The sequence below is a fragment of the Chionomys nivalis genome, chromosome 8 (genome assembly GCF_950005125.1).
Source record: "Chionomys nivalis chromosome 8, mChiNiv1.1, whole genome shotgun sequence".
Taxonomy (NCBI): domain Eukaryota; kingdom Metazoa; phylum Chordata; class Mammalia; order Rodentia; family Cricetidae; genus Chionomys; species Chionomys nivalis.
The window spans coordinates 69,607,155-69,669,936 of record NC_080093.1 but is presented as its reverse complement, the minus strand read 5'-3'; the positions used below and the strand labels follow the sequence as shown (position 1 = coordinate 69,669,936).

General features: G+C 50.3%; 5 protein-coding genes across 8 annotated transcripts; 2 read left to right on the top strand and 3 right to left on the bottom strand.

Annotated features, from left to right (window-relative positions):
* Nucleotides 1–16,269: 16,269 nt before the first annotated feature.
* On the bottom strand, nucleotides 16,270–18,587 carry Cd2bp2 (CD2 cytoplasmic tail binding protein 2). 3 transcript variants are annotated; one of them, XM_057779878.1, is made up of 7 exons: nucleotides 18,467–18,587; nucleotides 17,896–17,988; nucleotides 17,577–17,712; nucleotides 17,304–17,461; nucleotides 16,766–17,201; nucleotides 16,584–16,690; nucleotides 16,270–16,509 (listed from the first exon to the last, which is right to left on the bottom strand). In XM_057779878.1, exons 2-7 carry the CDS (start codon nucleotides 17,971–17,973, stop codon nucleotides 16,399–16,401), a joined length of 1,026 nt encoding a protein of 341 aa, XP_057635861.1. In that variant the 5' UTR covers nucleotides 17,974–17,988; nucleotides 18,467–18,587; the 3' UTR covers nucleotides 16,270–16,398. The 3 variants fall into 3 exon arrangements, with proteins under 3 accessions (XP_057635861.1, XP_057635860.1, XP_057635862.1); XM_057779877.1 differs by having other exon boundaries at nucleotides 18,453–18,539; XM_057779879.1 differs by lacking the exon at nucleotides 18,467–18,587 and adding an exon at nucleotides 18,266–18,407.
* A 1,529-nt stretch (nucleotides 18,588–20,116) lies between these two features.
* Tbc1d10b (TBC1 domain family member 10B) lies at nucleotides 20,117–31,798 on the bottom strand. The gene is made up of 9 exons (XM_057778312.1): nucleotides 30,624–31,798; nucleotides 27,318–27,417; nucleotides 26,933–27,040; nucleotides 26,728–26,834; nucleotides 22,724–22,838; nucleotides 22,533–22,598; nucleotides 22,155–22,344; nucleotides 21,701–21,855; nucleotides 20,117–21,615 (listed from the first exon to the last, which is right to left on the bottom strand). The coding sequence occupies exons 1-9, from the start codon at nucleotides 31,514–31,516 to the stop codon at nucleotides 20,953–20,955; spliced, it is 2,397 nt and encodes a 798-aa protein (XP_057634295.1). The 5' UTR covers nucleotides 31,517–31,798; the 3' UTR covers nucleotides 20,117–20,952.
* A 2,668-nt stretch (nucleotides 31,799–34,466) lies between these two features.
* On the top strand, nucleotides 34,467–37,059 carry Myl11 (myosin light chain 11). The gene is made up of 7 exons (XM_057778439.1): nucleotides 34,467–34,550; nucleotides 35,698–35,790; nucleotides 35,998–36,073; nucleotides 36,186–36,290; nucleotides 36,381–36,459; nucleotides 36,725–36,773; nucleotides 36,863–37,059. The coding sequence occupies exons 1-7, from the start codon at nucleotides 34,548–34,550 to the stop codon at nucleotides 36,965–36,967; spliced, it is 510 nt and encodes a 169-aa protein (XP_057634422.1). The 5' UTR covers nucleotides 34,467–34,547; the 3' UTR covers nucleotides 36,968–37,059.
* Nucleotides 37,060–37,227: 168 nt separating this feature from the next.
* On the bottom strand, nucleotides 37,228–40,933 carry Septin1 (septin 1). The gene is made up of 11 exons (XM_057777894.1): nucleotides 40,902–40,933; nucleotides 40,642–40,732; nucleotides 40,434–40,520; nucleotides 40,064–40,187; nucleotides 39,338–39,472; nucleotides 39,138–39,255; nucleotides 38,506–38,607; nucleotides 38,287–38,386; nucleotides 37,969–38,134; nucleotides 37,660–37,750; nucleotides 37,228–37,567 (listed from the first exon to the last, which is right to left on the bottom strand). Exons 1-11 carry the CDS (start codon nucleotides 40,902–40,904, stop codon nucleotides 37,481–37,483), a joined length of 1,104 nt encoding a protein of 367 aa, XP_057633877.1. The 5' UTR covers nucleotides 40,905–40,933; the 3' UTR covers nucleotides 37,228–37,480.
* A 12,864-nt stretch (nucleotides 40,934–53,797) lies between these two features.
* Nucleotides 53,798–59,224, top strand: Znf48 (zinc finger protein 48). Of its 2 annotated transcripts, none has more exons than XM_057778279.1 (2): nucleotides 53,798–54,072; nucleotides 56,626–59,224. In XM_057778279.1, exon 2 carries the CDS (start codon nucleotides 56,642–56,644, stop codon nucleotides 58,409–58,411), a length of 1,770 nt encoding a protein of 589 aa, XP_057634262.1. In that variant the 5' UTR covers nucleotides 53,798–54,072; nucleotides 56,626–56,641; the 3' UTR covers nucleotides 58,412–59,224. The 2 variants fall into 2 exon arrangements, with proteins under 2 accessions (XP_057634262.1, XP_057634261.1); XM_057778278.1 differs by having other exon boundaries at nucleotides 53,934–54,103.
* The last annotated feature ends 3,558 nt before the right edge of the window (nucleotides 59,225–62,782 follow it).

The following is a 62,782-nucleotide window of genomic DNA, read 5'->3' as shown; positions in this document are numbered from 1 at the left end:
GGGGGCGCAGTTTAAATACCTTGTGGGAGTGGTCTTGAGCCTCTCTGGGGGAGGGGTCATCACTTGGCAGGCTTTCTGAGATGCAGCAGGGTTTGGAGAGAGACTGGGGAGGGGGCTTAGGGTAGAGCTTCATCAGAATATCCCAAACCCTTTGGGTCTTTGGATGCCAGGGGCTGGGGTGGAGCTTCCACCAGAACAACCACATTATCTCAGGAAAACCTGTGAGGTCAGGACGTAATAAAGCTCCAAGGTCATGACCTCAAGAACAAACCAGAACTCCGTCCCCACACACACTCTGTTTGGTTTGGTTTGCGGGTTTTTTTTTGGGGGGGGGCGTGGGGTGCACAGCATCTCTCTATGTAGCCCTGACTCTTCTGGAACTTGTTATATAGACCAAGCTGGCCTCAAATTCACAGGCCTGCTCCAGTCTCAAGAGTGCTGGATTAGGGGGCTGGAGAGATGGCTCAGTGGTTTGGAGCATTGCCTGCTCTTCCAAAGGTCCTGAGTTCAATTCCCAGCAACCACATGGTGTCTCACAACCATCTATAATGAGATTTGGTGCCCTCTTCTGGCCCACAGACATACACACAGACAGAATATTGTGTACATAATAAATAATTTTTTTTTTTTTTTTTTTTTGGTTTTTCGAGACAGGGTTTCTCTGTGGTTTTGGAGCCTGTCCTGGAACTAGCTCTTGTAGATCAGGCTGGACTTGAACTCACAGAGATTCGCCTGCTTCTGCCTCCCGAGTGCTGGGATTAAAGGCGTGTGCCACCAACGCCCGGCAATATTTTTTTTAAAAAAAAAAAAAGAGTGCTGGATTAAAGGCATGGGCCACCACCACCCAGCTTCAGATTACTCCTCTCATTGGAACATGGTAGTGGTGGCAAGGAGGAGGTTCCTGGCACCATTCCCGGGCACCAGTCTCTGTAATAATTTCTCTCCTGCCCAACAGAGCACTGGAGCCATCCGTATGCGATGTAGCAATCTATCTAGCAGAGTCACTGTATCCTGAAAAACACGAGAACAGAATAGTTGTTTTCTAGAAGGTCTTTGACCTTGAAGAAATCTCGGTGGAAATCAGCGATTGTTCCCCGTGATTGACAGAGTTGTTTTTCTGAAGCAGCTCTCGGATTACTGGGTGCTGCAAACGGCACACAGTGAGGACTAACATGGCAGGGGCATGATGCTTTCCTTCAGAAAAACACATAGGTTAGGTCAGGGGCTTTGGTATGAGGAACATGTCACCCAAAAACAGCTTTGTGTAACAATCAACAAGCACACTTTGAACGGCCATTCAAGGTTGAGTCCATAGAGGCGGGACCTTCCTGCTGCCACACAGGCCTAAACAATTCTCCCTGGAGGGACCTCTTCCTCTGGCCAGCTCACGCACACAGAACACCTGACACAAATGTTTGAACCTACTGTACGGAGTTGTATCTCGCAGAAAGGGAGCTATGGGCGCAAAGGCAGCCCAGTCTCTGAAGGCCTAGGCCTGGAAGTCACAGAAGCCTGAAAACCTGAGCCCCACCCCAGGTTCCAAAGGAAGGAGAGAATCAATTCCCGAATATGTCCCCTGGTGTCGACACCATCTTCTCTACGGAGACACAGCAGGTCGGCCCAGGGTCCAGCCCATAAACGTGCTAGCGAGAGAGAAGTGAGGACACCAGAGACGTGTCCTCAGGGAGCCTCACAAAGCTGAAGGGCGTCCATCTTCAGAACCACACCCCAAGCAAGCCCAACAAAAACCACAAAAATGTCATTTATAATTTAACATCCACAGGAAGCAGCTGGTGACGGAGTTTGCAAAACAAGAACACACGTTCACAGATACACACCCAAGCCTGAGAAAGCACTGGCAAGTTGTCAGGTCTATTCTTGACCTCCAGTTTCCTGGGACTGGCCTCAGAGGGCCAGTCTCACAGAAACTGCTCGGAGTCCTCAAGTCAAAAACGAAGAAGCTGGCTGAGTTGGCAGCAGCACACACCTTCAACCCCAGCTCTTGGGAGAGAGAGGCAGGTGGAGCCACACAAACAGAAGCGGGAAAGGAACCACAGTGCAGGGCTCCCGGTGCTGCACTTTTGTCTGTTGGGTTTTTCTGAATCAGAATCTCACTCTGTAGTCCAGGCTGCCCTGGAACTCACTATATAGTCCAGACTGGCCTCGAACCTGTAGCTACCCTCCTGCCTCAGCCTCGCAGGTTTTAGGAATATAACCGTGAGCAGCCATGCAGGGCTCTGGTAGTCTATTTTCCTGTGAGAACAGACATTCTGCCAGTGGAGCCCATAACTGGGTCTTGGTGATGCCCTAACATTGAGTTGGAGAAACTTCCCTGAAGACAACTGTCACTCATTTCCTGTGTGCCCTTGGGAACCCTTCTCAGCTCTTCATACCTTTAAAACAGGAGCATTTAGCCAGGCATAGAGCGCAAGCATTTAAGCCCAGCACTCAGGAAGGGGGTAGGTTCCTGTGAGTCGAAGGTCAGCCTGGTCTACATAGTGAGTTCTAGGACAGCCTGGGCTACATATTGAGACCTTGCCTCAAATGCAAAGCAAGATAAAAATTAAAATGGTAACATTTAACACATTATTAATTTGTTCTTTTAGACATCCAGCTAATACCAATCACGTGTCAGACACGAAAATACGATAATGAACCAAATATACAGTGTTTTACCAAATACACCTCCAGCTTCATTTGGTTTCAGATGATTTAAGAAATCACTAGCCGGGCGGTGGTGGCGCACGCCTTTATTCCCAGCACTCGGGAGGCAGAGGCAGGCGGATGTCTGTGAGTTCGAGACCAGCCTGGTCTACAAGAGCTAGTTCCAGGACAGGCTCCAAAACCACAGAGAAACCCTGTCTCGAAAAACCAAAAAAAAAAAAAAAAAAAGAAATCACTAATGTGGGGAGGTGAGTGGCGCAGGAGAGATGACTCAGTGGAAAAGCTTCCCCCATCTTGCTGTAACCACTGCCCTCGTAGAAGACCCTGGTTCATGTCCCAGCACCCACATGGCAGCTCACAACCATTCAAAACTCCAGTTCCAGGGCATCTGACTCCCTCTGCTGACCTCCACAGCTTGCAGGCATGAATGTGGGGCATACACATACATTCAGGGAAAGTGCCCATGCATATAAAAAATAAAACAAACAAATAAATCTAAAAGTCATTTTGTTGTTTTTTGATCTTTCTTTCTTTCTTTTTTTTTTTTTTGGATTTTTCGAGACAGGGTTTCTTCGTAGCTTTTGGTTCCTGTCCTGGAACTAGCTCTTGTAGACCAGGCTGGCCTCGAACTCACAGAGATCCGCCTGCCTCTGCCTCCCGAGTGCTGGGATTAAAGGCGTGTGCCACCACCGCCCGGCTCTAAAAGTCATTTTTAATTACTAATTTTGGAGGTCTCACAGCCAGGCAAGGTGTTATTGACCTCCTGTTAGCTCTGCTGTAGTGAACATCTCGGTTGTGTGGACTGTGGTGACAGTGGCTACCCAGGGTGGCTAACCAGGTCAGTTTGCAGGAACTCGAAGGCTGCTTTTGCCAGAACCCTTCCCTACTGGAGAGTGAAAGAGACAGAAAGACTTGGCCTCTGAGTATCAGGTGTGTCTCTCTTCTTGCCTCCGCATTTAGAACACAGTCTATTCGGCTGCTTTACACCGGTTGGTCGCCAAGCAGTCCTGTCTGGAACTATATTTTTTTATTTTATTTTATTATTATTTTTTTAATTTTATTTTTTATTTTTTTGGTTTTCGAGACAGGGTTTCTCTGTGGCTTTGGAGCCTGTCCTGGAACTAGCTCTTGTAGACCAGGCTGGTCTCGAACTCACAGAGATTCACCTGCCTCTGCCTCCCAAGTGCTGGGATTAAAGGCGTGCGCCACCACCGCCCGGCCTGTCTGGAACTATATACAGGGTCAATTTGACCTAGACTTGCCTAGCCTCTCTCTTCACCCTTCAGGGCTAACGACGCTTTCCAGCCACATGGCCAGACCACCAGACCATGAAAGGACAAGAAGAGGTGGCCCTCTTCCTGCTCTGAATTCCTCCACCCAGGAAAGAACATGCCACGCCTCCTCTCACCTGCCTGCCGGCCCCTCCCGCTCCTGATCTGTAAGCAAAGCCTCCTTGGCGGTCCCCGGGCCACTGGAAGAAAGGTTCTTTCCTCATGTCTGCAGCAGCAGCAGAAAAAAATCACAGCACTCACCTTAAAAGATTAAGAGTTTATTCTAGAGCTGAATGTGAGTGGCTGTGGCCTGAGACACACGGAGCTGGTTCACCTCCGGTGCCATGGTCCCAGTGGAAGCCGATCCAGGACGAAGAAAGTAAAATGCGGCAATTTTAAAATACATGGGCGGGTGCGTTAGAGAGGCAGGTAAAGCAAGATATTATCTGGTGACAGTCTTAGCTTTGGGGCTGTGGGAGCTGCCGGTCTACTAATTTAATAGATTCTGAAAGGATGTTAGTTCCCACACAGAGGTGGGCAAGGGGAGGCCGCTTAAGGGGCGAAAGGTTCCACCTCTCCACATCGCCACAGTCCTTCCTCCCTTCCGCCCTCCTTCCCTCCCTCCCTTCTTTTCTTTAGTGCTTGAGCTAACAATGTGTACCACATTTTTTCCCTCCAAATTTTATGTATGGGGTGCTCTGCCTGTTTGTATGGCCACGCACCACATAATGCAGTGCTTAAGGAGACCAGAAGGGGGCATGAGATTCCCCTGGAGCTGGAGTTCTGCCGCCAAGCCTCCCGGTGCTGGGACTCAAGCCAGTGTGCTGCCCCTCGCTCCTGTAACAGCTCTAGCTGTCCTGAAGCCAGCTCTGTAGAACAGGCTGCCCTTGCTGGGCGACTTTAATCCCAGCACTCGGGAGGCAGAGGCAGGGAGATCTCTGTGAGTTCGAGGCCAGCCTGGTCTACAAGAGCTAGTTCCAGTCTTGAAAAACCAAAAAAAAGAACAAGGCTGGCCTCACAGAGATGCACATGCCTCCGCCTGGGATTAAAGGCGTAGGTGTGAACCACCACTGCCCGTGCTCTTAACCAGGGAGCCATCTCGCTGTGCCCAATCACAGCCACTCTAATCAATTAGTTAGTCTTTGCAGTTTCCCCAACAACTGTCTCTTGGACATAGTTTTTTTTTCTGTGGGATGAACTTACAGATTCTAGATTCTACTGTGGAGCAGTGACGCAGAGGACGCAGACAGGAAATGCTCCTCCCTTCAGACTGAGAAAGTGAGATCGGAGCAGAGATGGAGAGAATTCCAGGGGAAGACAACTCCAATTTAGAGCTCCTAAAATAGATCAATGGAATATTGCGGGAAACCCCAAAGGGGTGTGCAAGAAGGGAGGGGCATGGCATGAGGGGAGGGGGAGGAGGGGAGGGGCTAGGTAGCCTGCCTAGCTGAATGAGTGAGCGCTAGGGTCCCTGAGAGCCCCTGTGTCAGATAATAATAAATAAGGTGGAGGGTCAATGAGATGTTTGGGTGGGTGAAGGTGCCTACATGCCTGGCAGCCTGGGTTCAATCCCCAAAACCCATAGGGTGAAGGAGAAAAACTAACTACTAACCTCTATGCTCACGCTATGGCGTGTGAGCCTGGACTCACACAAATCTTTAAATAAATAAATAATAAGTAAAAGGGCTAGAAGAAAAGCTCACTTGAGTGGATGTTTCATTTCATACGCCTGCTAGAGGCTCCCAGAAAACAAGTGCGAAATTCGGGGTGCACACCAAAGATGAAGATTGTGAGGGTCAGAAACTGGGGAGATATTTGCCAGGTATGGTGGCACTTGCCTTTCATCCCGGCATTCGGGGCAGATCTCTGTGGTCTAAACAACAAGGATACACAGCAAGACTCTGTCTCTAAATAAATAAATACATAAAAAGTATAAACCAAAAGAGAAAATGGCTGGATGACGAGAAGGGGATCACATGTTATGGCTCTGACACTGAGAAGGCGGCAGCTGAAGGTCACACGTCTAACCTAGGCTTACACTGCTGACAGTGTGCAGGTCCAGGGTTCAAACCTCAGGCTTAGCTCAGATTTTTTAAAGCTGTATTTTCCTTTTACTCATATGTAGGTTTGTATGTTTGTGTGAATGCATTATGTCCATCTGCCTTGTGTCCTAAGGAGACCAGAAGAGGATATTGGATCCCCAGGGCCCCTGGGTCCTATGTCTTCAGCAATAGAGACTTTCCTTCCATCAAGGAGGACAAGCAAGAGCAGCATCAATAGGCTGTGAGGTTCTGGGAGTCTCTGGGGCAGCACTGACTCAGAAGAGCGCTGCTCCTGCACGGGGCTGCTCCTGCACGGGGCTGCTCCTGCACGGGGCTGTGGTTCTTGGAGGGAGCACTGTCAGCCAATTGGGAAGTTTTCATTTAAGCTATAGCTGCACATGTAAGCAGGATTCACACGTATTTATGGGTACTTTTGGCTAGCTATTTAATAGCATGGTTCCTCATGACTGTCTCCAGACATCCGTACCATTGTTTTACCCCCTCCTCAATGGGGCTGCCTACACATCCTGTGAACCCGGATGACATCAACAGATATGCTAACGTGGATGGAGGAACGCTGGGAGGCCTCAACCCTGCACAAAAAACAGGAGACGATGCTAAGAGCGGGAGCGTCTTAGTTAGGTTTCTGTTGCTGTGAAGAGATACTATGACCAAGGCAACTCTCATAAAGAACAACATTTGATTGTGGTAGTGGCTTACGGTTCAGAGGTTCAGTCCACTATCGTCATGACGCGGAGCATGGTGGCAGGGAGGCAGACGTGTAAGAAGTCCTTATGTCTTCACAGGTAAGCAACAGGAAGTCAGTGATTGTCATACAGAGGGAAGCTTGAGCCAAAGAGACCTCAAAGCCCGCCCCCACGGTGACACTTCCTCCAACAAAGGCCACACCTAACAGTGCCACTCCCTTTGGGGGCCATTTTCTTTCAAACCGCCACAAGGGGGAGGAGTCTTCCTCAGGGTAGAGCACACCAGTCGGTTATCCAATACCAAATGGTCAGCCCTGAGAACATACTATGAGGAACACTATAGACTGAGCAGGTCGTATTTATGTATTTAGGAATATCTACTACATACATGTATGTGACAGCAATTACTGACAAAAAGAGGCCACGGATTTGAAAGAGAGCAAGGAGGGGGCATAGGGGGAATTTGGAGGAAGGAAATGGAAAGGAGAAATGATGCAATTACATTGTAGTCTCAAAAAAGTGAGAAAAATAACTCAGTGCTAGTATTTTCTGTTATTAATACTTTCTGGACAAGGAACTTTTACAGACTATGGGGGAACACCACGGAAAACCCCTTCATTCTCATCTTCCTCAAAAACAAGGTCACATTCCCATCTTCTCAGAGAGACTTCGGACTTATACAGAAAAAACAAAAATCTTAATTTTATTTATTTATTTATTTTGGAGACAGGGTTTCTCTGTGTAACAGCCCCGGCTGTCCTGGAACTCACTCTGTAGACCAGGCTGGCCTCAAACTCACAGATCTCCCTGCCCCTGCCTCCCCAGTGCTGGGATTAAAGTGTATGCCACCACTGTCCATCAGGAATCTTAATTTGTTTGATATAAATTGGGGGAAATATTAAACCACAGTAGGTAGACTGGCATCTTTCTCTACATTTCTTTTAGCTTGCGGTTTTATTGATTCTTCCCTGATGAGGGGTTGTTATTTCTAAATAGGCCAGCTCACTTTTTGTTGAGGGATGAAAAGCTCTTCGCTATGGTCAGGTGATGAATTTCCACTCAAAAGTTGCCCTCCTCATTCTGGCTGCAGTGACTGAGCCGGGCAGCTAAGGCGTCCCCGTGTGCAACCTCCTTCAACTCTTCAGACTTGAGATGAAATTGCTTCAAATAGAGAGGAAGCTAAAGATTGGCTTGCTTTGATGTACATTTGGAAGGTTAGAAAATCTGAACTGAATGAAGAAGAAAAGGACATAAAACGCCAGCTGGAGCCTGGACTAGGAAGAACAGCTTAAGGACGGGCTGAGCTAAAAGCTCACTGCATTTGGAACAGGAAATGTTCAGAGACATTTACTTCTGTTTCTTGTCTGAGACAAGCTCTTACTCTGGAGCAAAGGCTGTCTTGACCTCAGAGCTATTCTCCTGCCTCAGCCTCCCACGTATTGAGGTGAAATGTCTGCAGCACCACCTCCATTCTCAGTTTGTTCTGGTCTGCTTGGTTATACTGATCTCTGACACTGTGGACCAATACAGGTCTGGGCTCCATCCCACAGCACCTGCCCATAGCCACCCCGCTGCCCCCCATCCCCCACCCCCACTGCCGCTCTCATAACACCCCCTTCCTAGTGTCATTGTCAGCAAGTATTTACTGACCAGCTATCACAGTCCTGGGGATATATATCTTCCTCCAGAGTCCCCAGCTCTGAGGGAACCTATTGTAACCATTAATTTGAAGGTACAAGGGTTATGGGGGCCCTACCCAAACCGGGGGTCAAAAAAAATACTTTTCCAGATAATGGTAGCATACAACTTTAATCCCAACACTCAGGAGACAGAAGCAGGAAGATCTCTGAGTTCAAAGTTCTACAGACTGAGTTCCAAGACAGTCATGGCTAACACAGAGAAATCCTGTTTTCTCAAAAAAAAATGAAGGAAAGAAAGGAAGGAAGGGAGGGACGGAGGGAGAGAAACACTTCTGGGCTGGGGGATAGTTAGAGCATAGAATGCCTGTGTAGCCCCAGCAAGGTCTTGAGCTCCATCTTCGGCACTGATAAGTGAGTAGCTGGTGTGTGTGTGGGGGCGGGGACTGGAGCTTCCTGACTCAGGCTGGCATGGTGGCACCTGCCTGTATTCGCAGGCAGACCATGACCCAAACAACAGAGAGACTGAAATAGGTCTATGCCTCTTACTGCACAGCTACTGGCCCAAGCAACCCTTGTGTCCCCCCCTGAGGAAGTGCCCCTGCAGGCCCCATATTCCAACTACCGGGAGGGGGACATTTGTAAAGCCGTTCCCCATCACAAGAGCAGATGTGTGCAGATGTCTAAGTGCACACTCCGAGGTCTATCAAGAGAGCTGCCTCAGTGCTGAAGAGTCCTTGTTCTTTCAGAGGACCCAGGTTCAGTTCTCAGTCCTTACACAGCAGCTCACAACCCGCTGTGTCTCTAGTGTCTAAAGACGGTTCCACAGGCTTCAGACCTCTGCATGGAGCCAGATGAGTTCGTGACAGTTGAACTCCCAGCAGCCTGACCATGGTGGCCAGTCTCCCACATCTGCCTCCAGCAGACATTCACAAACACAGAGAACGGAGCCACCTGCTGACCTCCACAGAGAACTTCAGAGATGTCAGTGGAAAGCTAAGGCTCCTCCTACGCCCATACCCTGTTTATGGGGGACACAAAGTGGGAATGGATTTGGGCACCAAAAAATATAGTTAAAAAAATAAAAACAATCCGGGAAGCAGTGGCGCATGCTTTAATCCCAGCACTCGGGAGGCAGTGGCAGGCAGATCTCTGTGAGTTCGAGGCTAGCCTGGTCTATAGAGCAATTTCTAGGACAGCCAGGGCAACACAGAGAACCCTTATCTCAGAGAGAGAGAGATGGTGACACAGAGCTGTCATTCTAGACTTGTAGGGTTGTCGCAGGAACAGGAATTCAGACTACATGATGAGTCGGGGGTGGGGGAGAGAAGATGCAGAAGGAAAGAAACGTGAAGGAGCAAATACCTCGGGTCCTGGGGAGGAGGGCAGTCTTGGGAGGCTGGTGGTAACAAGGTTCTCTGTAACCTTCCTGTCAGCAGCTCCTCTGGGGCCAGCCATGGGGAGGCGGGGCATTTGCCCTCTCCCTGGACCCTCTGGAGGCATGCAGCCTTAGAATAGGCCTGAAAAGTGTCTAGGTTTAGTAACTTGCCTGGCATCTTTCCTGGTCTTGTTCCATGCTTAGGCATACATATTCCCACTGCCTTACACTTGTCTGTCATGTTTAGCTTGTCACACATTCAGGTCTGCAGCAGAGGACCCAAATGGCAGGTGTGCGGCAGGTCACACCACTCAGTAACACACACGTTGTTGTTCAGTAACACACACGTTGTTCAGTAACACACACGTTGTTGTTCAGTAACACACGACACTGCATGAAACTGAAAAAGCACCCACCCAATGATGTGCTGCTCAGAATGTGTCCCCCACGCTTTTTCCTTTTATGTGTACAGGTGTTGTGCTGTGTGTGTGTTCCACCCATGTGTCTGCCGCCTGTGGAGGCCAGAAGGGGACTGCCAATCCCCTAGAGCGTGGTCCTCAACCTTACTAATATTGTGTCCCTTTAATACAGTTCCTCATATTGTGGTGACCCCCAACCATAAAATTATTTTCATTGCTACTTCATAACGTTGCTACTGTTATGACTCATAATGCAAATATCTGTTTTCTGATGGTCCTAGGTGACCCTTGTAAAAGGGTCATTTGACTCCCAAAGGGTCACAACCAAGAGGTTGTGAACAACTGCCCTAGAGCCAGAGTTACAGATGGCTGGGGGCCTCCATGTGGTTGCTGGGAATTGAACTCAGGTCCTCTGGAAGAGCAGCCAGTGCTCTTAACCTCTGAACCATCTCTCCAGCCCCTATAGTACATTTTCTGGGATAGGAAGTGCCCAGCTCACTGTAGGGCCGAAAGTGAGCTGGTGGTCCTGGATGCCACAAGGAAGCAGGCCGAGCAAGCCAGAGGGTTTAAGCCAGTAAACGGCATCCCCCATGGCCTCCGCTTCTGTTACTGCCTCCTGGTTTCTGCCCTGACTTAATGGCTCATGACCTGATTGCTAAACAGTGAAATAAACCCTTCCTCAGGAAGTTGCTTTTGGTCAAGATGTTTTGTTGTTGCCTTTTGTTTCATTTCTCTCTCTCTTTTTTAAAAGATTTATTTATTTATTATGTATACAACATTCCTTCTATGTATGCTTGTATGCCAGAAGAGGGCACCAGATCTCATTATAGATGGTTGTGAGCCACCATGTGGCTGCTGAGAATTGAACTCAGGACCTCTGGAAGAGCAGTCAGTGCTCTTAACCTCTGAGTCATCTCTCCAGCCCTTTTCTCTCTTTTTTAAAGACTATTTATTATGCATACAGTATCCTGGCTGCATGTATGACTGCACTCCAGAACTGGGGCACCAGATCTCATTACAGATGGCTGTGAGCCACCATGTGGTTGCTGGGAATTGAACTCAGAACCTCTGGAAGAGCAGTCAGTGCTTTTACCCTCTTAGCCATCTCTCCAGCCCTTGTTTTATTTTTCAAAATAGGGGTTTTCTGTGTAGCCCTGGCTATCTTGGATGCTCCATAGACCAGGCTGGCCTTGAACTCAGAGACTGGTCAAGGTGTGTGCCACCACCACCTGGCTTAGATCATGTTTTTATCACAGAAAAAAAAATTAACTAAGATGCCCACCAGTGCCCTCTGGGTTCAGAAGTCTAATACCATCATCCAAACTACACCTTATCTTCTTAGTCAGCAAAGCAAATAGCCCAAGAGCTCCTGATCCTCCTGCCTCCAACTCACAGGGCTGGGATTACAGGTATGAGCCACACCCAGGGATCACACCCTCTTTGGCCTGCCTGGAACAGAGACAGGAAACAGCCAGGCCATTTCCTGTCATCTGCCTGGCTCTAAGGCTCGTGAACAGTGAGTGGGAAGGGTGCTGTGCTGAATCACACACCTGAGCTACAGACTCAGTGGAACAAACAATCACCACACTCGCAAATGAGGAGTAGGAACTCAGGAAGTCCAGAGTAAAATCTTTTTTAAGAAAAAACAAAACAACAACAACAAAAAAGTCTTTGGGGGGCTACCATCCAGCTCCCAAATAAATACATGGAGACTTATTCTTACTTCTGAATGCTCGGTCTTGGCTTCCTTGTTTCTAGCCAGCTTTGCTAACTTAAATTATCCCGTTTCTCTTCAACTTTTTGCCTCTGGGCTCTTTTCCCTTTCTTCATTCTGTGCATCTTTCTTCCTACTTACTCCACGGCTATGTGGCTGGCCCCTGGCATCCTCCTCACCTCCTTCTTTTCCTGCTCCTCGCTCTTCCCTAGATTTTTCCTATTTATTCTGCCTGCCAGCCCCACCTATTCCTCTCCTGCCTAGCTATTGACTGTTCAGGTGTTTTAGACAGGCAAAGCAACACAACTTTATAGAGTTAAACAAATGTAACATAAAAGAACACAGCACGGGCTGGAGAGATGGCTCAGAGGTTAAGAGCACTGACTGCTCTTCCAGAGGACCTGAGTTCAATTCCCAGCAACCACATGGTGGCTCACAACCATCTGTAATGAGAAAAAAAAAATAAAAACAAAAACCACAGCACATCTTTGCATTAAGCAAATGTTCCACTGCAGAAATTAATACAGCACATCTTCAACCAGTGTCACATGCCCTAAGTCCCTGACAGCTGGAGAAGGTAAGTTGTTCTCTTTCAGTCTTCTGCACCATGTTCAGCCTCACCACAGGCCCACAGCAACCGTGGGCGGTGAGGCCCACAGCAACCGTGGGCGGTGAGGCCCACAGCAACCGTGGGCGGTGAGGCCCACAGCAACCGTGGGCTGAGACCTCAAAAACTGACACAAGAGACATCTTTCCTTAAGGCTGGGAGGGGGAGGGAGGGACAGGGAAAAGAGACAGTGTCTGGGGCCAGGCTTGGGGAACTGAAATGATCTGCTCTGTTCAGCAGTCTGGGGCTGGTAATGTGGAGGGAGGGAGGGAGGGAGGGAGGGAGGGAGGGAGGGAGGGAGGGAGGGAGGGAGGGAGGGAGACAGAGGGAGGGAGGGAGGGAGGGAGGGAGACAGAGAGAGGGAGGGAGGGAGGGAGGGAGGGAGGGAGGGAGGGAGGGAGGGAGGAAGGAAGGAAGGAAGGAAGGAAGGAAGGAAGGAAGGAAGGAAGGAAGGAAGGAAGGAAGGAAGGAAGGAAGGAAGGAAAGAAAGAAAAAAATAAAAATAGGGCTGGAGTCAAACGGGAGAGCTTCCCAAATAGCTTCGAGCTTTGGGACTCCATCTGAAGAGCAGTAGGAGCCATTAACAATGTTAAGTGAACAGAATAGGTGGACATGACACACCTCCTAACTCCAGCAGTCAAGGGCTTGGGACAGGAAGATTCATCAAGGCCAGCTTGGGCACCAAGAAATAAAACATTTTTAAAGAGGGGCCAGTGAGATGGTTCGGCTGGGAAAGGAATTTGCTATTAAGCCAAGCAACCTGATCGGTCCCCAGGATCCACAAGACCCCATCCGCACGTGTGAGTGTGCACACAGATGGAGTTTTCAGAGAAACTCTGAAGGTCTAGGGATGTAGTGCAGTGGTGGTTAGCTTGTCAGGCAGATGCAAACCCCTGGGTTCCATTCCACTCAAGAGTAGCTGGGCGACACAAGGTGGACTTGGTGGGGAATAAAAACCCTCACGTTTGGGTGGGTAGGGAATAAGGTTGGTTATGAGAGGCACCGGGGAAAGGAAATGAATATAACTAAAAATACATTGTATGAAATTCTCAATTAATAAAAAATGGTTGTTTAAAGTCCTGGGTTCCATCTCTTACATCACATTCAAAAATAAAAATTAAAGGCAGTGAGAACCAGTAAAACCCAAATAAAACGGAAAGCCTACGTAATAGTAACATACTATCCATCCAAAAGACAAGCAAACAACAAAAGAATGGAGCCCTGCGCTGTCCTGTTGGTGGCACAGGCCTCTAAACCCAGAACTCAAGACAGAAGCAGACAGACCTCTAGATCTGAGGTCAGCCTGGTCTACATAGTGAGTTCCAGGCCAGCCTGGGTTACATAGAGAAACTCTATCCCCCTCCCCATCCTACCCCTCTAAAAAGGGGGGAAAAGTTACATACTATACCATGGATAAACTCTAAAAACAGGTATAGAAAGTAAGACAGAGATCACATGCCATACGGTTCCATTTATCCACAACCACCCACAAATCCAGGTAGATGGTGTTGGAGGGATCACCAGGGCCAGACAATGAAGTCGCCAGCTAAAGCCACACTGCTGAGTTGTTTTAATTAAAGAAAAAAAAAAAAGATGCCAGGTGGTGGTGGCGCACTTGGGAGGCAGAGGCAGACAGATTTCTGTGAGTTCAAGGCCAGCCTGGTCTACAAAAGCTAAAGGCATGACATCACAACATTCCCTGGAACAGAGACAGTTGTGTGCCAAGGTGTAAGAACTGAGAATCAAACCTTGGTCCTTTTAACTGCCTGGGCAACTCTCCAGCCTGTTTTTTATTTATTTATTTATTTATTTATTTATTTATTTATTTTTTAAGTTACATTGCAGTTTTATTACTGGGGAGGGAGGTGGTTTACCTAGCATTGGGGAGGCAGAGGCATGTGGATCTCTGTAAGTTAAGACTAGCCTGGTCTACGTTGTGAATTCCAGGACAGCCAGAGTACAGGGAGACCTTGTCTCAAAAAACAAAACCAAACCCCATCCAAACAATTCCTGGCTTTATGCTGAGAAAGCACATGGTCATATCACCCTGAATGTTGTTTCCAATCTCAAAACCTAAGCGAGGCCGGGCCTGGTGAGAGCTTGCCTGGGAGAACTACGAAGAACTCTGGCGAGCACCAATAGGGTTCAAAAGCGGCTGGGGCTCTCCAGAGAGTAGGTGTATTTTCATTTCCTACTGGTGCTCTCTCAAATGACCACAACACAAGTGGCTTCACACAGATTTATTATCTTACAGTCCCGGAGGTCACGAGCCCACAGTTAGTTTCCCTGGGTACCACCGCTGTGCTGCGCATGTCTGGGAAGAAACCATCTGTCTTTCTTGTTTCTCCAGGCCATCTGCACCCTTCCATCTTTCAGACAGAGTCCTCTGCTTTCTTGCTGAGAGTCTCTCAGTTCCGTTTCCAGCATAAGGACCCAGTGATTACAATGGTCCCACACCAATAATCAAAGGTAATCTCCCAGTTTCAAAAATTCTCAATTTTGCTAAGCACTGTGGCTCACACCTTTAATCCCAACACTCGGGACTGGAGGCAAGCAGATCTCTTGTGAGTTCCAGGCCAGCCAAGGATACACAATGAGACCTCATCTCAAAAAATTTTTTAAAAATTCTTAACTTCACCACATCTGCACGACCCCTTTCCTCTGTGGGTCTGGGTTCTGGAGGAGGCTACCCTTGGGGACCGATATTCTGCCCCTCCTCGATGTCATCAGTGAAGGGCACACAGAAAGGTAGCTCAAACCTGAGGCACCTGGAGGACGCCTCAGGGAAGGACCTGGTGTCGTCTCATCAAACACTCAGGAACTCACTCAGGCTACGGAGTGGATCTCACTCACCCTAGACATCAACTTTCCACTATTAAATATCTCTGAAAGAAGTCTACCCTTTAACAGCAACACCTCACAACTAACGTTAAGTAGATGTCTTACCACTAATGGGCTTCTCCAAGTCAAGGAAATGTGGTCTAGGCTGGCAGTGAACAGGAACTAATGCATCCAGCACTCCAACCAAGCCAGAGCCCCTACTTTCCACATTCCCAGCCTGGCTCCTACGCTCTGCGGCTCTCAGGATACCTCTCATGTCCAGGGTGCACAGGTGAGGGGGGCCCAGGACAGCACCGGCGGGCGTGAAGCACTGGCGTTAGGACCGTGCTCGCCTCCCGCAGCACTCCGGTCTCCTCAAGGTACCAGCCCTATGCCAAAGATGTGAAAGCCTGGAAAATAGAAATTGCAGGACCTGAAAGGCCAAGGAAGAAAGAACTTTATGCCAAGAACGGTCAGGGAAGCAATTCACTGGGTCTGGGCCAGCTCTCTAATTTACTGTGTGGTCTCCAGGAAGTCACTGTCCCTCTCTGTGCCTCTATACTGCATGGTGGACCAAGCAGCTTTGAAAAGCTATTGAGTGTACACTTCACCTATGAGCCATGGGAACTACTGCAAGGGACAGAAAAACCGGATGGGAGGGAAGAGGAGCTTCCATGTTTAAGAGGCTTCCTGTACACTCTCAACAGGGTCTCAAACTCTTCCACATGTCCCAGCAGCAAGAGGGCTGACAGGCCAGAGAAGCTGAGTCCTAAAAGCCAAAGATCAGCAGAGCAGGACTTGCGGGGAGATGGGAGAAGAGTGGCTGAGGGAATTTTACATGGCAAGTCACAGGATGCCGGACAGGCCCTACCACTGCCACCGAAGGTGGAGAACAAACTGAGCTGGTCCAACACACGGGGAAAAGCACCTGAGGAGAGGCTCTTGGGAGGAACACTCAAGCTGAGGAGAAACCCTGACCCCTGGTTCCAGGCTCTCAGCACAGTCCAGGCCCTGATGCACACACACTCAAGGCTTTTATTGGGAAAGAAAAACTGGCTGGAAAGTAGCCTCCAATATCCTGGCGCTTCCTCTGCCAAGTCCAAGAAGGAAGGGGCTGCCACACTGGACCTTTAGCAGGCTCACGTGTAGAGATCAAAATCAATGCGCTTGGAATTGTAGAACTGACCACCTGGAGGGTCCAGCTTCCGGCAATAAACACCATCCGGGAAGTAGCCCTCACTCACCCAGGTCTGCAGAAAGAAAGGACAAAGCTGAAGAAAGGCGGCAGAAGCTGGGACGGGGAGGAAGGCAGGAAGGGACTCACCTGCATCTGGGCACTGGTGAACGGTCCGTACAGCTCAGCATCGCCCGTGTTCTCCCACTTGTATTCCCACATCACGTCCATCAGACCGTCTCCCACGGCCTCTGCGTCTAGAACAAAGGTAGCAGGGCCTCAAGTGCTCGGTCTCCCGCCCACACTGTCCCTCCTGTGCCTTCCACACTTACCTCCTTTATCGGTAGGGGTTGGGGTTTCCAGCTCCCCCTCTGTCACTTCCTCAGCAAACATGTCCAGGGAGGGTGGAGGTGTGGGGTCATGGGATCCCTGGGTCCGACATCCCAACCCCTTCAGTCGCATGGCCAACCGTTCCCTTGTTTCCTGGTACACACCAAGATTGCCGCGAGCCACCATTTGATCAGCTAACCCAGAGAGCCGGTCTAGGCGCTGTGGGGAATTGGGCCGTCCAGTCCCCTTACTGTCCCCTTTGCCACCTCCTCGGGCCCCCAGGCGCCTAAGTGCCCCAGCCACTGTCTCTCTTGGCAACAACAACTCCAAAAGTCCCTCCAGGAGGGCTTGGGCACTCATTGGAGTCTGCTCTATGCCGTCTTCCTCCTCTGAGTCTGAAACCTGGTGCTTATCAGGTGGCCGCTCCTTGATCTTCACCTGTAGGTGAAAGATAATTATTATTTCCTGCAAACTTCCACCAGGGCCCAGGCCCACCACCTGCATTTCACGGCCTCAGCCAGAAGAGCTCCTGAGCCTCACCCAGTCAATGTTGTCCAGCCAGCTGTCTCGGATCTGCGCGTCCTGGTTCAGGAAGTAGTTGCCGTCAGCATCAAAGTGGCCTTCCTCCATCTCTTCCTGCAGGTTGAAGGGTGTGATCCTCACACCCCCCTCACTAGGGAGAGTAGCTGCTTCCTGACCTGCACCAAAGACATGGGGGCCCCATGCTAGGCATGCAAAAACCAAACAGGCACACCTCCCCCCTCCACACTCTGACCTGTCCCCCCAACACAGCTAACTTCGGGAATAGCTCACCTTCCACATCCTCTGAGGCCAGGATATCATACTTGCTGGAGCCTTCATCATCGTCATCCTCCTCATCACTGTCTAAAGAGTGTTTGCCTTTGAAGCGGCTCCCAGGACCCCCTGCTCCAGCCACAGGGTCCACCAACTGTGAGTAGGAAGTAGCAAATGAGAAATGCAACCGACTGGCTAGTTTCCCAAATATTCTAGGATCTGTATCCAAACAGGAAACCTTCCAAACCAGTGCACAGGGGAAAACTCTTCCGCGTCTCAGCGTTCCTCCCATCAGACGCCCCCCTCTTATTTCCCCTCAGGAGTCTCGTCATCTCACCTTCTTTTTGGGAACACTGAGTTCATCTTCATCATCCTCATCTCCTACTCCTTGAAAAGTCACTTTCCTCTTTGGCATGACTGACAGATGGACCTAGGATAAAGATAGGGTAAGGAAATTAGGGGAGGAGAGCCGGTGGCGAGAGTGCCCAGTTACCTCACACATTTTTCTTGCTAAGTGCCAGGTCCCGCTTGAGAGAGGAAGGATCACTAAACCATCAGAAAGAGCCAGCAGGCAGGACGTCCGGAACTGGTTTAGCAACTCGGAGGCGCTGAAAAGGGAGGATACGTGAAGGACCTCCGCCCCCGCGTGGACCCTGTGGGTATCCCACCCAGGAAAGAAAGGGCTCCAGTACGTCATCGCTCCCTACCAGTCCGGGCTACAGAGCTCAACCAGCTCTCCCACCCGAGTGCACTCAGAGGCCGGTCGGACCCAAGAGCTGGTGCCCTAGTTGCTTCGAACCCCCAACTCCACGCAGCGACCAGCTCGACCACGTCACATTCGGCGTACAAGTTAGAGAGGAAGCAAATCCGCAGGTATCCGAACAGTACTCTTACCGGCCGGCGCTCACCTAGGAACCCAGAGCCAGGCAGGGAAGAAAAGGAAAGATGCCTTCGCCAGTATTACATCCGGGCCACTCGCCTCCATCACCCGGAAGGAGACTCTGGAGGGCGCCATGAGGGCCGGAAGTGGTTTCACTCCTCGCCTAAAGACTGTCGGTACTGGCGGAAGTATACCATTAGCTAAAGCAGTCTTCGCAGGATGTGACGTAGGCTCACGTGAACTCCCGTACCTGCCTCGCCCGCTTGAGGATGGCGGGAAGTGTTTATTATTCCTCTACAATGGAGGTTCTGCTGAGGACGTGGCGCTCTGTCTGCTTAAAGAGGTGCCCAAGACCTGGATGGAGGGACAAAGCCGAGCGGAGGTTGTGGGTTCCAGTTTGACTTTATAGATAGGGTTCTTTGCGCCCAACAGCATTCAATAGAAACCCTGCGTTCCAAACTTGACAGTCCCAGATTGGCCAGATTAAGGCCAATCGGTGATACGTGAGACCGTCTCTTAAAAACAACGAACAAACAAACAAAAACCCTTGCTTTTCTTCCTGAGTCCTATTTCTGATTGTCAGCACTTCGGCACTTTTCAAACCTAGCTTTTAGGGCCCTGGGAGTCATTTGCCCCATGTCTTCCCTACTCAGTTCCTAGTTTTTGCAGTGGAACACCATAACAGGAAGTGGCACTGACATCGGCGCCCAGTATCCAGGCAGAAGTCCATAGCGCCCTGCTCTCTGGTTCACACAGAAAAGTTCTTGAACCAGTTAGCAAGTGAAGTCTACTCCGCCCCTTAGCAAACTGCCGAGGTGCTGGAAGCCGGCTCCTGCAGAGGTGGGGCCAGGTGAAATCTCCATAGCTGGTCTAGATCTGGAGCTCTTGGGAACACCTCCACCCCCAGGCTAGATAGCTCAGGTGATCCTGCAGTAGCTGAATGAGGGCGGCCAGATGGACCACACCTTTCCCCTGCAGGATTTTCTCCATTCTGAATCACGACGAAAATTTTTTGGAAGTGTGTCCTCAGTTTCTTCCATGGACACAGAACACAGGTCCTAGACCAGGAGGGCATCTTGCTACACAGAAAGGATCCTGAAACACCAGCTCTTGGCACTGTTTCATCCCGGAGGGAACTTCCTCTTCAACCCAGAGACCACACACCCCTGAGCCTCATCCTGCTGAGAACTGCCTGCCATGAGGAGCTCCACTTTAGGACCAGAGGACCCCATCCCTTTACTATCCTGACCCCTGGGTAGAATCTGGGGCGGCCGATGACACTACAAGAACTGGACGATTGGTTGTGTGCACCTGCAGAGATGAACTGAAGACAGCTAGTCCACCCTAGAAGCCCAGTACCAGGAAGTGCACCAAGCTGCTGACCAAGAACCTGAAGACTGGCTTTGCAGCCCCCGTAGCCCTCCTTCAGCTTCCAGGAGTGCACAAGCATGTTGGAAAGGAGATCTCAGTGCTCTGAGCTGTGCAGAGGGCCCTAGGAAGCCAGTGATAGTGGAGGCAGCAGATCCCAAGCAAAGCTGAGGCAGGAACTGGACCGCTATGCTTGGGTAGTCTAGATGTACCTGCTAAGGTCAGAATGCACCTACGGAGACTCAGACTTTCTTCCTGGCTCCTTCCCCTTACCCCAAAGACCTCTTTAAATAACAAGGCAGGAGACAGATCCAGGTATAACAGCAGGTTCTTTTTCCGGTTCCTCAAAGCGCCACAAAACCGCCACTGGGATGGGGACCAAGACAGAAGAGAATGTAAACATTGGGTTCCACCCCCTGTACTCAAGGGAAGACCCTTACTCAGAGAGGGGCTTGAGGCTGGAAAGGAACAAAGTGAAAGACAGGCTTCCTAATGAGGCAGCAGAGAGGCTTGAGCATACAAAGCAAGTGGGTTAAGAGGGAGCGCAGGACACAGGTGGGAAGGAAATGGAGGACAACTGCATGTCCCCTTAAATAAACTGGGGTACAGGAGCACTGTGGAACACAGGTCAGAGCACCCCACCCCAGGCCAACCTGACCTTCTGTACATAATTACAACACAAAGATATCCAGGAGAGAAAAAATAGCCTTGGCCCCCAGTGGGGTGACAGGCAGGGCCCCAAAACAGGAAAAGGAACCTAGCTCCACCATCTAAGGGAAGCCGCTGGAGTGTAAGAATCTGCAACTGCTAACTGTCATTGCCAGAGTCACCCTGTGGTGGCAGAAGGCAAATTCAGACAGTGCCCCAGAAGGAGTCCGTAGGAGTGACAGAGACCCAAGCTGGGCCTAACTGGACGAAAGAGTCTCCAGACTTGGTCACTGCTACCCTAGGAAATATAACTGTCCCATGCACTGTGGCTGTCCTGGCCATGTAGGGATCAGCAGCTGGCAAGGAGTCAAGGGAATCAAGCCACTTTCCTCAGAAAAAGGAAGAGCCTGCCAAGGGAGCTGGGAGAACACCCCTGCTAGGTCTGCTCTTGACTGAGGAAAAAGGAAGAGGGCCATGTCATCCAGACCCAGCAAGAGGTCAGAAGTAAGCATCCTGCCGGGCTTCGGCTGCTGACCTGTCCCCACCATCATGGGGTGCTGGAGGCCCATCTGCCTTTTGACGCAAGGAAAGTTTCCGGCCTTGGCCTTTCTTCTCCTGTTTCTGCCGCTCCTTCTCCTGCTTCTGCTGTTCCTTCTCTTGTTCCTTTTCCCATTTTTGCCGCTCTTTTTCCTGTCTTTGCTGCTCCTTCTCTCGCTCCTTCTCCTGTTTCTGCCGTTCTTTCTCCTGTTTCTGCCGTTCTTTCTCCTGTTTCTGCCGCTCTTTCTCCTGCCGCCGGGTCTCCTTACTGGTGCCTAGTGGGGTGCTGTTGCCGGTAGGTGAAGGAAGGGATGGATGTAGTCCCTCAGCAGTGACGACAGCCCCAGGAACAGGGCCAGCGCTAGCCCTGCGGACAGGAGGTGGTGGGGAAGGAGCCCCTCCAGCTGCCCGGGAGCCTCTGCTCTTAAGACTAGGGAGGCTGAGGAGGCTGGAGGAAGGGCCCAGGGGTGGCTGCTGCCGCCTGCGCTCCTCATGGATAGCTCGGGAGCCATGTAGTCGCCGTGAGGGCCGATACTGCAGCTCTCCCCTCGTTTCCCGCCACTTCTTCAGCTGGGTTGCATTCTCCCGCTCAATCAATGCTTCTGTCACTGGGAGGTTGGTTACCTAGACAGAAGACACGGGAGCCAGAGTATAGATGGGTTTGGATATGGGCTGAAGAGACCAAGGTGTGCTGAGGCTCAAGGCCTACCTCATGCACCAGGAAGTCCTCCTGCATACACTGTGGTGGCAGGTTTCGAAGCTGCTCCATGGTTTCATACATGCCTTGACAGGAGCGCAGCTTTTCCACAGAACCCAATGTGTGTCGCAGCAAGACAAGAGCCACTCGGAAGATGATCTTAACGCCTACAGGGTCAGAGAGGGGCACAAAGAGATCAGGTCCAGGATCTTAGCCTTTCTCATATAGGAAAGACAGCCCCTGTTGCTGTTAACTGCCCACCTTATAGGTGAAGAAAGTTGCTATAGGTTGCAGGTTTCTTAGAGGGCAAACAGACTCTAGGTTCGTGGCTTGAATCAAGATGGGTCCTGTTTTCCCTGTTTGCAGATTGCTTATTATAAAGCCTAGGCCCAAAAATACTTTTGTCCATGGGCCACCAGTAATGTGACAAATCCTAGCCCCCAAGCCCAGGCAGCCACTGAAATACCTTCACAGAAAAACATGTCCCAGACACGCAGCACTGAAGCCCACGGGAGGGTGCGAGCAAAGATGCACATGAACCATTCTGTCATGTAGAGCACAGGGTCAATGCGCTGCCGCCGAAGGTGCCGATGTGCCAGTGGGGAAGCACGGCGCAGGAGCGCAAAAAAGATCTCTCCATCCAATTGAATGGCCTCCTAGAAGTGGTGGGAAGAGCCATGAGAAATGGGTCTGGCTTGCTATGTTCCCCTCGGTACAATCAAACCTAAGAGGGTGTCTTAACCTCTGTGGTAGAGGAACAGAAGGACAAATGAGGCAAGGCAAGGACCTATGGCAGCCTTGGGGAAGGTCTCAGCCCCAGGGCACCCAGCTTCCAGAGACTCACCAGCCCTGCACTGTAGTAACCTGGGAGGTACTTGTCGCAGATCTGTACCAGGCACCAAAAGGCTTGCTAAGAAGGGCAAGAACAAGGAGGCAGGGATGGAGCCTGAGAAGCAGGGAGTAGGCAGCTCTCCCATCACCATGGTATGCCAAGATCTTCTCACCCCCACCCCAACCAGGTCCACATATGCTGACCTCCGCAGGCATGTGCATGAGTAGTACAGCAGCCACTGGGGCCTGGGCCTGACAGTAGCCCTCGTCAGGCCTGTAGATGGTATAGGCCTTCAGGATTCGGTACAGGTCCTGTTGCCTAAGGGGAGTGCAGAAGATGGCAATCATCAAACCTGCCCCTGCCCCTGGACCAGAACTCTTCTACAAGTTCCAAGCTAATCTCAGATCTTTACTACCACGTAGCCATCTACCTTCCCAGACCTGCGTACCAGAGGCTCAGCAAAGCATTCTAGGCCCTAGCCTTTCATCCTTGGCTGCATACCCCATAAACTTCCTACCATTTCCTCCTTGACCTACAACCACCCCCAAAGCAATCATGGTCATTTTCTCCAGGAACTTATCAATAACCACGATATTAGCCCTTCTCTGGAAGCAAGTGTGTTTAAACCCAGGACAGTCAATCAAGAGGTTATCTGTTTCACTGGATTTTATCAGACCTCTTAGCATATCTAGTAGTCCTGGTTCTTGAAGGCCAGGAAACCAGCTGTACCCCACTTCTTACTCTTATCTCTACACTGAACCAGATCTGTGTCCTATCCTTCTTTTCTTTGCTGAGTTCCTTCATATCTGGTATTTCCATCTACTCCAAAACAGCTTCTCAAAGGGTAGCCACCAAGTCTGAGCCATACCGTATCACGAACTTCATGGACACCTGTTCTTTCCCCGCTCCACAGCCAATTCCTTCTCTGACCTCTATCTCTTGTCCCAAAATATCTACTAACCTTTCAGATCTCCCTGCTTCCAGTCATACTGCTAATACTGCTTACATTAGCACGACCCCAAATCCAGTCATTCATATGTGACCATTTGTATCTTATCTGCAACCACATCACTATTACTTTAAAAATTTGAGGTGGGGTTTCATGTAGCCCTTGTTCTAACCTGATCCCGAATTTCTGATCGTCCTACCGCCCTCTCTCTAGTACCAGGATTAAAGGTGTGCACCATCACACTTGTTTCCTGTGGGGCTGAGAGTCACTCAAAACCATGCATGCTAGACAAGCATTCTACTGAATGAGCTGTGTCCCACCCCTATTTACTTATTTTGGTATTTAATTCTCAAAATACAAACGAAATAACATATTTGACAATGCTGATTATTTTACGTAATAAAAGTAGCCCATATTGAACTAACACTAACAAAATACTGGGGGCTGGAGAGACGGCTCAGTAGTTAAGAGCACTTTTTGCTCTTGCAAAGGACCCAAGTTCAGCTCCCAGTACCCACATACATGGTGACTCACGACCATCTGTAACTCCAGTTCCAGATGGTCCCGCACCTCTTCTGACATCCTCTGGTACCAGGCACACAAAAATGTATCCTCGACCATATCCACCCCTCTGCCTATGATTAGATCCCAGCCTTTCTTTCAGCTATTAGTGTGCCATCTTTTCTGCTTCATCTGTTTTTCTGTCTATTAAATCATTAAATCAGCCTAGTAATAATCTGTTTTTTAAGTCTTTATTTCTTTTGCAGTGCTAGGTTTGAACCCAGTGCCTTGTGCATGCTAGGCAAGCAAGCACTCTAGCACTGAGCTACATGTCCAGGCCTGCTGTCTCTTCTTATTTTTACTCACTGAGGTTGTCAGGCTTGTGAGCCACCTCACCGGCTCTCACTTGTTGTGTCCCTTAATCCTACTCTCCTCTCCAAAGAACAAACTCTTTCTTTCCTTACTTCGTCAGCCAGGTTGCTCTAGAAAACACACTCACTGTCTCCTGTGCTCTTCCTCCTACACTTTTGGCAGGCACTTGCCTACTGCTCCCCACAAAACTGCCTTCATCAGATCATTAATAAGGCTGCTGTAGTGGCTCACACCTTTAACCCCAGGACGTGAGAGGCTAAGGCAGGAAGATTTTCAGAACTGCAAGACTGTCTCAAAAAAAGTCACTACTGACATACATAGTGTTTTTTTTTTTTGTTTTTTTTGGTTTTTTTTTTTTTGGTTTTTCAAGGCAGGGTTTCTCTGTGGCTTTGGAGCCTGTCCTGGAACTAGCTCTGTAGACCAGGCTGGTCTCGAACTCACAGAGATCCGCCTGCCTCTGCCTCCCAAGTGCTGGGATTAAAGACGTGCGCCACCATCTCCCGGCTTGACTTACATAGTGTTACATCCAAGTTAGTTCTCAGAATTGGATTTACTCATCCCTCAGCACCATTTCCTGAAGTGGATTCTCGAGGCTATTTTTCACGTGGCTTTAAAAGTGAGGCTCTCCTCTTCTCTCTACAGCTTCGAGTCCTAAGTGCCCTCTCTGTAATTTTTACATTGTCTTATTCTCAACACCAACACATTGGTACTTCAGTCTTGCTTGTTTAGCTTTTTTTTTTTTTTTTTTTTGAGACAGGTTTCACTATGCATGCCTGGCTGGTCTAAAACTCACAGGGATTCACCTGCCGCTGCCTACCCAGTACTGGAATAAAATAAAAGTGTGCACCACCACACTAGGTCACACCTTCCTTTTGAGCTATACTTGCAGCTTTGTGATCACATCGAGTCCCCTGGTGAGTCTAATCCTTCCATAAGCACACTTTCAATCCCTAATTTATTCCCAATATAAACTCTTTTCCTGAAATCCAGACTTATAATATAGTGGGTACCCAACCTGCCTACATTCCCTGGATGTCCAATAAGCAGGCCCCTCCTAGCCCAGCAGTGGTGGCTCATCCCAGCACTCCAGGAAGCAGAGGCAGGCAGACCTTTGTGAGTTCAAGGCCAGCCTGGTCTACAAGAGCTAGTTCTAGGACCGTCTAGGACGGGCACCAAAGCTACAGAGAAACCCTGTCTCAAAAACAAACAAACAAATGAACAAAAAAACAACCCCCCTCCTACTTTGCTACAGTCTTACTCTAGTCAAACTGTCCTGGAACTCAAGATGTATGTTAGGCTGACCTTAAAGTCATGACAATCCTCCTGCCGCAGGTTCCTAAGTATTGATTTTTATGACAACCCCCACCCCAACCCACAAAAGTCCACCTGAGACTATACGCATGAGCTATCAAGCCTGACCCTAAAACTTCTGACATAACCCAAACCCTCTTTCCCCGCACCTCTCTGGTCTTAACTAGTAGGTAGCATGTCTGTCATACCTTCTGTCCCCACACTCTCCATTCTCCTTTAGTGTGCTAAAGTCCTCTCCACTACCTCACGTACAACATATTTTCCTTCATCTGGGACTGCCTATTCCCACAGAAAGACAGTTTGGGGGTTCGGGGTCATTGCAGCCATCTGTGAATGGAATAGTGCCTGACAGAGTAGTACTCAATTATTATTTGTTAAACGATGATTATTTATTTAAGCGAGACATGGCAGTACATACCTATCTATAATCCCAGCATTTGGGTGGCAGAGATAGATAGATCTGATTTTTGAAGCCAATATGAACTATATAGTCAGACCCTATCTCAAAGAAAAAACAAATAAATATATAATACTGTTTTTTATATTACATAAAGGAAAATGTTCATCTAGGACTGAGAACGCAGCTCGGTGGTAGAACACTTGCCTAACGTGTGAGAGGCCCTAGGTATGAGCTCCAACACAGCAGAAAGGTCAGCTTGTGTACTAATAAGGAGTGGTACCTATATTTCATCTTGACGAAACTTAACCTACAGAACAAAAATCCAAGTGCCTTGGCTTTTAGTGAGCTAGCCCAAACTTCCAGATTCAGCACTACAGAACCCCACTATCCAGACACTGCTTATAGATGTTCCTATGAAGGAAAACCCTGCCCTAGCCCTACCTATCTTTCAAAACCCAGCACAAATAGAATCTCAATAGTCCTTGATGTGCTACACAAAGACCCCATTAGACTCTCCCTCATCAGACACTTCTTTTATCACTACTTGATATTCAACCGATTGTCAATCACTCTTCTAAGAGCCCTAGAGAGCAAGAATTGCTTGGACCAAGCCTTGTATCTACCCAGAACCTTCCACAGATGTCTGCTTACTGACCCACATAGTTAGCTCTTACCCATGCCCTCCTCGAGCAGCAAACATTTCATGGAAAGGGAACTGGCGATGTAAGTCCTTCTCAATCACATCCAGCCACTTGGGGTCCCCAGGGGCCCGTTCCAGCTCCTACAATGGGACAGCAGGGGTTACCTCAGGATCCAGGAGAACTAAGTTCTCCTGCAAAGACAGTGCCATGTGTCCCCAGACCTCAGAGTTGCACAAACCTCAAACTTGCCCGGGTTCTGCTCCAGGAGTTCCTTGCTATTAGACAGGTACTGCCAGGCCTTGGCTCTGAGAGAAGAGGGGATCCCTTTCCGGCAGCGCAGTTTTACCTAAGGCAGAGTAGCATCAGGGATGACAGCTTCAGGGCTGGAACATTCTCCAAGCTTTCCCCACTAGCCATCAGGCTCCCAGAGACATTCCTCCCACGTGCCAGCTGTGACAAAGCTGGACCTGGCCTGGCTACAGTTTAAAGCTCCTCCCAAGGCTCAGCACCACTGATCTTCAATGTGTTAGGAGGGCAGATATTATTAGTTTCCTGGGCTTTCCATCAGCATTGCCCCTCCCCCACCCTTGCACATTGTCCAACCCACCACACAGCCCTCAAACCTTCTGGAAACGCCGTGACAGCCACTTATCCCAGTTATTGAACATTTCCAGCCATTTGAGCTCCCGCTGCCGAGCCACATCCACAGGAATAGAGCTCTCTCTGCAGAGTCAGGGTAAGTATGGAAGACGTCAGTGGGCTACTGGGGAAACTGAGCCAGCCAGCTGCCTCAGGCTCAACTGAGAAACTAGAAATTGTGTCATCCAAATGCCTGAATAGTTGGCCATCCAAAGCCTTGTCCACCACACTTTAAGGGCTTCCTTCTCTACTAGATCTTTACACACAGAATTTAAATCCCACTTCTGACACATCCAATTTTGGTAATACTGAAGATACATTCTGGCTAGTGACGCAGCTCAGTGGTACTGTGCTTATCTTGCATGTCAAAGGCCCTAAATTCAGTCCTAGCATTGCAAAAATAATGGTATTTAAATTTAAGCCACATTTTTGTATTAAATCTGGATCTAAGTCCTAGTTTTACCATTTATTCATTGTGTGACCTTGAGAAAGTCACTTAATTTTCCTAAGCCTCAATTTCCTCATTTGTAAGGTAGAGAAAATAACAGTATCTACCTGAAAGGACCTGTAAGGTGCTATAGCAGGGGGCTCAGTCAGCATTCGTAATGACCTTACGAGATTTCTTAGACCATCCGTGGCTTCCTCTCCTCTTTACAACCTCCCCAGATTCCCAAGCAAATGAACTCTCTTGCCCTGGTACTGTTCTGTCAGCTCCATGTTCAAGGTGCCCCCATCTGTCTGGCAATGGTTGGCTACTTACAGGAACCAGTTCCGGGAGAATGGAATGGAAGTGCAAGAATAGTCTTAGAAATTCCACAGACTAAGTCAAAACCCACTTCTGTCTCTTAGAGCTGGAAGTCCTGACGTGTGTAACCTGGGGGTCGTCCTCAGCTATAAACGGGATGCCACTATCTACAGTTATGAGAACTAATAAGAAAAATGCAAAGTTAGGCGTTGGTGGTGCAGGTCTTTTAATCCCAGCACTTGGGAGACAGAGGCAGGTAGGGTCTCTGTGAGTTCGAAGCTGCTACCAAGAGAGTTTCAGGACAGCCAGAGCTGTTACACAGAGAAACCCTGTCTCGAAAAACAAAACAACAAAAAAAGAGCATAAAAAGACTGTTAAATAAGAGCTTCTTGTGTATTGATTTATTTTGAGCTAGACGCTCCCTAAACAGAGACACACTAAATCAGTTCCACTCTCAGAGGTGGAAAGATGAAGGTGCCTTCCTGCCCTTAGGAACACTGCAGCTTACAAACGGAGGAAGGGCTGAAGAGATGGCTCAGCTCTAAGAAACTGGATGTTCTTGCAGAGAACCAGGGTCCAGTTCCCAGCACCCACATGGCAGCTAAGGAAGGTCTGCAAAAAACATAGTTCAGGGGCTGGAGAGATGGCTCAGTGGTTAAGAGCATTGCCTGTTCTTCCAAAGGTCCCGAGTTCAAATCCCAGCAACCACATGGTGGCTCACAACCATCTATAATGAGGTCTGGTGACCTCTTCTGGCCTGCAGACAGAATATTGTATACATAATAAATAAATATTTAAAAAAAAAAACATAGTTCAGAGGACCTGAAGCTCTGTGTCTCCCTGGGCACTACAAGCACATGATGCATGCTGTACGCAGACACACATGCAGGTGAAACACTACATACATAAAAACTGATCAAACCAAAACAGAAAGGGGAGCCACGTCCACTCTGACACGAGAAATGCAATGATAAAAACTCACAAAGCGTTAGTATTATGAGCACAGCAGGTCAGGGGAAGGCTTCCTGGAGGAAAGGCCATCGGAAGTGTACCAGAAGGAGCGAAGAAAAAGGAGGAGGAAGAGAAGGGGAAGAAGGGCGTCCCTGGCAGGTGGAGAGGCCTGAATAATCCACTACTAATTTAGTACAGAGCCTGGCAGATTGGCGCTGAGACCAAAGTGGCTGGCATGGCTGGGCAGTACGGTGCCAGTGTGAAGGCTGAAGAGCTTGGACTTTACCCTGTATGAGAAAGTGTTCATGCTAATGTATTACAATCAGCCTTGCCACAGAGGTAATTCCTCTGGCATGGAAGACTCTAAAGTGACAAAGTTACAAAAAGAGAAATAGCACCCAGCACAGTGCCTGACATAGGAGCAATATTCTAAAACTGAATTTGACCCAAGTTCCTCAGACTAGTACTGAGCAATGTCCACTACTCATACAGATCCATGCTATTTGAGGGAGGCAACTCAAGTGTGCTAGTTTTGTTTCTTATGAGCTGAAAAGAGTGCAGGAGAAAGGATCAGCATCAAACTTCAGTCAGAGTTCCAACTGTGAATGTCGGTGCCCAATCAAGTTTTCTGAGTTTGATTAGCTTATAAGCCCTGCCTAGATTACTCCCAGTCATCTTCCTGACTGACAGGCTCTTCAGCAGAAGTCTCACATCCAGGTGCTCACAAACCCCTCTGGTCTCTAGGCTTAACCCAAGCAACTGTATTGAAACCAACAGTTTAGGCATTCCCTCCAGATGAGCGCCTTCAAAGTACTGAGTCTGCTCAGCACAGGCCTGGCTCCAGCGTCCCCAGGCGATGCTCTGGGCTGAGCTAACCAGGTTACTGACCAGCAGCAGCAGGTTAAGGGAGCACAGAAACAATGGTAGGATCCAGAGAGGGGGAAGGAAGAAGGCAGAACGATCACACCCCCCACCTTAGGAGTGACTCAGGCCCCTCCCTGGAAGGAACTAGGAAAGCTCGACTAGGGCAGGGGAGATGAGGAAATGGGGAAGAGGCCACCCCCACCCCTTGCCTTCAGTGAGAAGACAAGCCAGCCCTGTCCCAGAAGCCCTGCCTTCAGGGCCTCCCCTCCATCAACCAGACTTCCTCACCCCACCATTCTGCCTGCTGCTTTTCTGAAGGCGCCTGCATCCTTCCTGCCCTCAGGGACCCGAGATCTCTAACAGAACCCTGGTCCAACCAATCTTCCAGAGTACCTGACCTTTTAGTAATGGTTTCATACCAAGCAGCGAGCAGCTTCGCTGCTTAGCAGGTATCATCTCGCTCAACCCTTCAGTTCACAGGGGAAACCGAGGCACAGGGACAGGGACGCCACTAGCTCAAGGACACAGGCCTAGGCAAGGTCTAGACTTAAACCCACATAGGTGACTGTCTTCATCCTGGACTCTGAAGTCACAGACACACCAGGATGCTCTGGGCACTACAGCTCCTGCTAATGACTCTCTGGGGCGGGCCTGGCCAGGGGCATCACTTCCCCTTCCCCCCACCCCAGTTTTCACTGGCAGCCCCACGGAGTGCCCACCGTGTACTCACAGGCTGCCCGAGTACTGGCTGCCCCCAAGGAAACCATACTTGTCCGTCTTGCGCAGGGCCAGCCCATTTATCTCCGAGTCTGAACCCGCGGAGCTCACATCATCCGCCAAGGACTCCAAGGTCCCGGACATGAGGCTCACGGAATCCAAGTAGCTCAGGGAGTCCGGGGCCTGCCCTCGAGGCCCAGAGATGCCAGGTCCGAGGCTGGACGTGGAGCCCAGGTCTTGAAAGTTTTCAACAGGCTCCGGAGCTGGGGTCACCGTCACCACAGCCACCGGAGCCTCACCCGTCCCGGGAGGACCTGGGACAGGCCCCGAGGGGTCCTCGGGCGCCGGTCCTGCGGATGCTGATGTAGCAGCCCCATGTCCACCTGTCACCTGTCCTGCTCCACCCGGTGCAGTCACTCCTGAAGCCACTGTGGTTCCCGGCTTGGGGGCAAGCGGGGGTTTGGCAGTCAGGGCTCCAGGCGCCGTTCTGGAAGGGGTCCGAATTGGGGTCCCTGGTCCTGGGACGGGCGAGGCTCGAGCCTCTTCCGTCTTCGGAGCGTCTGCTCCCGAAGCCAAGGCCACCGAGGTCTCCGCTCCTGCCTCTGTCGCCGGTGCAGGGGATTCTTGCGTCTTCGCGGCTTCGGGTGAGGCCTCCAGGGTCAGCACCACCAGCGTGCTGCCCGTGGCCGTCGTGGCCGTGGTCTGTGCCGACCCTGGAAGCCAGGCGGGCTGAGCCTCCCCGGGGATCACCAGGTCGACGGGAGCAGAAGTGGCCGTAGTCACTGGCGGTCCCGGTGCCACCACTAGTACCGGCCCGGTCCGGGAGCCTCGGGGCGGAGGCGAAGGGGCAGCGGAGGCGCCGTGACGGCGCGGCGGGGCCACCAGGGGCGCCGGGCCCGTCTCCATGGCCGTGGGCCGCCCCTCACATCCCCCCCCCCCGCCGCGGAGGCCGCAGAAGGCGCCGCCCCTCAGGCCGCCCGGAGCAGCCCGCTCGGGCTGCAGAGAGGGCGAAGGGCGCGGCTCGGCGCGCGCCGGGGGCGGGGCGGGACCGGGCGGCAGGCGGCGGGCGGCGCGCGCAGGCGGGGCAGGGGTCGGGGGCGCTCGCGCCGGGGTCTCCCGGCCTCTCACCCTGCTCGCGCGCTCGCGCCGCCCCCTCCCAGCGAGGGGCCGGCTGCCGACAACGCGCCTGCGCAGACGCCGAGGCGCGCCAGAGTCTCGCCGGACTACGCCTGCGCGAGGGAAGGCCCTCTCGCGCCCCCCTTTTTTCTTTTCTCCCGCCCCCTCCAGAGGACCTGGACAGATAATAGGAGAGAGAAAACTGGGTTCCTGCCAATCGCTGGGAGGGTGGGTGGGGTTGGAGGCGGGAAGAGGGTGGGTAGTCTAGAAAGAGGAAATGAAGAAGGCGGAGGCAGGACGAAGAAAATAGGCAATAGGAAAAAGGGACCCTGGGCCTCCTGGCCAATGAACACTGCTGAAGTGTGAGTGATCGCGGAAGGGCGGGGAATGAGGCTGGGGCTGGGCAGTAAGAGGTAGGGCCTAGGACCTCTTAGCCAATAGAAACGGAGAAAAGGGAACCAATGAAAATAGGGCCGGACGGTCAACTTGACCTACAGCCATGTCTATTCATGTGCTGACAGCATCAACAGTCAATAGGAAGAGCTGAAGAATTCTTCGACTTCCTGAGATGGTCAGGAAGGAATAACACCTAGAGAGAGGAGGGCTGAACTTGTGCTTAACTTATCAGCCAATGACTGTCTTTCTTCATTTTGCAGAAGGGTGGGAAGATCAGCAAATGGTAGCTTCGAGGGGCAAGGTGCTGCCAGCAGGCGGTGCCAGAGCAAGAATAGTCAGTGACAACCAGAGACAAGCGCGAGAGGAGGTGACAGCTGGGGACATCTCTGAGAAGGAGCCTGGAGCATCATCGCTGCGGCTCCTAGCCAATAAGAGTTCCGTGCTGGCCTTGGGTTTCCAAAAGGGCCTTCATTCATTCTGCTCCTGAGTGCACCACAAACCTAGTGCCCTCATCCAGCACTCTCCACCGTGATGCCTCTAATTAGACTATAGTCAGCATCTTCTAAAAGGCTCGTTTCTCTGAATTCCCTACTTCAGGCAGAAATCCCGGACCAGGTTTCTCTAAGTTCTCATACATAAATTGAGCTTCTCCCCCAAACGCTGCGATTTCTCAAACCTTATCCCTCTGAATGCTGCTTCATTCTGAGGCGGGAGGGGAGGGGTGTTTCCATAGCAGAACCCAAATCTGTGAATCCTCAGTACCTTGAACCCTCCATATCTATATTCCTGTTCTTTGGAGGATTCAAGAACCAAGCCCCGCCGTTATCACATCACTTTAGAACTCAGTGTCTACTAACCTAGAGTCCAATTTCATGAGCCCTCAAGGTTGCCCTCAGACCAAAATCATAAAGATCAGACCTTATGAGCACTGACCTTCTAGCTTCTACACATCATTTCCTCTGGCCTCTGTTCTCTTGAGCCCCCAAATGAACACGGCATCTACACTCTGAAATTCTAGTGATCCCCGCTCTTCACTTCCCAGTTCCCCACTAGCTTTTGAGTTGTGAGGCTCCCCAGTCTTGTTGGCTCACTCCCCCACTCCCAACTCAAGCCCAGACCCTGTAATGACCCGTCAGGTCTTCTTCTCCACTTCCCCACCTTCCACCTGATTCAAGTTTACTGAGCATGCCCCCTGGCCCATTCCCTTTTTAGAGTCTTTCTCACCTCCCAGAACCCACTAATTAGTGGGCTCCTCCATGACGTAGACCCCCACAGTACCCATATAAGGCAAAACAGCTGCCAACTAAAGCGGGGGGTGGGGGGGACTGTGCAGGAGGCCAAGGGCAGCTGCTAAGTTTAGGGTGGCTCCTTCTCTCTTCTTAGAGACAACAGGTGGCTGGGCCCCAGTGCCCAGAAAAGAAAATGTCTTAGTGGCATTGGCATGGACTGGAGGAGGGGAGGGAGGAGACACATTCCTCAGGACATCAGGTCCTAAAGGGAGCAGGAGATGGGTGTCACTGCCAACCTGGGGTTTCCTCTGCTGCTGTCGCCCTAGACCTCCATTTCATGGAGAATGTGGCACTGAGGCCCAGAACTTTATGAGGAGGGACCTCAAAGTCAGCCAAACTAGTTCTTTCCCAGGAAGGAGAAGTCGCTGGCTGTGCTACCTAGGGAGAAGGTGACAGCTAGCACTTCCCTCTTGGGGCCTTTGTCACTTCTCTTCTGAGTCCAGCTTCGATTCTTCAACCCTTCCCAAGTTCACCAGCATCTCTGCTTGTCATTGAACACCCCGTAGTATCTGGTGGCTAACCCTGAACATCTAGCTCCATCACAATTCTGGCGAACCTAACAGCCGGCCTTTCACTGTCCCAATCTTTGCCCATGTGCTGTGCCTTCTATCTTGCATGTCTGACCATCAGCCCTCACCTGAATCATTTCCTTAGCTTTCCACTGAGTTCTGTTACTGCCATCACTTGCTTACTTACTAAAGCGAACCCACAAAGTCAAGTACATTGTAGGTCTGCATTAAATGCTCACTGAGTTTGGATCTGAGCCACCCCACTTGGGGGCCCAAGGCTCTTTTCCCCCAGAACTATGGATTGGTGGGGCCCCTCTGATTTCTGGCACAATCCAGTCCCCTTTGGGGAGAAAGAAAATCTCTTCCTGTCTATCCTAATGAGACTTGCATCCCAAGACTTATTCCCTCCTCCCTTTCTGGGCTCCAGCTGCTGCAGGCCTCCAAGAAAGGAGAGGCCCCTGAGCCGGGCTATTTTAGTATCTGGGGTGGGTATCCGCAGGGCTAAGGTTACCATGGTATGTTAAGGGCTGTGGGGACAGGACTATATAACCCCAGAAGAGCTGCCCCAAGCAGATCCTCTGCCTTTTCCAGCAGGAGCCACTGCCTTGCCCCCAGAAGATCTAAGATATGGTGAGTGCAAATCCCCAGCCGCAGTCCAAAGCCATTAACTCAGGGTAGCCTCACCCTTCAAAAAGAAAAACAAGTTGGTGTTTCTCAGTCCAACTACAGGTGAGGTATGGATGGTCTCTCAGCACCAGAGTGGAGCAGAGGGTGCAGGGGCTGAAGGACTCAGTCAAGGACAGCATGCTTGGAGGGTCACCCGTGGGGAGGGGGGGGTCAGAGCCACTCGAAGTCTGCTCCATCCTTTCTGTGCTCATCTCTAAAGTCCTCGCCAGTGAGATGACCCCACTCCCATCTGATAAGTGAGAAGTAGAGGTTCAGATAGGGACAGGGAATGGATTAAGCAAGCAGATATGAGCGCCAAGTTAGCAGGCCGAGAGTCCTGAGAAGGGCGCTTGTCAGACAGGATGAAGGAACCCAGGAGCTATAGCTGGGATGTAAGAGACGCAGCCAAAACGAGCCCTCTTAGCCAAGACGCACCAAAAGAGAGAAAGAGAGTTTAGAAAAAAGGACTCGAAGAACTCTGAATCTCATCAGGCATGGTGGTATATGGCCATACTTCCAGCTGTTTCCAAGGCTGAGGGAGTAGGATCACTGGGGTCCTGGAGTTCTAAACCAGCCTGAGCAACATAAGGAGACCTAGGCTCAAAAGAAAAAGAAAAAAGAAAGACTGAGAAGGAGGAGCTGGGGGTGGTGATGAATGTCTTTAATCCCAGGACTCAGGAGAATTAGGTGCCTCTCTGCGAGGTCAGGAGAGTCAAGGTCTACGCAATGAACTCTGGGGCTAACTAGTGAGACCAATGTCTTTTTTTTTCTTTGTGGTTTTATCTGCCTGCCTCTGCCTCTGTTGGGATTAGCCCGCACCTGACTTAAGAAAAAGAGGGGGGTGGGAATGTAACTCAGTGACTGGTAGTGCTTGACTGGCAACCGAATAAAATCAGACCTGGCCGCCTAGGATGCTGACCCTGGTAACTGCGCTTGGAGGTCGAGACGGAGGCAAGCAAACAGAAGGTCAGGTCATCCTCAGCCAAGTAGCAAGTCTAGGGACTACTGCATGAGACCCAGCCTTTAACGACAACAGAAGTCTGGTTTACCTCCCAGGAGGGAGGTACAGGAACTGCTGGCGATGGCTCCTTCTCAACCCCTACCCTCACAGGCACCCAAGAAGGCCAAGAGAAGGGCAGCAGCAGAAGGGAGCTCCAATGTCTTCTCCATGTTCGACCAGACTCAGATCCAGGAGTTCAAGGAGGTGAGCGAGGGAAGCTAAGGAAAGTCCCCCATCCCCCACCCCCAGGAAAGTGCACCTGTTGAGGGGAGGTTTAGAATTCCTCCCCTCCTTGTGAAGGGTGGAGGGGGTCAGCTGGCTGAGAGCCAAAATCTGATCTGCCTGGGGCAGCAATGCTGAAGCCTCGGGCCCATTCCTGGCTTCACCTGTCCCCACCCCTACCCTCCACAGGCTTTTACTGTAATTGACCAGAACCGAGATGGCATTATCGACAAGGAGGATCTCCGGGACACCTTTGCAGCCATGGGTGAGGCCCCTACTCCTGCCCATAGACAGTGAAAGCTATGAAAGCTGAGGGGACTCCAGTGGCTTCTGGTCCCAGGCACCTAGCTCCAATCCCTGCTGCTCACCCCGTTCAGGCCGTCTCAATGTGAAGAATGAGGAACTCGACGCCATGATGAAGGAAGCCAGTGGGCCCATCAACTTCACCGTCTTCCTGACCATGTTTGGGGAGAAGCTGAAGGGTTAGTAAAATGTCCTCAGTTCGAGGCCCTAGTTCCATCTTCCCAGACCTTCAGGGGCTCGCTGAACTCATGTGTCCTCTGACCCTTCAGGTGCGGACCCTGAGGATGTGATCACCGGAGCCTTCAAGGTCCTGGACCCAGAGGGCAAGGGCACCATCAAGAAGCAGTTGTGAGTGGCCCCCTTCAGTAGCTCCTTAGGTTCCTATGTCAGAGCTCGAGGTTTACGGGATGAGAGAGCAGCAAGGACTGGGTGACAGGGGTGCATTTTCACAGCAACTAAGGAGAGAAACTTGAGACAGGAGGTCACAGCATTTGGGAGAGAGCCAGACTAAAAGAGCCACCCTGGTTTCAGTGAAGAATGGGTTAACAGGAATGAAATGAGAGGGGACAGGATTTATAAACCCAATCTCACCTCCCAAATGTCACCTTCTCAGCCTGGAGGAGTTGCTCACCACACAGTGTGACAGATTTTCCCAGGAGGAGGTGAGTTGGGGAGGGCCTGGGAAGAGGGAGGACTCGGGCAGTGGGAGCTCGAGGACCGCTCCTAAACTTATTCCTACACCTTCCCACAGATCAAGAACATGTGGGCAGCCTTCCCTCCAGATGTGGGCGGCAACGTAGACTACAAGAACATCTGCTATGTCATCACACACGGTGACGCTAAGGACCAGGAATAGGGGACCCAAGGTCTCAGAAGACCTACATAGGCATCTAGCCTCCCCAACTCTCACCCGACCCCCAATAAAACTCAACTGGTCTTTGTTTCTTATTGGTGGCAACTTCAGTTTGTTTAAGTGCGAACTCAGGCGGGAGGCTGAAGCTCCGCCCAGCAAGACAGGAGTGGCTAACAATGGACTAACTAGAAGCCAGAAGGCCCGCAGCGGGCAGCCCCATTCTTGCTGGGAAGAAGACTCGGGCAGCTAGGGGTGGGGTGGGGTAAGCAGTTTTTATTATACGGAGAACTTAGAGAAACCTAAGTGGAACCGGCCATCAGGAGTCGGAGGGCGGCTCAGAACAGCGCGGAGGGTGGAGTTGGGCGGGGCTACAAACTTTCGGATTGGAGGGACCTGTTTCAAGTGCAAGGGCGGGCCTACCCTCTAGGTCTCTGGATTGGACGCTGGGCAGTCTAGAGCCCGACGTGACCGGAGATTGGCGGTGAGCAGATGCTAGGTTGGGCGGTGGTGAGGATCTCACAGCGAGTCTGACTGCTCGCCCTGAGCCTGGCTCTGCTGCATCTGAGCTTGCATCTTCTCCAGCATTTCTTGCATGCGGCGCAGCTGTGCGGAGCAAGATTACAAGCAGTGGGACCGGGCAAGACCGGAATGGGATCTAGGTAGCTGATTAGAGGGAAAGAGATGTGTTTGCTCACCTCTTCGTCTTTCTCGCGAATCAACTTCTCAGTGTCGGCTAGAGGCAGTATGGGCAGTGGGATCTCCGTGGCACTCTGCCGGGAAAGCTTGCTAGAAATGGGGTGGGGGGCAGAAAACAGGAACCAGATCTGAAGTTGTGGGGGCGAATTCTGGGTGTAGGATGCGGGGCCTCGTCCCGGAGGTTAGGGACCGAGTGGGAGAGGCTTAATTGGACCTAGGAGGCGGGATTAAATCTGGTAGCAGGACCAGTCAGAAAGGCTCACCCAAAGGGTGGCACCATGGGAGCGCTAAAGTAGCCCGGCTCTCACCTGCGGCTGGTTCGGTCCCGGGCCCCAGGTCGAGCCAGACTTTGTAGGCAGCGAGCCCGATAGCCCTCGTAGAGCAGATCGTGGGTCACCTCTTTCAAGTCCTGAAGGTGGGTCTGTACCAGCATCCGCCTCAGGTTTAGGAAATCGCAATGATGTGGATTCTCCACTAGAGGGCGGACCAGGTAGCATTCCGTCAAACTCCATCCTTTGGATCAGGACCCCTCTTGTGGCTTCTAGAAACTGGACTAGAGCCCACCTCCTGTTTCACACACGGACGCAGACTAAGCTCCCCGCTGCTCTTAACAAGCCTGGCCTTACCTTCCACGGTACCCCAGGAGTAGCGGCGTCCCCTCACTGGTCGGGTTCCGCCATCCCTCACCACTTCACAGGAACCAACCACCGCGAAAGGGATGCTTCCCTAGAGGGAAAGAAGTCAGGAGTCACGTTGGCTCCTCCTGGGTATAGACCTGTTTCTCAAATCTTTCATCTCCACTTCTGCTTTCTGTTTCTCTGTCCCTCCACGTCCTCCAGTCAAACCTTCATCTCTTCATTCTGCTTCTTGAATTCTTCGTCCTCATCAGAGTCACATTCTGGGAACTGGTAGATGTTGATCTCCTCCTCCTTCAACTGGTCCCGGATCTCAGGGCGGACAGAGGGGGAAACTGAGGTGTGACCAACCGACATGGCATGGCCAGAGACAGTGAGGTACAGAGATTCTGGGCAGTCGTGAAGAACGAATGGTGGGGATTGGCCACACAAGATGACCAAAACCAAACCCCCAAACACAGGGTAGTGAGAAATTCAGAACGACAGGACAGACATCAAAAACCCGGAAGTGGGACAGGGGAGAGCACTATAAAGACAGCGGGCCGGGAATAGTCACTACCACAGGACCAAAGAGCTGCCAGGAGTTGTGAGCATCCCCTTTCCCTCAGCCAGGTCCTAGCCAAGCATCTAGTTCCAGGGCTGTATAGTCATTCTGTTCAGAGCTGTTAGGGACATGGCTGCTTGGAGCAGGTGCATACGCCCTTTCCTCATACCCCCTCCCCAAATCTAGCCTAGTAACTCCTGCTTTGAAAGGCCACCCCAATGTCAAAAAAGTCAGCAGAGCTGAGGTTCAGACACTGCTTTGTTTTCACTTAGTGCTAAAGGTCAGGCCCCACCCATACCTTCTGCTTGAGAACCTGAGTTTCCCTAGGCATCAGGGCATCTGCTTTGCCGATGACCGGAATAACATTGACCTTCTCGTGCACTGCCCGGAGGAAAGCCACATCCAGGGGGCGGAGCCTGCAGCAGGGATTGATGGGTGTTCAGTTCCACAGTGCAGAGGCTTATCCAGCCTCCCCAACCCCCAGGGTGCCCTCCAGACCCTCTGCCGAAGGGTGAGATGAAGTAGAGGCAGCAGTGGACTCTGGAGTCCTGGATGTTTTTCCTGTTGAGGCCGCTCTCGTCCCTGAGGTATTGCTCAAACTGCTCCTCAATGAATCGGACTACAGGCAGCCAGCTGGAGTGTGGGGAGAAGGGGTAGCATCTAAGACCACAGGGCAGGGAACAGAACAAAGCTAACCAGGTCTGTGGGGCGGGAAGTAATTTCTTTGCTTCCAACCGAAGCCATCAGGGGCAACTGGCAGGAGCATGGTTGAGACATCAAAAAAGGAGGTGGCTCCACACCTGTAATCCCAGCACTCAGGAAGCTGAGGCAGGAGAATTGCCACATTTGGGGCCAACATGGCCTACATAGTGAGTTCCAGGCCAGCCTGGGCTAATGTGACACCTTCCCAAAAAAGCAAAAACAAGCTACTGGAAGAAAAAAAAAATCACTGAACCAGCCATGGCCTATGTCTGTAAGAGGCCTATTTCTGTAAGAGGACTCTGGAAAGAGGACTTCCGAGTTTGAGTTTGGGCCACATAGTAAATTTGAAGCCCCTGAGTTACATAGAGAAACCTTTCCTCAAAAGAGAAACACTGGACATTTTGGGCCAGATTGTTTCCAGAAACAGATGCATCCTTTTAGGTCAAGGACCCCCTCACAAACCAGCCCACAACTGAGCCATAGCAGAAGAGAAGCTTAGCTCTTCTCCGTTCCCCACCTCACCAGTCTGAGCAGTCCACAGAGTCCCCAAAGCCGGGCGTGTCCACCAAGGTCAGCTTCACCTTGATGCCTCCCTCCTCGATCTCCACGCCCCGGCGCTCGATGGTCAGAGTTTGTGTGGTTCGTGCTGGGGGTGCGGAGAAGTTGGCTGCATAAGCTCTAAAGCAGGACTCGGTTCCTAGCTTTGCAGCTGCACCCCTGCCCCCACCCCAAGGTGTATTTCAGGGGAGGAAACAGTCTCAGAGAAAACCAGTAGCCATCCGAGTCCCCAGACAGACAGAAAAAGAATGCAGTCTGATGACGCAGGAAGAGGCCAGGGACAGCAGCGGGGTGGGGAAGCCCATAGGGGTGGGGTGGGGGGCGCAGATCTTACCACTGGCATCGGGCACCTGCCGATCTTCGTAGAGGTTGGTGAGGAACAAGCTGTTGATGAGGGTGGATTTCCCGAGGCCTGACTCGCCTATGAACACGACAGACCTACTAGTCAGATGGGAGGGCGGCCAGGATCTCCAGAGTAGATCACTACCCCCGGGTCACTACCCCCGGGTCACTACCCCCGGGTCTCTCCAGAACCCACAGACCTGCCACCATGAGTGTGAAGTCAAACCCCTTCTTGACAGACTTGCGGTGCAGCTGGTTGGGGAGGGCCGCAAACCCCACATATTCCTTGTCCTGTGGGGGTAAAGGAAGACGAGACTCCTGGACACGGCAAGGGGTGCCCCAGTATCACCTGAGCCCCAAAGCTAGGAAAGCCCGCTTGCTGTGGTTCACTTTGATTTGGGGATCCTCACGAGAGAGGACTGGGCCCCAGACGTCTAGATTCCTGGACCCAAGAACTCACCATGGCTCTGTTGGTTGTCACTGCACCTGGTATTGCTCCCCACTTCCTCTGGTGGGGCAGGAAGTTCAATATATCAACCAAGGCTGGGGGTGGGGTGGGGGGCAGTGCAGGAAGCTGAGCTGCTCAAAGAGAGGTGAGAAACCCATGCTGCATTCTCTTTCTTTTCATTGAAAGATTTTATTTTTAATCATTTGGGGAGTGGAGGCCAGAGCAAGGCATTGGATCCTGGGACCTGGAGTCACAGGCAGCTGTGATCTGCCTGAGGTAGAAAATAGAAACTGAATTCAGGTCCTCTGCAAGAGCAGTACGTGCTCTCAGTGGCTGAGCCACCTCTACAGTCCCAAGCATCTTTTCTCTTATCTCCGTAAAGAAGCCCTTTCATTTTCCACATCTTTATGCCAAGCCCCAAAGCGGCCCCATCGTCATGGCGAGAGGTGGATGAAACATGAGCAGAAAGGAAGGAAGCAAGATGTTCTCCTTAGCGAGTCTAGTAAGGGATTAAGAAGATGATCTAAAAAAAAAAAAAATCCCCAGGGTGTGCAAAAAACAACAAAAAAAGATAATATGGTTGGGGTAGGAGGGGCCAACAGTTTCCCAGGTCAGGCAATGGAGTCCTTCTGATGGGTGGTAGTGCTGGACTGGACTTGGGTACTGCCAATCTGATTTCCCACTACACTCCAGTTCCCTAGAGTTGGGATGTCTTGAGACAGAGTCTTGCCATCTACCCAGGCTGGCCTTGAATTTTCACGCCACCCTTGACGTCCTAAGTGTTAGGATTCCAGGCGGGTGCCACTATTACCTCAACTGTGGTTCTTTTGTTTTCGAGATCGGGTCTCATGTAGACCAGGCTAGCCTCAAACTCACTTTGTAGTAGTCTAAGATGACCTTCAGCTCTTGAGCCACCTGGCCTCTGGGTCCCTCATGCTGGGGATTACAGGTGTGTAGTACCACACCTGGCATCTTATCACAAGTATCAGAAACCCAGAACTCACGCTGTAGACCACCTGCCTCTGCCTCCCGAGTGCTGGGATTAAAGGTGTGTGCCTGGCGTGGATGACATTCGTATTTAAGTCACCACACCAGGCAGGCACCCACTCAACTACTGACCTCAGGACCAGCCCTAACAGGTGAACGATTGTTCAGTGAAATCTCCCCCAGTTGTTTCTATTTTAACTACCTAGTACCTTTCTCAGGCCCCCGGTGCCCACATTGGCTTATCTGTCTGTGTCTGATGCCCTCCCTGGCTGAACTCTGGGGACGGGACTATGTCTTTTGAATTTCTGCATTCACATTCTACATGCTTCACAGCACTTGATTTGTTAGGTACAGGTGCAAATGCATGTGCGCGCGCGCCCCCCCCCCCACACACACACGCACACACACACAGACACACAAGGAGTAAATGGGACTGGAGAGGTGGCTCAGGGATTAAGAGCATTGGTTACTCTTTGATGGGACCAGGGTTCAATTCCCAGCACCCACATGGCTCACAGCTGTCTATAACTCCTGTTCGAGAGGATCCGATGCCCTCACACAGACATTCTTGCAGGCAAAACACCAATGTACATAAAATAAAAATAAATCTTACAAATGAGTAGATGAAATTAGGCAGAATTAAGGCCAGAAGTCTGTAAACAGAAACAAAGATCCTGGCTTTAGGGTTAGAAAGAAGACCCAGGAAATCTAGATTTGCCACAGACTCGCTGTGTGGCCTCAGGCAAGACATTTGACCTCTCTAACTCTAGCTCCTCAGGGTAGAATGAAGTGCACCCACATCAGCTCGTCAAGGACCGCGCTGGGTTTCCCATGACCTGGGCTTTAGATCTGTTCTGAGAACAAACTGTGCACGTTTGAACTGGATGACTTTGGGCATGTAAATGAACTCCTCTGGGCCCTTCAAACTCTTAGGGTCTACACGATCTGGACTCTGTTCACTCTCCACTTTAACCCTAGTCTAGGGTCTCCCTCTGTAGCTCAAGATGGCCTAGAACCTTCTGTCCTCTTGTCTCAACCTCCCCGTGCTGGGACTACACTGTCCACTCTAGTCTGGCTTCTCTCTTTTGACTTTACTTATTCTGTTCCTTTAACCTCTGCTATGGGCTGAACTTTATCATTCTGCTCCCTTCCCCCTTTTATGCACTGAAGCCCTATGTGACCATATCTGCACATAGAGTCTGGAAGGAGGTAATTGAGTGTGACTTAATCCTCCTAAGAGGAAAAACCCACTCCTCCCGCCTCCTGTACAGAGAAAAGGCGCAGTAAGGACACATCAGGAAGGGACCAAGGAGTGGGCCTCACTGTTGTTTTTCATTACATACCGTGGCTGCCCATTAAGCAACTCCCGTCCTAATCAGGAATAGCAAATCCACAACTATCAGCAGAGGTTCAGTCACACTGACCGCAGCCAGGCCAGGATTCTGTTCCCTCAGGCACTGGCTCTTTCAGAACCAAAGGAAACATCTAGATCTCTATCCCTATCCTCCGCTGAACTCAGGATTCAATGGTTATGGTGAAATTCTCTCGTGCAGAGTGGTTAAATGGCAATTAGCTAACCTTCTCTTCTTGTATGCATCTCCTGAAAAACAGACCCCTCCTAAGAACCCTCATTACACCTAGTTCCTCCCTACCACTTCCTGTCAGCTAGTTGCTGTGGTGACATTCTGTTTGTGCTTTAACAAATAAAGCTTGCCCGAAGATCATAGTGCGGAACCACACACTAGTTTGCCTTAGAGGCCAGGCAGTGGTGGTGCAGACCTTTAATCCTAGCACTCAAGAGACAAGTCAGACGCAGGTGGATCTCTGTGAGTTCAAGGCTACCCTGGGCTGTGCAAGACTGATTCCAGTCTGTCTGAAAAGAAAGAGTCAGGCGGTGTAGACAGGAAGGGGTATGGCTGGGCAGAGAGAGGAGAGCAGCTCAAGGCATTCATTCTGAGGATTTGTAAAGACAGGATCGCCCCGTTGGTCTGAGGATTCAGTAGAATATCTGACTTCGGGTTTTTCTTATTAAGAACAATTAGAATTCACGCTACAAGTTGCTGACTCGGCCTCCTGACCCCAGGTTAATTTTCTTTAATCAAACAAGTGTAACACACCTTTGCATCATTAAACAAATATTCCACAGCATAAACAAATGTAACACATCCTTTTTTTAAAGATTTATTTATTTGTTAGGTATACAGTGTTCTGCCTGCATGTGTGCCTACCCACCAGAAGGGGGCACCAGATCTCATTGTAGATGATTGTGAGCCCACCCTGCAGTTGCTGAGAATTGAACTCAGGACTTCTGGAAGAACAGCCAGCAGTCAGTGCTCTTAACCTCCGAGCCATCTCTCCAGCCTATATAACCCCTCTTAAATTAATATTCCACAACACCTCACCAGACACCAGTATTGGGGAATATTATTGTAAGGTATGTGACTTGTGTTCATGCTGCATTTAACTCTGTGGAGCTGTGCTACTGTGCCTGTCTAAAACACCTGATGGTCTAATAAGACGATGAATAGCCAATAGCAAGGCAGGAGCAAGGATAGACAGGGCTGGCAGGCCGAGGAATAAATAGAAGGAGAGCCGAGAACAAGGAGAGGAGGACATCAGAACCAGCTATCCAGCTACACAGCAAGCCGTAGAGAAAGAAGTAAACAACAAAGAGCTATAGATATGGAGAAAGACAAATGTCCAGAGGCAAAAAGTAGACAGAATAATTTAAGAAAAGCTGTCAAGAAACAAGCCAAGCTAAGGTTGTGTACCGCCTATGCTACGGGACAGTATGCGAGCCGGGAACTGGACTGGAGACTTAAAAACACACGCACACAGACAGACAGACATGGGTCATCCTTGAAACAAGAATGCCAACTTCACTGTGCTCCAGGGAAGCTTACATAGGGATCCTTAACTGATAGCCACGCCCCAGAACTTGGGATTTCCAGCTGTAAAACCCACCAGGAACCACTCCCCTGCCATCAGGAACTCATGAGGGTCTCTTGCTCAGGGCAGCTGCAGGCACAGGAAAACAAGTTGTGTTGCTCAGTTCACTCCAGCAGGCAAAGGGTCTGAGGCAGGCAGAGAAAGTCAAGGGGTCAGGGGTCTGCAGCCCCCAACAAGGTCGGGCATTCATAACTGAAAGACCCTACAGACCCCCTCCTCAGAACCCGCAGCTAGCAGGCTCCCCGGGAAAACGTCCTGTTTGCTTGAAAGATTCTCAGGATCAGCAGCTAGCCTGCTCTCGTGAGAGGAAAACAGGATATCTATAAGAGCAGCAGACATCCATGCTGGGAGAGGAAAACCATTCATGCCCCCCCCCCGCCTCATTCTGATAACTACGCTTCTGCTTCTGTAAATTGCTTTTTGCTGCCCTCTTTCCTATAAAAAGTCCTCCTCCCAGTCTGCAGGTGCGCAAGTCCTCCGAAAGACTTTGCCGCCCGCAGGTACCTGTGTCTACCTAATAAACCTCTTGCAGTTTGCATCCGACCCGTGGTCTCGGCCTGGTCTCTGTGTCCGGGGGTCTCCACCTGAGGGAAAGTCCCACCGGGGTCTTTCAATAACTAAGAATAAGCCTCTGTGTGTGATTTGTCTGGGAACTGGGTGGCGAGCCCCTCAAAAAGCCAAAAGAGTAAAACATCACACTACACACCAGCCCTGCTTGTACTTCTTGATCTTAGGCTTCCGAGCTTCAGCACTGTGAGACTCCCAAGTGTTTGCAGTTTGTGACAGCCAGTGCACGACATTCTGTTCTGACAGTGGATGAATAAGAAGGCCCTCCGCTGGCTTAGAGAGTTGAATGCTTAGTCATCAGACAGAGGCGCTATTTGAGAAAGATTAGAAAGTGTGGCCTCCTTTGAGGAAGTGTGTCACTGAGGGTGGGCTTTGAGGTTAAAGAAGGCCACCCCATCTGGGCAGTGGTAGCCCATGCCTTTAATCCCAGAAAGAAGTAGGAGGATCTCTGGGAGTTCCAAGCCCCCCTGGTCTACAGAGTGATTTCCAGGACAGCCAGAGCTACACAGAGAAACCCTGTCTTGAAAAACTAAAAATAAATAAATGGAACCCATACCAGGCTGAGCTTCTCTCTGCCTATGGACCACATTATAGCTCTCGGCTACTTCTCCAGCACCGTGCCTGCCATCATGTTTCCTGCTAGGATAACAATGGACTAAATCTCTGGAAGTGTAAGCAAACCCCCAATTAAATGCTCTGTTGTTGCCTTGGTCATGGACTCTCTTCACAGAAGACCAATAAAACAGTGACCACGACAATCTGTCTGCCACGCAGCTCCCTCCTTTCCCTCTCTGTCTAAGGCGGCCTCACCAGCGCGTCCACAGTGCCCTTTTCATCAGCTGTTTCCATGCACAGTGCTGGCTTTGCTTTATTTTGTTGTCGTCTTGTTTATTTGCAACAGGATGTCACTATGTAGCCCAGCCTGGCATCGAACTTGCAGTGGTCCTTCTACCTTTGCCTCTCAGATTCTGGGATCACAGGTGCGCCCCAACACTGTACAGAGTGGAAGGAGCCTTGCATTAATGTGAATAGAGTGGATGAACTCCTGAGTGAACGTGTATTGTTGATATGGGCACACCATGTCAAGAGCCCAGTGCCTCAGACCTATGGGAATGGCATCACCCCAGTTCTGGGCAGTGGAGACAAGTGGATGCTGAGAGCTTGCTAGCCAGCCATGGGGCAAAGCCTTTATGTACACACGTGTGCATACACATTTGCACACTCATGTATGTGGTAGTTTGAAAGAAAATGGCCCCCAAAGAGAGTGACACAATTAGGAGGTGTGACCTTGTTGGAGGAAGTGTCACCGTGAGATCTTTTTTCTCAAAGCTACACTCAGTGTGACAGTCAGTGGACTTCCTGTTGTCTCTGAGTTAAGACGTAAGGCTCGCAGCTCCAGCCCGCATCTGCCTGCATGTTACCATGCTTCCTGCTATGATGATAATGGATTGAATCCCTGAAACTGTGAGCCACCTCAGCTAAATTTTTTTTTTTTTTTTTTTTTTTTTTTTTGGTTTTTTCGAGACAGGGTTTCTCTGTGGTTTTGGAGCCTGTCCTGGAACTAGCTCTTGTAGACCAGGCTGGTCTCGAACTCACAGAGATCCTCCTGCCTCTGCCTCCCAAGTGCTGGGATTAAAGGCGTGCGCCACCACCGCCCGGCTCAGCTAAATATTTTTATTCATAAGAGTTACTATGGCTAGGTGGTGGTGGCACATGCCTTTAATTCCAGCACTCGGGAGGCAGAGGCAGGTGGATCTCTGAGTTCAAGGCCAGGCTAGTCTACAGAGTGAGTTCTAGGACAGTCAGGGCTACACAGAGAACCCTGTCTCGAAAAACAAAAAGGAAAAAGAGGAAGAGGAAAAGAAGAGCAAGGAGGAGGAGGAAGAAAAAGAAAGAGAAGAGAAGAAAGAGGAGGAAGAGTAAGAAGAAAAAAAGAAGAGGAGGAGGAGGAGGGGAATTATAAACTAGGGCTGGGAAGAAGGCCCAGTAGTAACAACATCTGCTGTGCAGGTATGATGACCTGACATCAGATCTGTAGCACTCATGTGCTTTTGGGACCAGCAAGACAGCTAAGCAGATAAAAGCCTACATCACAATACTAGGTGTAGACACACCTCGAACCCAGTGCTGGGAAGGGGATGCAGAACAAAGATAGGAGGATTGCTGGGGCTTGCTGGCTGCCAAAGGGCAATCCTAGATTCAGTCAGAGGCCAAAAGCACCAGAGGAGGGCACCTAAACACAGTGCACACATACAGAGAGAGAGTGGGTAGAGAGACAGACAGAGACACAGGGAGAACTATAAGCCAACCAACCAACAAACAAGCCTCCCAATCAACACATGGGAAAATTGCACTAAGCAGGTGGTTCTCAAAAGAAGAAATACAAATACAGTCAACAAATATCCTTAAACATGTCCAACATCCCAGTCGTCAAGGAAACGCAGGTGAAAGCTGCTTTGAGGAGGGCTGCAGAGTTGGCCCCTAGGTAAAGATGCCTGTAGCAGCGCTGGGGACCCGAGTTCAACTCCCGGGACCATAAAATATGGATGAAGGGGCTGGAGAGATGGCTCAGCGGTTAAGAGCATTGCCTGCTCTTCCAAAGGCCCTCCTGAGTTCAATTCCCAGCAACCACATGGTGGCTCACAACCATCACCAATTCTGATTCTAGGGAATGCAATACGGGCTTCTGAGAGCACCAGGCATACTAGTGGTGCACAGATGTATACACAGGCAAAACACTCACACAAATAATGAAAATAGCAGGGTGCGGTAACCTACACCTTTACTTGTAGCTTTAGGGAAGCAGAGGCAGGTAGATCTCTGTAGATTAAAGATTAACCTGGTCTACATACTACATACCAAGTTCCAGGCCAGGCAGGACTACATAGACTCTATGTCAGAGAGACTCTGACCTACCATCTGACCCAGCTCTCCCATTCATGGCTACCTCCTGAGAAGGTGGACGCTAGTCGCGGGGCCCTGCTCATTCCCGGTGCACCTTTTCACAGCAGCCGGGAAATGAAGTCAGACAGTGATGGAGAACGAGAGTGTGGCACTCATACACAATGGAGTTTTACTCAACTCGAAAGAAAATGTAATTATGAAAATTTCAAGAAAATGGGATAGAACTGGAAAACATTACATTGTTGAGGCAAACCGGCTTTGAAAGACAAATATCCTCTCATACACAGATCCTAGCTTCTAATTCTTCAATCTGTTCATCTGGGTGGTTGTATATGTGGATAAAGGCCAGGGAAGAGGTCCATGAGATGGGGAAAAGAGGCTTTAAGGGAGGAAGTGAGGTCTGGAGAGGTGGCTTGGCCATTAAGAACAAATACTGTTCTTGTAGAGGCCCAAGTTTGGTTGCAGTCACCCATGTAGGGTGGCTCACAACCTTCTGTAACTCCAGCTCTAGCTGACCCACTGTTGTGGGATATCACGTTAACTATGTAAAGGTGTGTTACATTTGTTTATTATGCAAAGATGTGTTGCTGCTTTACCTTGCCTGCCTAAGGTGCTTCATTGAATAAAAAGCTGAGCAGGGGCTGGAGAAATGGCTCAGAGGTTAAGAGCATTGCCTGCTCTTCCAAAGGTCCTGAGTTCAATTCTCAGCAACCACATGGTGGCTCACAACCATCTGTAATGGGGTCTGGTGCCTTCTTCTGGCTTGCAGGCATACACACAGACAAAATATTGTATATACAATAAATAAATATTAAAAAAAAAAAAAAGCTGAGCAGCCACCAGGCAGTGGCGCACGTCTTTAATCCCAGTACTCAGGAGGCAGAGGCAGGTGGATCTTTGTGAGTTCCAGCCCAGCCTGGTTTTTTTTTTTTTGTTTTTTTTTTTTTTTTTTTTTTTTTTGGTTTTTTCGAGACAGGGTTTCTGTGGTTTTGGAGCCTGTCCTGGAACTAGCTCTTGTAGACCAGGCTGGTCTCGAACTCACAGAGATCCGCCTGCCTCTGCCTCCCGAGTGCTGGGATTAAAGGCGTGCGCCACCACCGCCCGGCTCTAAGTGAGGAGTTTTATTGGGGGAAGGGAGTGGGAAAGGAAGCAAGAGAAGGGAAGAGAAGAGAAAGAGAGACAGAGTAGGGTGAAAGAGAGGAAGGAGAGGGAGAGAGAGAGGGGGGGGAGACATAAAGCTGCCTCCTCAGGGAGAACGGTAGAAAGGAAGGGGTCAGGAGTAGGCTCAAGCTCGGCTCTTAGAGGGACCTCTGCACCTGTGTAGTACAGACTAGTACCCTGGGTTGGCCAAGGTATTAAGTGGGTACATCCTGCCAGATAACAGGGCAGGCCAGCACAATGCCTGAATCCTAAAAGGGGATACAGGAGTTAAAGGAGGATCAGGGAGGTAGGAGACGAGCTGATGGTTATGTGAAACAAACCAAAATGAAATATGTAAAAAATACCATTAGGGCTGGTTGTTGGTAGCACACTCCTTTAATTCCAGCTCTCAGGAGGCAGAGGCAGGCAGATCTCTGAGTTTGAGACTAGCCTGGTTTATATAGTTCCAGGATAGTCAGGGCTACAAAGAGAAACTCCGTTTTGAAAGACAAAACAAATAAACAAACAAAAATACCATTAGGAAACCTGTCATTTTATAAGCAGATTAAATTTTTTTTTTTTGTTTTTGTTTTTGTTTTGTTTTTCGAGACAGGGTTTCTCTGTGGCTTTGGAGCCTGTCCTGGAACTAGCTCTGTAGACCAGGCTGGTCTCGAACTCACAGAGATCCGCCTGCCTCTGCCTCCCGAGTGCAGATTAAATTTTTGTATGAATTAGAAATTTTTTTTTTTTTTTTTTTTTTTTTTTGGTTTTTCGAGACAGGGTTTCTCTGTGGTTTTGGAGCCTTCCTGGAACTAGCTCTTGTAGACCAGGCTGGTCTCGAACTCACAGAGATCCGCCTACCTCTGCCTCCCAAGTGCTGGGATTAAAGGCGTGTGCCACCACCGCCCGGCCCTGAATTAGAAATTTTTAATCTCATATCGCTGCATTAATATAACACCAGTTTAATATGTATTCTTCTAGATTTTCTTCTTTGCTTATACATAGTTATTTATGTATATTTCTTTCTCTCTTTTTGTTTTGGTTTTTCAAGACAGGGTTTCTCTGTAGCTTTGGAATCTGTCCTGGAACTCACTCTGAAGACTAGGCTGGCCTCAAACTCAGAGATCCACCTGCCTCTGCCTCCTGAGTGCTGGGATTAAAGGCGTGCGCCACCACCGCCCAGTTTTTTTTGTTGTTGTTGTTTGTTTTTTGAGACAAGGTCTCACCATAATCTCTGACCTGAAGCTCACTCTGTGTAGATCAGGCTGGCCTAGACCTCACAGAGCTCTCCCTGCCTCTGCTTCCTAAGTGCCGAGAGAGAAGGAGAGAACCACCACGGCTGCCTTTCTTTCTTTTAAAATTTTTATTTATTATGGGCATGCATGCATGTCACACTGCAAGTACGGAGGGCAGTGGATAACTTGCCAGAATCAGCTCTCTGCTGCCACCATGTGGGCGTCCCAGTGATCGAACTGAGGTCAGACTGGGTGGTAAGTACTTTACCGTCCCACTCTTTTGCGGCCCCCAGTGATGCATTTTTAAGGTGAAGTTTTCTTTATTGCTGTATTATCTGTAGACCAGTTGGCCTCGAACTCACAGAGATCCACTTGCTTCTGCCTCCCAAGTGTAGGGATTAAAGGCATGTGCTAACAGGATGGGCACAAATTAATATTTTTAAAGTTCCAGGACAGGGATGGGCGGTGGTGGCCTACGCCTTTAATCCCAGAACTCTGGAGGCAAAGACAGGCGGATCTCTGTGAGTTCGAGACCAGCCTGGTCTACAGGAGTTAGTTCCAGGACTGCTAGTGCTGTTGCACAGATAAACCGTCTTGAAAAAAACATAACTTGTTTATGGAGATATAGCGTACATAGCCCTGGATGGCCTCAAATTTGGGATCTCCCTGCCTCAAGCCCCTAGAATGCTAGAGTATTGAGTAGCAGGATAGTGGGGTGGAGAGTGAGGTCAAAATCAGCACATGAAAGACAACAGCTGCCAGAAGACCAGGAAAGCTGACAAAGCCGAGCACAGCTCAGGCGCTGTAAAGTGGTTTTCACAGATGTCCTCTGAAGGCCCAATCGTCAGGCTGACCACCTCTGAACTTCTAGCCTTTCTCCCAGCTCTGGCCCACTTCCTCTCTTGGAAATGCTTTCTTTCTTAGTAAACTGTCTCTGCCTCTACCCCTGCTCTATGTGTCCCCATCCAATTCCTTAAAAAAAAAACTTGGAAATTTTACATATATATGCAGCAAAACATGGTAGAAATTTCTCCGATGTCTTGTGCTGAGACATGGAAGGCCTCAGATGGCCACTGTACTCTGCATCTACCAGTGATAGCTACACGCACCACCTTTACCTTGTCTTGTAGAACCATTTAAGTGCCTTACAGTTCTCTATGCCTCCCCATACCCTCACTTGCTGGAATCCATCCCGGGCCTCCAGCATATTCAGCATGCATTCCATCACTGAGCAATATAACTGCAAGCCTCTATTTGTGTGTGTGTGAATGTGTGTGCTAGTTCCCCAATTCAGCTAGTCTAGAAGTCAGCTCGTTCTGGGGGATCTTTTTCTCCGGCTGCTGAATAATGAGGTCATAGGTAAGCCACTATCTGGGCATTTATGAGTGCCGAGGATTTGAACCCCGATCATCAGGCCACGTGGCAAGCACTTCATCCACTGAAACATCTCCCCAGTCCCAATCCTTTTCTTATTTTATCATTTGATTTTTTTGTTTTTTTGAGACAGGGTTTCTCGTGTAGCCTTGACTGATCTGGATGGAACTAGCTCTACAAACCAAGTTGGCCTCAAACTCACAGAGATAGGCCTGGCCTGCCTCTGCCTCCCGTGCTGGGATTAAAGCTGCATGCCTGTGACCTCTTATTTAATTTTTAATTATATGTATATGTGACTGTGTATGGTGCATGTGTGGATTTGTGCCTGTGAGTGCGGTACCCTTGAAGCCAGAAAAAGGACTCTCTGGAGCTAGTTCCAGGCAATTATGAGCTGCCTAGCTGTGGGTGCTGGGAGCTGACCTTGGTCTTCTGTAAGAACGATGCAAGCTCTTAATCGCCATCTCTTCAGCTTTAATTCTCTTTTTGAGACAGGGTTTCTGTGTCTAGCCTGGAACTCACTCTGTAGACCACAGAAGTCTGCCTCCCAAGTGCTGGGATCAAAGGCATGCACCACCACAGGGCACGACTCTATTATTTTCTAAATATGTTGTTTGTTAGACTTTTTTTTTTTTTTTTGGTTTTTTGTGACAGGGTTTCTTTGTGTATCTTTGGTTGTCCTGGAACTCGCTCTGTAGACCAGGTTGGTCTCAAACTCACAAAGATCCTCCTGCCTCTACCTCCCAAGTGCTGAAATTAAAGGCGTGCGCCACCACTGCCCGGCAGTTTAAGTCAGAATTTCTTAAATTTGTAGTAATGGGGGAATGCATTTGGACGTCAGAGGACAACGTGTACTCTCTCCTTCCACTAAGTGAATTGAAGAGAACTCAGATTGTCAAGCTTAGTAGCAATCACCTTTACCCACTGGCTCCGGTTCTCTGTCTAATAATTTGTATGTTTTTCTTTAAAACTGGGAGCACTCAAGGGACGGATGATGCGTATCATCCTTATCTCAAACTTCTGCTTTAATACATATAAAATAAAAGCCCCGTTATTCCTCTCTTTTTGTGGCTGGATCGAAGACTCTAGGCACTCACCTCTACAAAAGAAAGCCTGCCTACAACACAAGATCCTGGGATTGTTTCCAGTGACTAGGTCGCATGGAACATGGCTCCATCAAGTTGGATTCTTCAGTCTCTCCCTGGGTTTGGCCTTTGCAAAACTGGCAGCCTTTGTTTGTCTACCTTTGTCTCTGCCTGTGGCTCTTTGTTCTGCCTCCCGCCTGTTTCTCTCCAGGCTCTCCGCATCTTAGGGCCCAGGACTCCGCTTGGGGGACTTGACGCCCCTTATCTGTTTCTACATCTTTGTCTCCGGTACCCATTCTCTAGGTCCTGCCTCTGCGCGGCGTCTCTCGCCGACAGTGTCCCGACTCGTAGCTTTTGGGCAAGGCCCTGGCAGGCTGGAGCTCCGCTGGGGTGCCGAGCCCCAGCCCAGCCCCCACCCCGAGCTGGGCTTTGTTTCCCCCGCCCCAGCGCCCCGCCCCGCCCGCCCGCCCGCCCGCCGGGTCGCCGTAGCCCTTTGTCTGCCCAGGTCTCTCCCACCCCATCCCCGGGCTCTTTCCCCGTTGTCCCGCGCGGGCAGCCGGGCCGCACCGCGCCAGTTAGACGAGCCGGGGAGGCCCTCCGCTAACGCCGCAGGGCACCGCTGGAGTGGTCCTCGTGGCCGCCGAGCCCGCGGCTCCTCCGGGTCCTAGAGCGGCTCGCTGAGGCCCGTGCTTCCGCTTCCCGTCCCGCCCCGCGGTGCCCGGGACGTGGGCCGAGCCCCCTCCCGGCGTGGCGCGGAGCCTACACCGGAGCGAGCCGCCGGCGGCTGGGTCCCTGCTGCACCGCGGGGAAGGGGACGGCGGCTGCCCGCGGAGTGCCCGGAGACGCGCCCGGCTCGTGGGCCGACGGTGCAGCCGGCGGCAGAACCCTGAGGCGCCGAGCTCCGCGGCTCGGAGGACTGGGAGCGGCAGAGAGCCGTCGGCGCAGGTGAGGGCGGCGGCCGGCACCGCGCCTGCAGGTAATGGCTTCTTGGGGACTCGGGAAAGTCGGACGTGGGTGAAGGGGCGCGGGAGCAAAATCCAGAGCCAGCGTTTCTGAGCACCTACTGTGCGCCAGGCCGAGGGGCGGGCATCCTCCACCATGCTCTCCCCTCCCCCGCGGGCCTTCAGTCCTCCTCACTGCCTCGCCTCTTCTGCAGGCCTCCGGGCTCAATTGTGATGACCTCCTCTGCCCTGGCCTCCTCAGCGTGCTGTCTGCAGCCAGTCTGATGTAAATCCAGCCCTAATCCTGGCTCCCTTCTCAAAACCTCCTTCACCTTCCTTATTACTATTAATTAAAGCCTTAGTGAACCTAGTGTTACGTGCAACCCCCCCCCCCCCAATTAGGCTCAGTAACCTTTTCCTAATAACCTCATTCCTTTCCATAGTTTTCTCTTGCTGCGGAGTGATGCTTGTCCTTGACGTCTAATCTCCTGCCTCCCTTGTGATAAGAGTTGTTAGGAACCCACAGTTACAGTCATTGTTACTGTCTTTTCTCTCCTACCACTCCAGAGTATCTGTAGGGAAGTAAGTACGCACAGGATCGTTGAAGTTCCAGGGGAGGGGATAGAGCCAGTGGTAGTGACCCATACCTGTAATTCCAGGAGGGTGTTGCATTCACAGCTATCCTGGGTGATATAGTAAGAATGTCTCAGAGGCAGGTGGATCTCTGTGAGTTCGAGACCAGCCTGGTCTACAAGAGCTAGTTCCAGGACAGGCTCCAAAACCACAGAGAAACCCTGTCTCGAAAAAACTTAAAAAAAAAAAAAAAAAAAAAAAGAATGTCTCAAAAACTGAAGGAAAAAAACAAAACAGATTCAATAGACCACATCCTAGATTTTCTAAATAGAGAAACTGTAATATAACACAGGCTTGGAGAGATGGGAATTAGAAACTTGGCTATTCTCTAACTTTTGAACCTTAAGAAAATTTCTTGGGCTGGAGAGATGGCTCAGTGGTTAAGAGCATTGCCTGCTCTTCCAAAGGTCCTGAGTTCAATTCCCAGCAACCACATGGTGGCTCACAACCATCTGTAAAGAGGTCTGGTGCCCTCTTCTGGCCTTCAGGCATACACACAGACAGAATATTGTATACATAATAAATAAATAAATAAATAAATAAATAAATAAATAAATAAAAAGAAAATTTCTTTAGTCAGGAGCATGCCTTTTGTCCCAGTACTTGGGAGGCAGAGGCAGGCGGAGCTCTGAGTTTGAGGCCAGCCTGGTCTACAAAGCAAGTTCCAGGACAGCCAGGGCTACAAAGAGAAACCCTGTCTGGATGGGGGTGGGCTGGGTGGTGGTGGCAAATGACTTTGATACCAGGACTCTGGAGGCCGAGCTCTGTGAGTTCAAGGCCAGCCTGGTCTACAGAACAAGTTCTAGGACAGCCTTGTAAAGTCTTGTAAAACAAGAAAAAAAAAATGTTGTGGAATATTTGTAATTAGGCAAAGGTGTGTTACATTTGTTTAATTATGTAAAGATGTGCTGTTGTTTTGCCTACGGTTTCTGACTGATCTAATAAAAAGATAAACAGCCAGCCGGGCGGAGGCAGAGACAGGCAGATCTTTGTGAGTTGGAGGCCAGCCTGGTCTACAAGAGCTAGTTCCAGGACAGGCTCTGTAGCTACAGAGAAACCCTGTCTCAAAAAACCAAAAAAAAAAAAAAAAAAAAAAAAAAAAAAAAAAAGATAAACAGCCAATAGCTAGGCAGTAGAGGGATAGGCAGGTAGAGAGGAGGAGGAGAACCCTGGGCCAGCCAGCAAGACAGAGTAGGACATACAGAACAAAAGAAAGAAGGGTAAAAAGCCCCGAGGCAAAACACAGATGAGGAGAAACAGGCTAATTTAAGTCATAAGAGCTAGTGGGGCAAGCATGAGCTAAGGCCGAGCTTTCAAACTAGTAATCTCTGTGTCATGGTTTGGGAACTGGTTGGTGACTAAAGAAAAAACCTGTCACAAAAAAAAAAAAAAAGGAAAAGAAAGAAAATTTCTTTAATTCTTTGTTTCCATGAATGTAAAATAAAGAGTTTGGTGATTGTCAATTAAAAACGTAGTAAGCCAGGACGGTGGCACATACCTGTAATCCCAGGACTTGGTAGCTGAGAATGGTGTTTGTTTTGGAACAAGTTCTTACTGTGTATCCTGCTTGTCTGGCCTTGAAGTCAGATCCACTTGCCTCTGCCTTCCCAGTGCTGCCATTAAACGCATGCCTGGCAGGATTGAATGTTTAAGGCCAGCCTGGGCAAGTTATTGAAACTCCTGGCTCAAAATAAAACAAAGAGAGCGCGGGATACCGCACAGTGGTTCTTACAGTTGAGCGGCAGATAATTAGTGCTCCCCAAATTCAGTAGAGAGGGAGAACTCAGGAGCTCGTGCACTGTGGAGTCTTCCTGGGGAAGTTACTTTTAGGGGTAGAGGCCCTGACTTCCGCTTCAGCAGCACTGAAAGAAAAAATGAGGTTGAGCCAAAGGGTGAGATTTATAATTCTGTTTTCTTTCCCCAGTCTAGGGAGTGAGAATATGGAGGCTCCCGTGGATGAGTTTGAACACACTCCACAGGAAGAGGATGTCTTAGAGTTCAAGGAAGAACAGTTAGCCCCAGGGCACGAAGTAGGAAATGCTTCTCTCAAACCTGAAGGCATTCAGAGCTGGGATGACTTATGGGTCCACAGAGAGGGGCTTGGGAAGCGTCAGCCTCGAGACCCAGTCCCCAGGGTCCTGGGAGAACCCCGCTGGGGACAGGCTAATAATGACCGAGCCGCAGTGTGTGGTGAGTGTGGCAAGAGCTTCCGGCAGATGTCAGATTTGGTGAAACACCAGAGAACTCACACGGGGGAGAAGCCCTACAAATGTGGGGTCTGTGGCAAGGGCTTTGGGGATAGCTCAGCCCGAATCAAACACCAACGAACTCACACTGGTGAGAAGCCCTTCAGAGTCCGGCCCCCAGCCTCGGGTCCTCCCAAGATGCCTCGGTCTCGGATTCCTGCTGGTGAGCGCCCCACTATCTGTGGTGAATGTGGAAAAAGCTTCCGGCAGAGTTCTGACCTGGTCAAACACCAGCGGACACACACGGGAGAGAAACCCTACAAGTGTGGTATCTGTGGCAAGGGCTTTGGTGACAGCTCTGCCCGAATAAAGCACCAGCGGACACACAGAGGGGAGCAGCTCCCCCGGCCAGTGACTCCACGGCGGCAACCGTCTCAGGCAGCTCCTGTGGCTACACAGAGACCCAAGGCCCAGGACAAGCCGTATAGCTGTACTGACTGTGGCAAAAGGTTTGTGTTAAGCTGCAGCCTCCTGAGCCACCAGCGTAGTCACCTAGGACCCAAACCCTTCGCTTGTGATGTGTGTGGAAAGGAGTTTGCCCGGGGCTCTGACCTGGTGAAGCACCTGCGGGTACACACCGGCGAGAAGCCCTACCTGTGCCCCGAGTGTGGCAAGGGCTTTGCCGACAGCTCTGCGCGGGTGAAGCACCTACGCACCCATAGTGGTCAGAGGCCTCATGCCTGCCCAGAATGTAACCGTACCTTCAGCCTCAGCTCTACCCTTCTTCGCCACCGCCTCACCCACGTGGAGCCCCAGGACTTCAGTTTCTCCGCCTATCCAGTAGCCCCCCTCATCCCCAGCCCACCTCCACCTCCTCTTGGCACAAGCCCCTCACTGACACCTCGAAGCCCCTCACATTCCAGTGATGGGCCCTTTGGCCTGCCTGGCTTGGAACCAGAGCCTGGGGGCCCACAGGCTGGGGAGCCACCCCCACCACTGGCTGGTGACAAGCCCCACAAGTGTCCTGAGTGTGGCAAAGGCTTCCGCCGAAGCTCTGATCTGGTGAAACACCATCGTGTTCATACAGGGGAGAAACCCTACCTCTGTCCTGAGTGTGGCAAGGGTTTTGCTGACAGTTCCGCCCGAGTCAAGCACCTCCGCACGCACCAGGGCGAGCGTGCCAGGCCACCACCACCATTCACCCTCCTGCGGCCACATAACCCACCTGGGCCTGTACCCATAGTCCCTCAGTCTCGAGTGCGGGGCCAGCCCTCTGGACCCAGCCAGCTTCATATGTGTGGCTTCTGTGGGAAGGAGTTCCCCCGCAGCTCGGATCTAGTCAAGCACAGGCGTACACATACCGGGGAGAAGCCGTACAAATGCGCAGAGTGTGGCAAGGGCTTCAGTGACAGCTCTGCTCGGATCAAGCACCAGCGTGGGCATCTGGTCCTGAGGCCCTTTGGGATAGCGGATGTCCGGTCAAGGCCCCTCCTCCAGGAGGGGTCACCAACTGGAATGAAGTGATGGGGAGTCCAGGGAGGGTAGAGGCCTAGGGTACCAGAGGGAGGGTGTCTGCTGCTGAAGGCAGAAAAAAAAAGCCTGGGAAATGGTGGGAGGGATGAGAAGGATGAGAATAGATAGGAACAGACTGAAGACCATAATGTTCACACTCAGGAAACTCGTGGCTAGGTGTCGGGAGCCTTGCCAGCACGAGCTGTACCACAGCTTCTCGTGCGCTGCCTAGAGTAAGTACTTCATACTTGCGAAACTCAGTAAGCTGGAGTCTCTAAAAATCCTGCTGCCTCTTGTTGAGAGCGCACCTCTCTGCTGGGCGCAGTGGTGTACAACCTTGAGTTCCAGCACTCAGGAGGCAAAGGCAGGCAGATCTTGAATTCATGGCCAGACTGCTCTACATCGAGAGTTCTAGGTCAGCCAGGACTACATGGTAAAACAACAACAACAAAAGACCCTTAATCTTCCCAATCTTAGGCGGGGAAAACAGGCAGGGGCATCCTGACCACCCTAAGGGGGAAATATGACTGTGGCGTAGGTAGTTTCTACCTCTACCTGTGAATCTCTGGATGTAGTTTTATCCAGGGAGGACTCTTTGGGGAAAAGCTTAAATCTATGTGCTTTGAGGGCCCTTGCTGCCCTGATGCTGGGACACTGAAGTAGAGCAAGCTACCAGGAGCGTTCAGAGCTTCCAGTCTGGATGCAAAGCCTAGGTCATCATGGACATCTGCAAAGACCAGCTTGCTGAGCGAGGGCAGGGCCAGTGCAGGCCAGAGAAACAAGTCTCCACAGCCATGTGTCTGTCTGTCTCCTTACTAATAAACTGTCCCTTGTCTGATGTGTGTGTGTACATGAATAAATACAAACACCAGCAAGGCTGAAGTTGGCACAGAGGCACTGTTGTAGGCAAAGCCGTCAGCCATAATAACCCTAGATGGTCCCTTGCCTTAAGTCTGTTAAATAGAAGATTGTCGGAGATGATGTAGCTGCTTTGATTGGGGGCGGGTGTCATGGCTCATGCCTGCAGTCCCAGGGAAAAGCAGTCTTCATGTCTGTTGGCTGATTTCATAGGCTAAGGTCTGGTTGGTTGTTCACAAGAACTTAGCTACAAACTGGCATGACCTTTGAAAGGAAAATGTGATGCCAAGGAAGAGCTAGTGATCAGTGAGTATGACAGGATGCTGCCAAGCTGCCTGGATACGTTCACAAAGTCTGGAAGCTAATTCATCACCAGCAAAGATGTAAGACCTACCTGCTCAGGCCTCTAGAACTTCCAGTATTTCCACAGAAGCAGGAGGTACATTCCTATCTTGTCCTTAAAAGCATCAATAGGCAGGGAAAGGAGCTGACCTAACTGGCCAGTGGCAGGAATCATTAGCTCCATTCATCTTGGCAAGTTCTTACCAGACCTGCTAACTCAGCTAAGTGCTCAGGAACTGTCATAGATGGTCTCTCAAGATCTGACAGGCTTCCCCAGAAATCAATTACTCCAGACTTTTGTGAAATAAGGTGCAAACTTGAAACCCTGGAACTTTGCGATCTGCCCCAAGAGTCCTTAGAGGCTTGTGTCTGAGTGCATGGAAATTTTGTTGGACCTAAGTGGAGCTCTTAAAGAGGCTCTTAGAGGACCCTTCCTGATGCTTTCCTTGTCCCCCAGTGAATTAATTCTGCCAGGTCATGTCACTGCTCCATTGAAAACCCTGTCATCACTGCAGCATAACTCCTGGGCTGGGCAGATGGCTCAGAGGTGAAGACCTGGCTGTTCCCAGTACACGTGTAGTGGCTTACAAACCAGCCCCAGTTCCAGTCTTGGGGCATCTGAGGCCCTCTTCTGAATTCTGCTGCACTAGGCAAGTATATGGTGCACATACAAGGACACAAGCAAACATTCAATATGCATAAAATTTTGAAATCTTAAAGGGGGGGTTGTTGGTTAATCCCAAAGATGCAAGGAGAAAGATCACCAACCCAAATCATCATGGCCAAATTCATTAAATTAAGCTTTTAATTGCTGTACATGGGCTGCCTAGGGTTCAAGAGGTCCACATTGAATTTGAGGAAGATAAAGTTTTTATAGCTTAGGGGTAGGGGTTTCCAAAATGGGGGATTTGATGGGCAAAATAGGAATTATAGGAGCAGAGCATAAACATAAGTTAATCATCATGACCTAAAACAGACATGATTGCAAGGCTGTTGAAACAAGGTAGAACAACTTCTAGAAACAAAGGTAGGGTCCCAAGATGGTGAGAAACACCTCTGAAACAAAGGCATGGTTGCCATTTCCTGTAACAGGCAGTACAGAGCCATTTGTAGTTAAGGTTACAGGTGGGGCATAGCCCAATCTTGAGAAAAGATTAAATCATAACCAGAAATGAGCCTAATTTTGTCTCTAAGATGGCTTTCTAGCTTAAATGGAGGCCAGCTGAGTCATCAACTGTTAGCATTAGGTCTTCCACTTGTTTGGCTTTTTACAGAGCAAAGGGTTCTCTGTTCCTTTCCTCTACTGAGAAACTGAGAATTCAGCTGAGATAGTTAAAACTCAAGTTTAGAGATTTGAAGATGACTGATCCGAAGCAGCAGGGATAAGAGCCTATTGTGTCCTGCCTTGTGGATTCTTCAGTTTTTTTTTTTTTTTTTTTTTTTTTTTTTTGGTTTTTCGAGACAGGGTTTCTCTGTGGTTTTGGAGCCTGTCCTGGAACTAGCTCTGTAGACCAGGCTGGTCTCGAACTCACAGAGATCCACCTGCCTCTGCCTCCCAAGTGCTGGGATTAAAGGCGTGCGCCACCACCGCCCGGCTGGATTCTTCAGTTTTAATGAAGATTCTGAGGTGCAAGGCATATTCAGGGGTGTAATGCCTCCCTTTCCCCTTCCCCTCATGGTGAGTCAGGCATTTTTAGATCCCCCCCATTCCTCTTGAAAAGTCCACGGGGAGAGGGAGGGAGCAAAAGTACAGCAAAGCGTACTGAAGGTCTTTGAGGAGGGGCCTCCTTGGTGCGCCTGTGACAGTGTGGTAGGGCCAGTTTCTCTTTTCATTGTAAAGATTTATTATGTGTACAGTGTTCTGCTGCACACCAGGAGAGAGCGCCAGATCTCATTACAGATGGTTGTGAGCTACCATGTAGTTGCTGGGAACTGAACTCAGGATCTCTGGCCATCTCTCCAGCCTCCCATAAATAGTTTCTTATACATCCAGAACCTAACTGCCACTTTAAGAATATTTAACTAGGCCGGGCGGTGGTGGCGCACGCCTTTAATCCCAGCACTCGGGAGGCAGAGGCAGGCGGATCTCTGTGAGTTCGAGACCAGCCTGGTCTACAAGAGCTAGTTCCAGGACAGGCTCCAAAACTACAGAGAAACCCTGTCTCAAAAAACCAAAAAAAAAAAAAGAATATTTAACTAGAAGCCGGGCGATGGTGGCGCACGCCTTTAATCCCAGCACTCGGGAGGCAGAGGCAGGCGGATCTCTGTGAGTTCGAGACCAGCCTACAGAGCTAGTTCCAGGACAGGCTCCAAAGCCACAGAGAAACCCTGTCTCGAAAAGAAAACAAAACAACAACAACAAAAAAATTTAACTAGGGTTGGGAAGAGGGCTCAGTGGCATTTACTGCTTTTGCAGAAGACTTGGATTCCAAGTACTCATCTCTTACGCCAGCTCAAGGAAATCTGATGCCCTCTCCTGACCTCTGGGGGCTCCTGCAGAAACATGGTGCACATATATGTACTCACACACACAAATACATATTTAAAAAAACAACGAAACAAAAAAACAACAAAAACTCAGCTGGGCAGTGGTGGCACATGCTTTTAATTCTAGCACTAGGGAGGCAGAGGCAGGCAGATTTGAGTTCAAGCCCAGACTGGTCTGCAGAGTGCATTTCAGAACAGCCAGTATTACTCAGAGAAATCTTGTCTCAAAAAGCCAAAATCAAAACCAAAAACAATAACAAAAACAAAAAACAACTAAAGGAGCTGGAGAACTGACTCGCCAGCCAAGAATGTTTGCTGTTTTTTTAGAGGAGCAAGGTTTGCTTCCCAGCACCAGTCATCCCTCATGACTGCCCTTAACTCCGCCTCCAGAAGATTGGGCACCTTTTATTTGGCCTCTTCAGGCACCTGCAAACGTGCGCACTGCACACGTATGTCTTCTGAAACAATACCTTTTTTTTATTTATTTATTTTTTATTTATTTTTTATTTTTTGGTTTTTCTTTTTTTTTTTTTTTTGGTTTTTCGAGACAGGGTTTCTCTGTGGTTTTGGAGCCTGTCCTGGAACTAGCTCTGTAGACCAGGCTGGTCTCGAACTCACAGAGATCCGCCTGCCTCTGCCTTTTTTTGGTTTTTCAAGACAGGGTTTCTCTGTGGTTTTGGAGCCTGTCCTGGAACT

Excerpts from the sequence above, each read along its gene's own strand:
- Znf48 (XM_057778279.1), top strand. The coding sequence starts at position 56,642 with ATGGAGGCTCCCGTGGATGAGTTTGAACACACTCCACAGGAAGAGGAT.
- Myl11 (XM_057778439.1), top strand. Across the intron at positions 35,791-35,997 it reads AGATCCAGGAGTTCAAGGAG|GCTTTTACTGTAATTGACCA; the intron begins GTGAGCGAGGGA and ends TACCCTCCACAG. Across the intron at positions 36,291-36,380 it reads GTTTGGGGAGAAGCTGAAGG|GTGCGGACCCTGAGGATGTG; the intron begins GTTAGTAAAATG and ends CTGACCCTTCAG.
- Cd2bp2 (XM_057779878.1), bottom strand. The coding sequence starts at position 17,973 with ATGCCAAAGAGGAAAGTGACTTTTCAAGGAGTAGGAGATGAGGATGAT. Across the intron at positions 17,462-17,576 it reads GGCCTCAGAGGATGTGGAAG|GTCAGGAAGCAGCTACTCTC; the intron begins GTGAGCTATTCC and ends TCTTTGGTGCAG. Across the intron at positions 17,202-17,303 it reads GGCTGGACAACATTGACTGG|GTGAAGATCAAGGAGCGGCC; the intron begins GTGAGGCTCAGG and ends TTTCACCTACAG.
- Septin1 (XM_057777894.1), bottom strand. Across the intron at positions 40,521-40,641 it reads CTTCACACTCATGGTGGCAG|GCGAGTCAGGCCTCGGGAAA; the intron begins GTCTGTGGGTTC and ends TCGTGTTCATAG. Across the intron at positions 37,568-37,659 it reads TTCGCGAGAAAGACGAAGAG|CTGCGCCGCATGCAAGAAAT; the intron begins GTGAGCAAACAC and ends TGCTCCGCACAG.
- Tbc1d10b (XM_057778312.1), bottom strand. The coding sequence starts at position 31,516 with ATGGAGACGGGCCCGGCGCCCCTGGTGGCCCCGCCGCGCCGTCACGGC. Across the intron at positions 22,599-22,723 it reads TCATGCACATGCCTGCGGAG|CAAGCCTTTTGGTGCCTGGT; the intron begins GTCAGCATATGT and ends TGCCCTTCTTAG. Across the intron at positions 22,345-22,532 it reads GTTACTACAGTGCAGGGCTG|GAGGCCATTCAATTGGATGG; the intron begins GTGAGTCTCTGG and ends CACCACTTCTAG.